At 42.5% G+C, this 72,089-nt stretch overlaps 2 protein-coding genes across 3 annotated transcripts in view; both read right to left on the bottom strand.

Moving 5' to 3' along the window:
- The window catches only part of si:dkey-21c19.3 (sentrin-specific protease 1), an 82,206-nt gene extending 54,020 nt beyond the window's left edge, over positions 1 to 28,186 (bottom strand). Inside the window, exons 1-2 of the mRNA XM_039746723.1 lie at positions 27,263 to 28,186; positions 12,908 to 12,966 (exon numbers count right to left, since the gene is read on the bottom strand). Coding sequence (XP_039602657.1) covers positions 12,908 to 12,966; positions 27,263 to 27,468 — 265 coding nt within the window. The 5' untranslated portion in view covers positions 27,469 to 28,186. The remainder of the gene's footprint in view (positions 1 to 12,907; positions 12,967 to 27,262) is intronic.
- A 25,662-nt stretch (positions 28,187 to 53,848) lies between these two features.
- mfsd5 (major facilitator superfamily domain containing 5) lies at positions 53,849 to 66,931 on the bottom strand. Of its 2 annotated transcripts, none has more exons than XM_039746721.1 (2): positions 66,681 to 66,931; positions 53,849 to 56,441 (listed from the first exon to the last, which is right to left on the bottom strand). In XM_039746721.1, the coding sequence occupies exon 2, from the start codon at positions 56,360 to 56,362 to the stop codon at positions 54,989 to 54,991; it is 1,374 nt and encodes a 457-aa protein (XP_039602655.1). In that variant the 5' UTR covers positions 56,363 to 56,441; positions 66,681 to 66,931; the 3' UTR covers positions 53,849 to 54,988. The 2 variants fall into 2 exon arrangements, with proteins under 2 accessions (XP_039602655.1, XP_039602656.1); XM_039746722.1 differs by having other exon boundaries at positions 66,612 to 66,691.
- Positions 66,932 to 72,089: the final 5,158 nt, after the last annotated feature.

Below are 72,089 nucleotides of genomic sequence, written 5' to 3'. Positions count from 1 at the left end.
TAGCAAGTGATAAAAGTTAGCTGCATGGATAGATAAAAAATGAACAGCCAAACAAACAGCTGGCTGATATAATCAGTACACGCTGACATTCAGGAGGCCACTAAAGGAAGGCATGTGCGAGTCCAAGTCCCAAGATGATTCATGTGTTTAAGTAGAGCGTGTCACATTTGCCCAAAAGTGATAATGTTCATGGGATTCAGCTTCTGAATTGCAGACTTATCTCCGCAAATCATTTATTGGTCAAGAGCCCGGTCTTCCATTTAAAATCATGCACCCACTTGAACCGATTCACATTCATGCAATACCTAACTTTGCAAGTATTCATTTTAAAATATTGTAACAAAAAATACTTGTGTTTTTGGACTTTGCGAGAAAACTAATGGATAATTGACAGGCAGATTATGTATGATACAGGCAACGCAAGATTTATTTATTTATTTATTTAAGAAATGTTTTAATATCGCTTGCCGTTCTGGCTGCCAATAAAGCATACTATGAGTAACTTAGAGAAAACATGAGATCATATTTTTTTTTCTTGGCAATCACTACAAGCACCACAAGTAACAGATAAAATATTTTTGAGTGGATTATTCCTCCAAACTTTAAATGCTCTGTGAAATCACCTCTATTTTGGATTTATGTACTGTAGGAATTCACATCTGTAAACCTCCAGCAATGGCTCGGCTGAATTTGATTCAACTTATTTGTACAGTAGAAGACACTGAGGCACAGCAATGTCCAAAAGCACACACGGTTTACTTGACAGTTCTTTTGCACACACAACTCAGTGTACCAACCAGCCACAATGCTCAGTCCTGTCCTCTTCTTCTCTTATCTGGCCGCCTCTACTCCTCTCTCGCAAGCTCTGTCCTCTGCCCCCCGACCACGGCTCTCCGTATGGAGTGAGGCGGCCCCTTTTATACTGCACCTGGAAGTGCTCCAGGTGTTCTTGGATCAACTTAGGCAGCATCTCCGGGTGAGGCAGAAGTGCTGCATGCCATGGCTCCAGAGCTGTCCAGGCACCCCCTGGTCGGTGGCCACGGGCCCAAAAAGGGTTGAGCTTCTAAGCTCCAGTCCTATGGCCCCGATGTAAACCAGGAGGGCTGCCCTCTCGTGTCCCAGGGGAGGTACTGAAGGTGATATGTCCTCTCCTCAAAAGGGCGTCCCGACCGGGCAAGGTCCCCAACCGTTTATCAAAGTACATGCGTTTGTTTTTTGTGTGTGTAACTCAATGTAACATTTGTATACCAGCCTTTAATTTGGGTATACTTTAATTGCAATTAGTTTAAAACTTTGTATGCATTACTTTTCTATTTGTAAAAAGAGATTTATTTATTGTTATTATTTATCTGTGCCAACTCTCAAAACACTGCAAAAAAAAGTTAGCTAAAAAATACGATATAAACACTGTATTTCAGGAGAAAATGGCGTAATATTAGTGAAACTATCTGTTCATGCAGCAAGATAATTTAAATTGCCAAGACATCTGAAAAAAGGTTAGTTCCAGTTTAGAAATAAGAAAGCTCAGATAAGTGTTCCAAGGTTTGAAATAAGTAGAAAATGCTGATTTTTTAGAACACATTACTTGAGATTAGACTTTCTACAGTGGAAACACACAGAAAATTAGAAAAGGTTTAATTCCGTTATTCTGCATTCTTAATTTTAGCACACTGAAAAATGAAGGCCAAAGAATAAGGGAATAAAATTACTAATATAAGTGGAAAATTCTTTATTGTCCTGTTACTTGAAACAAGTTAGCTCATCTTGAAATAGGTAGTGCAAGATTTAATCTCAGAGCATACTTCTTAAACCAGGAAAATTATTTTAGAAAAAAAACAAAATCACAGGACTGCAAAGCCACATCCACACTATTGTGTTTTAATTTAAAACCAGTATTTTTAAACTAAAATGATCTTCGTCCACACTAGCGTTTTCACATCATTTACAAAAGTACCCCTGCTCATATTAAAATGACCGAAAATGTACCGTATATACTCGCGTTTAAGATCTCTGGCGTATAAATTGGGGCTCGATTTTATTATTTCCGGTATTTTATAATGTCGGTCATATAAGTCGAATGCAGAAAACTCACGCTATTGGTGCAAGAGATTAGGATATGCTAACGCCCACCTGAGAGAGTAACCACGGACCACAGGGTAATACCAAAACTAATCCTAAGCGACGTTTGCACCGATGTGTGTTTTTTGTACCTCACACCCTCATACATCTTTATCGTCCACGATGGAGCATTCGATCAGAAGGAAATATGACGCTTTTCAATTAAAAGTTGATGAAGTGCCGAAAGAAATTGAATTCTGTTGCAGCAGCACATTTACCAATGTGTCTGAGAAACGGATGCGAGATTAGAGGAGACGAGAAGATGTAAAAAAAAAATTAAGTGTCGCCCTTCCCGGGGTTTGTTTCCTGCATGGCACCGTGTTGGCTGGGATTGGCTCCAGCAGACCTCCCGTGACCCTGTAGTTTGGATATAGCGGATTGGATAATGGATGGGTGGCAGATTGGATAATGGATGGATGGCTGGATTTTTGAATGGGTGTATAAGTCGAAGTCTGATTTTATGATCGATTTTTCGGGTTTCAAGAGTATATACGGTATACAATGTAGGCATTCACCTATGTTGGGCATGTGTGCATCGGTGAAAATAAAAAAAGCAAGTGTCCTCCACAGCTACTTGCAACTTGTGTTTACACAAGAACAACAATTGTGAGAATCAAAAACAAAAGATAGTTTTATATGGATTAATTGTTATGGACAGATAACACACAAGGATCAAGCGAACAAGGCAGCCAAGAATGCAAAAATCAGGGTAGACGCCACATAACAAGCACAAAATAATCAAAGCGCAATTAAGAGTGTATATCGTTAAACCTTTGCTAAACCAGAGTTTTCAGAAATATGAGGCTCTGCTGAGCACTTTCAAAAGTCCATGTTTTTTATGGTTACAAACACGAGGGTAATGAAGACGAAAGGTGAAGATGCAAGACTAACGTCTACATTTTTATTTAAAAATGTAGTACTGTGAACATCGCCTAAGATGATATATTAAGGGTCACCAACCATTGTGATCAACTAATTAAAATGTTCAAGGGGAAAACACTTCACTGATGCAATGAAGTGTCACAAGAATGTGGTGATTTTTCCAAAAAAAAAAAAATGTTGTAAGACAGCTAAACTGCTGGCTTGGCTCTCATGCTTCTTCTCAAACCCCCCCTAGTCATTCCATGAACACATATTTTAACATCAAGACAACACATCTGAAAAGTGCTCCAATAATTTTCAAAAAGCAAACAACAATGGCGGTCTTGAACTTTATGTAGGAAACATGCAAATGCACTGAACAGAAATAAATGGAGAAATCTTTGAACAACAACAACATTTATTTACACTCACCTAAAGGATTATTAGGAACACCATACTAATACGGTGTTTGACCCCCTTTCGCCTTCAGAACTGCCTTCATTCTACGTGGCATTGATTCAACAAGGTGCTGAAAGGATTCTTTAGAAATGTTGGCCCATATTGACAGAAGAGCACCTTGCAGTTGATGGAGATTTGTGGGATGCACATCCAGGGCACGAAGCTCCCGTTCCACCACATCCCAAAGATGCTCTATTGGGTTGAGATCTGGTGACTGTGGGGGCCATTTTAGTACAGTGAACTCATTGTCATGTTCAAGAAACCAATTTGAAATGATTCGAGCTTTGTGACATGGTGCATTATCCTGCTGGAAGTAGCCATCAGAGGATGGGTACATGGTGGTCATGAAGGGATGGACATGGTCAGAAACAATGCTCAGGTAGCCCGTGGCATTTAAACGATGCCCAATTGGCACTAAGGGGCCTAAAGTGTGCCACGAAAACATCCCCCACACCATTACGCCACCACCACCAGCCTGCACAGTGGTAACAAGGCATGATGGATCCATGTTCTCATTCTGTTTACACCAAATTCTGACTCTACCATTTCAATGTCTCAACAGAAATCGAGACTCATCAGACCAGGCAACATTTTTCCAGTCTTCAACTGTCCAATTGTGGTGAGCTCGTGCAAATTGTAGCCTCTTTTTCCTATTTGTAGTGGAGATGAGTGGTACCCGGTGGGGTCTTCTGCTGTTGTAGCCCATCCGCCTCAAGGTTGTGCGTGTTGTGGCTTCACAAATGCTTTGCTGCATACCTCGGTTGTAACGAGTGGTTATTTCAGTCAAAGTTGCTCTTCTATCAGCTTGAATCAGTCGGCCCATTCTCCTCTGACCTCTAGCATCAACAAGGCATTTTCGCCCACAGGACTGCCGCATACTGGATGTTTTTCCCTTTTCACACCATTCTTTGTAAACCCTAGAAATGGTTGTGCGTGAAAATCCCAGTAACTGAGCAGATTGTGAAATACTCAGACCGGCCCGTCTGGCACCAACAACCATGCCACACTCCAAATTGCTTAAATCACCTTTCTTTCCCATTCTGACATTCAGTTTGGAGTTCAGGAGATTGTCTTGACCAGGACCACACCCCTAAATGCATTGAAGCAACTGCCACGTGATTGGTTGATTAGATAATTGCATTAATGAGAAATTGAACAGGTGTTCCTAATAATCCTTTAGGTGAGTGTATATAGCACATTTTCATACAAACAGTAGCTCAAAGTGCTTTACATAATAAAGAATAGAAAAATAAAAGACACAATAATAAGAAAACAAAATAAGTCAACATTAATGTGAATAAGTCACATAAGCAATGGCCTGGTGACCTTGTACATCTTGTTTTCTGCCTCACATGCTGTGAGGGTGGAACTAAGCTCTGGCACTAGTGACCCCTAAATTGGATTAGGCCACTTTAAAAATGTAAATTTGCATATACTAGGGAGCTCTGCCCCATGCTCACTTAGCTCACCAACCACTGTGCGGGCGCTACACGCTAGGCACGTCCCGGATATGCCGCACACGTAAGGTGAAGCGGATATACAATTTAAACAGATAGTTATTTTCATGGGAATTGTAACATATGCAAAATAAAACTATTTTACATTACAGTGAGTAATTAACCATAGTAAAAATAGTAAAAACGTAATAAATTGAAAATTATGTTTCATGTTGCGTTAGAGGTATTCATTGCATCATACAATTTTGTACTGTTAGGCTTTGAAATTAACACACAAATACTTTTTACTTCAGTAACTTTTCGTCAGTATCACATTGAATTTTGATTCCGCGTTTGGAGTTTCATCGTGACGACGCAACGTATAACCATCTGTGAGTGAATATCATGTCTCTCTCTAATAAATAAAGCAACTTTTTTGAATGTTTGCCGCTGTGATTTGTTAATTGTCATAGCAAAAGCTATACTACCGGGAAACTCAAAAATGTTTTAATACGAATGGCATATCAAGATCTACTTTGGTGTCTAATGTTATCCCCTGATGTACTTCATTACCTTCCTTGGCACCTGTTAAAATTTTACATGTCAGCATTGTTTAACAGCATAGTCTATTGATACGCATTTAACCAATTTGCCGTGTAAGCGATCAACAATTGTCGCGTTAATTCGTTTGACTTCATTGTTTCTCAGTGCTAGTATTGCCCATGTACTCATTTTCTGTTGATAACCCTTCGGGATGAAATTCTTCAATAAGATTTGGACATAATAAGTCTTTTCTTTTTTTGGGAACTTAAAGTGAGGAAAACGTAAAAATTTATAAGAGCTGAGAGCGCAGGAACAATATTTAATCCCTAGTCACCAAAGTTGAAGTGATGATCTGTTTTTAATCAAAATTGTTCTTATGTTCTATAGCAACATAAGCCACTCCTTAGTAAAAGGCACATGGCAGCCTGCCTGGAGTTTGCCAAAAGGCACCTGAAGGAACTGAATCTCAAGAGAAGGTGGGTCATGCAGCAAGACAACGACCCCAAGCACACAAGTCGTTGTACCAAAAAATGGTTAAAGAAGAATAAAGTGAATGTTTTGGACTGGCCAAGTCAAAGTCGTGACCTTAATCCAATCGAAATGTTGTGGAAGGACCTGAAGCGAGCAGTTCATGTGAGGAAACTCATCAACGTCCCAGAGTTGAAGCTGTTCTGTACGGAGGAATGGGCTAAAATTCCTCCAAGCCGGTGTGCAGGAATGAGCAAAAGTTACCGGAAACGTTTACATGCAGTTATTTTGGGGGTCACACGAGATACTGAAAGCAAAGGTTCACATACTTTTTCCACTCACAAATATGTAATATTCGATCATTTTCCTTAATAAATAAATGACTGAGTATAATATCTTTGTCTCATTTGTTTAATTGGTTTCTCTTTATCTACTTTTAGGACTTGAGTGAAAATCTGATGATGTTTTAGGTCATATTTATGCAGAAATATAGAAAATTCTAAATGGTTCACAAACTTTCAAGCACCACTGTAAGGGAATAAATAAAAATGTACATAAATGTTTAAATTACACCATAGCTTCATGTTCAGAGTGAGAGACACACAGAAATAAAACTTTGCCAGGGTATGATATTTCATGAAGGCTCACCAGACACAACAACTGTGCAATTTAAAGTCATAAGGGCAGGTTTTATTTTACGCATGACCTCAAATTTAGAGCACTATTTTTTATAAAAGAACCCTGCTGCAACTTTATTTTGTCTTTTTCACATTAACATTGCTCCCACCATGCCCATTAAACCAAATGCGTATGTTGCACTTACCTTTGTTATATCTCTTAATTTGTGTCATCATACCTATAATTTTAAAGTGCTTTTTGTCAGATAAGATTAAGGTAGTCATGCAATTTGCCTCTGCAATTTCAGATTTGAACTCTAAGCTGGGTTAACATCAGTAACAAAATATTCTGTGTGCCAATTTGAATCTGCAAGTTCACATTTCCCATGAAATAGAAAAATGTGTCTGTGTGTTATGACAGTAGTTGTCAAGTTGGGAGGCAGGCCGGCCATGGTCCACTAGGGGGACCGAGAAAACTTGCAGGCGGAGCTTCAAGATGACTGAAAATAATTATAAAATAGCAACAAAATACTGTACTTAAGTCACTAAAAATCAAGCTACAGCATGGGTGTCAAATGTAAGGACTTTTAAAAGTGAACCGCTTCATCAAAATTCAAAATGTGTCACAAACTGCCCACAATGGCACCACCTTTAAAAACAGACCTTATCTGAATAGTTTAGCTGGATTACATTTACACCTGGCATTAAAATGCAACACCAGTGACCACATCATGTCCAAATTGAGATCGGAAGGACTCCTCATATACACATGGCATTTTGGTGTTTAGTTGCTACTCACATTTAACTGTGTACAGCAACGTAGTTAGAATAGGAATGGGCTGATTGTAATGACCCAACAGGGGGAAAAAAAAAAGCTAAAAATAATGATTACATGCCGAATTCCCATAAAGAAGTTTAGTATTATAGCACGATGACAAATATACGACAGTCTTATCAAGGAAATGGTAGTCTGAATTCACACACCCAACTGCTACATCGGGACTGACTACCTTTCTACAGATTTCCAGATAACTGCCACCGCCCTATACAATGCTTTGTCTTTTCTGCTAACTTGATCGTTGCCCGAGGAGAGAAATCACCTTTACATTGTCACCCGTGCTAAAAGTGTCCGACTGAAATGCTCCAATGTTGAATCCAGAGGATTATGAATTAGCTTTTATGAATTTTTGGTTGGTTTGACTTTGTGTCGAATGAGCGGTTGCTCATGGGTTCCCGAATGAGGCACATTACCTGCATTGTGAGGGAGTGTCAGTTACGGCACGTTTCCCCGAAGGTGATCTGGCTCATGATATCCTCATTGTTAGGGACCCGAGTGGCTGGACCAAGTCAAGGGGTCGCCCACGTAACACCTGGCTGCGGCAGATAGAGGGTCATTTCAGGAGGGTGGGACTGGACCATGTGTCTGCCTGGGGGGTTGCCAACTGGGATCACGAGCTGTTTCGACGTGTAGTGGGTGCGGCAACAGACTTGAGTTTTATAATTATATTTAAAAAAAAAAAAAAAATTGGGAGTGGTATCCTCTAGACCAGTGGTGGCGAACCTATGGCACGCGTGCCAAAGGGGGCACTCAGAGCCCTCTCAGTGGGCACGCGCGCCGTCACCCGAGCACAGAGTTCGTTACTATAAAGCCAGAGGAATGCGGGGCCGGGCTGCTCCCCTCACTGCTCCCCCTCTTCACGCGGCCGGAGGACTTTTCTCACATCACCCGCCCCTCTGCCCAGCAGCCCAATGGGAGCGCTTCCTCCCTCTCCTGTCTGGGGTAAGGCGGGCGGCACACATGCTGCTTGAGGGTGCGGCACGGACTGCAGTCTTTTGAGTCTGTGATTCCCGTGGTGGGGTTGGAGGGGATGTGGTATAGCGGGTCCACAGCTCAAAATTGAAAAGGCCAGTTTCAACAGATAATTGCCGCACTCGCGGCTTAAAGGGGGTTATGGTAGAGTGGCCGGAGCGGTTTCCGGGAGCTTTGTGATGCGGGCAGTCCTCGCTTAAGCGCACAGGTGAGGAGTCGTCCGCATCTGTAATTATTGCCGGGAGTTGCTAATCGCCACACCTGATCCACGACCCGTAAAATATAATGGAAGCTTTGGGGGCGGAGCTTAATAGGGAAGACCTGCGTGAAACACTTGAGAGGATCGAAGGGATGACAAAGGACAGCACGGTTAGTTATGAAAATGAAATCCTTAAAGTGTAGAATTCTCTGCCAAATAATCTTAAGTCAATGAAGGCACTCGAGATTGCTTTCCTTACTTTGTTTGGAACATCTTATGCTTGTGCGCAGCTGTTTTCAGCTTTGAATTAAATCAAATCTGACACCAGAAACAGACTAACAGATGACCTGAGTTCTGCATGTGTTGCTCTCAAGCTTACAAAGTATGAGCCAAGGTTAGACAAATTATCAGCATGCATACAACAGCAAAAAACACATTAATTGTTCAAAAGCATACCGAATGCAAACTTTAACCTTTCAACAAAAAGTTGTTTGTATCTTTGAAAGCTCTGTTATTATGTTTTTCTTTTAAGACAAAAGATGTTAATGTATGAGTGGCTTTTCTAAACTAAAAGCTCAGTAGATAGACAGACAGAGAATCAGTATTGGCAGTCCAGTCCAATTTACCATCCAGCTGCACTCCCAGATATTTATAGGTCTGTACCCTCTGCACACACTCACCTCTGATGATCACGGGGTCCATGAGGGGCCTGGGCCTCCTAAAATCCACCACCAGCTCCTTGGTTATGCTGGTGTTCAGTTTTAGGGGGTATTCAGGTTAAATTGCCATGTTGGCACTTTGCGATAAATAAGTAGGTTTTGGATTGCAGTTTGGGCACTTGGTTTCCAAGTGGTTCACCATCACTGCTCTAGACTTTCTCGTATACTCAGATATGGGGATGGATATTTGAGGAGTAAACCGCAAGACAATAATTATATTTTTATATTATGTATATTAAAGAACGAACATTAACAAATCAAATCAAATTAATAATACATTGAACAATTATTATTATAAAAGTAAACTTGAATAAACTGGACTCTGCAGCTGCAAGAATAAAAGGTAAAGTATAATTTCTGGTTAGTGGAAAAATCCCAAAAATTTACAGAAATCTACATTTTGTACCTAATACTTGTATGCAAAATTTCGTTGACCTATGAGAAAGCGTACTCAAGTTATCGTGTTTACACACACACACACAAGCACAATTCCAAAAATGGTATTTTCTTACTCAAACTATAAACGTCTAAAACGTCGACATTCATCAAAATCTCAAAATGGAATTTTTGGAGGATTCCAAAACTTTCCTTACACTTCATATACAAGACAGTCAGGGAGGTCTAAAAACATCGAGATTCATCAAAATCTCAACTTTGAATTTTTGGAAGATTACAGTACTTTTCTTATACTTTGTATACAAGAAAGTAAAAAAAAAAGTCTGCAGTAACTAATTTGTATTTTAAAAATCACTTTTGATTTTTTATTTTCAGAAATAATTCTTTTAGGTTTAATTTAAAAAGTAATGTTTACGTCAATTAAGTAGTGAGCAACTTTTGCTACTTTCAAAATTTTCTATATTGAAAAACACTGCATTTTGGTAATAGCTGTTATTACTTATCCCTACTCATTTTATGCTGTAGGTCACATATTCTAGTGATACACTGGGGGACCTTGGAAGAATTAAAGGTTAAAAGCCACTGGTCTATAACATACAACAGAATGGCTGTTGGTACACCTCAAACTAGGAATGAGCTCAGGTACTCTATACTAGATTTGATCAGCTGTAAGGGTCAATTCTCACTTCCTTTTTCACCTTTGCTTATTCAGAGAACCAGTTTAAGTCAAAATACCATTTTGTACTTAGTTATTTGTTATTTGTTAACTTACTTTATATAATTGTTTAATATTTGATTACTAATGCTAAAAAGTAAATAGTAAAGTTGAAATGTCTGTGTGTTTTTAATTACCCAGAATAGCACTATGCAAAACAGAAATAATCATTACTAAGCAAATGATTTAAATAAAAGTATAAACTAATCCACAAGAAATGGATTATAAAGAGCAAAATAATAGAGATAGATGATCATGTGACAAAAATTTCAGTGATATTTTCCAGGGTGGACCCTGACCACCCCTCCCTCAACAGGCGTGCACCTGTTGCTTGATCAGATTTTTGTGAGATGCACTGTACTGCAGAATGGACAAATTGTAATCTTATCTTTGTGTTGTATGAATTATGTAATTAATCATTTTTTTAACTGGTAACTGCATGGACCTGTGAACTTGTTCAAGGCACCTTTTTACAGCTCTCGAGTTGGCACTCCGTCAATAGCGCTAGAAAAATAATCAAAATGAATTGAAATGGAGCTTGAATAGAAAGCACCTGAGTAAGCAATAAAAGCAAAGCTACCGCTTTGTAGATTCAGCTGTCTTTTGTCTAAGCAAATCTTCAAGATCTGATCTTAATGTTGTTCAAAAGAACACACATCTCTCTATTTATTAAAAAAAAAAAAATCTTGGAAGGAGATGAGCCTTGATTTTCTTGGAGAAACACTTATATGTCCCGCGAGAATGTTGGCGCAGTACACATGCAGAGCAGGTTTGAGATAATGGAATACAAAAATTCGAAAGTCTCAAAAAAAAAACAAAAAAAAAAATAGGAAAGATCGCACTAGCGCAAACAACCGAAATGTACTCGGTGAAATAATGGAACAGTGAAAAGAGATCGAATATATTGTTCGATTTAAACTTGTAAGTTAGAAACTTGTAGATTGTCTAATTCGTGTTGCCATCAGGGGAAAAAAAAAAAAAAAAGTATTGTTTCTTCCCAATGAAGAGGCGCATCCGTGAAAATTAAAAGATTCCAAAAACGGTGTGGTACACATGCAGAGCAGGTTAAAGATAACACAAGTAAGAAAATTCGAAAGTCTCAAAAAAAAAAAAAAAAAAAAAATAAAGATCACATTAGCCCAAACAAACGGCAATTATTACTCAGTAGAATAACGAAACAGTGAAAAGAGATTGAATATATTGTTCAGATTCACACTAAGTTAGAGACTTATAGATTGTCTAAGTCGTGTTGCCAGCGAGAATTCAAAGATTCCAAAAAAGTTGGTGTGGTATGAAGTCCCGTGAGAGGGAGACTTTTAACATGAGATTCTTTCAAGTCACGGCCCTACTTACAACTACAGTAATCCCTCCTCGATCGCGGGGGTTGCGTTCCAGAACCCCCGCGATAGATGAAAATCCGCGAAGTAGAAACCATATGTTTGTATGGTTATTTTTATATATTTTAAGCCTGTTAACATTATTAGAGCCCTCTAGACATGAAATAACACCCTTGTAGTCAAAAGTTTAAACTGTGCTCCATGACAAGACAGAGATGACAGTTCTTTCTCACAATTAAAAGAATGCAAACATATCTTCCTCTTCAAAGAATGCGTGTCAGGAACAGACAATGTCAGAGAGAGAGAGAGCGCGCACGACAGAAAAGCAAACAATCAAAAAATCAATACGTGCTTTTGGGCTTTTAAGTATGCCGAAGCACCACGATAAAGCAGCATTTTTTAGAGGAGCGTCCATATCTTCTAAGCAAACAGCCTCTGTGCAAACAGCCCCTCTGCTCACATCTCCTCCGTCAGGTGCAGAGAACGTCAGAGAGGGTGAGAGAGAGAGAGAGAGAAGCAAACAATCAAGCACCGCGCGGGATGCATATCTTACAGCATTGAGGAGTTTTAGTTAATATGTAATGCATGCTCTGATTGGGTAGCTTCTAAGCCATCCGCCAATAGCGTCCCTTGTATGAAATCAACTGGGCAAACAAACTGAGGAAGCGTGTAGCATAAATTAAAAGACCCATTGTCCACAGAAACCCACGATCCAGGGAAAATCCATGATATATATTTAGATATGCTTACATTTAAAATCCGCGATGGAGTGAAGCCGCGAAAGTCGAAGCGCGATATATCTAACCTATATATCTAATATCTAACCTCAGTCGTGTGAATGCTTTTCTCAGACACACTTCCTGCGCTCTCAGCTCTTACAAATTTTATCAGGATAATAATAATACATTCTAGATGACAACATCAACGACAAAGCAAAGAAGAAAGAGCATGGACAAACATTTGAAAAAGTTACTTTATTTATTAGAGAGAAAGAAAAGATATTCACTCACAGGCAGTTATGTGTTGCATTGTCATGATGAAAGTCCAAACACGGAATTAAAATTCCATGCGATCTTGAAGAAAAGTTAATTTCAAATAAAAAAAATTCAAATAATGCATATGTAACAATTCCCATGAAAATAATCTCTTTAAATTGTATATCTGCGAGCGAAGCGAGTAGGGGATGAAGCCCCTAGTTTAAAAAAAGAAAAGAAAAAAAAAAAACTTACCCATTCGGAATCTTTTTGCCTGCTGGCCCTCATGTCCTGTGCTGGCTTCGTCCTGGAAGCTGCAACGAAACAGCAGCATGAAACAGAAACCTTGATTCAAAGCAGTACTTTTTCAGTTACCCTTTCCATTAGTCTTACCAAGTGGGTTAACTAAGGAAAATCTGTGAATAAGAACAGGCCGTAGAAACCAAACACAGATTGTCAACTCCTTTTCACAAAGCACACCCTTAATAATTTCCAAGTTATACTTGGAGTGGACCTTGGGTCCTAGTTTCACCTGCATGATGAAATCAAATATTTTGTGCATTTTTTTGTTCTCTAGTTGAAGAAAGGTGCAAGTTGTATTTAAAGTCTGTGTTACAAAATTTTGTACAACAATGGGCTTCAATTATGGGGCTAATCAGTCTACGTAACCAAGTGCTTTTTTATACAACATTTGCAGTTTTTCTTTGTCTATTTTTAACCAAGGGTAAATATTATTAGCAGGCAGTTACAATCGGAATATAAGTGTAATGTCACTGTGCTCTGTGCAAATATTTTAAATCCGTTTTCCTTTTCTTTCTACATGCACAGCTGAGCCAGATTTAGTACAAAGGGGATCAGCATTTAGAACTGCTAGGCCAAACATTGGACAAGACAGACAAATGGGCAACGTGCACTATTTCTGTGTGTTAGAGTCAGCATGAAATTGTATCCTCTCTTTGCCTTGTTTGGAATGGCATGATTTACCTAAGCAAGTGCCTGCACATGGAGAAAGAGTATAAAGCCTTGCCACATTGCCCGGCACACCTCTGAAGCCAAAGAACAGCTGGGAGATAACATCATCCAATCCAGAAAATCCTTCCAGCGTAGCGACGAGAATGGCAGACTCTACACATGGGCTTGTCATGGCTTCCTCATCTGTTATGCCGCATAAACCGTCATTAAAGAAAGCGAAGTTATTTTCTCTTATGTGACTTCTTACCGCCGTACCACTATGGGAGGGATATCGCCTCATTATAATAGATCTCTTAAAAATGCCACAATTAAAAAAAAAACTTATTCCAACCAAGGAGCTAACGTCCCCTAGAGGAAAACAGCAGTGTGATATAATATTTAAAACTGGGACTTCAAACCCGGTGGCTGTGGGTTTAAACCCTGCTACTGACACTGTGTAACCATGAGTAACTCACTTCACTTGCCCATGCTCCAATTAGAAAAGCAAAAGAAATGTATCTCAAATGTTGAGTCATCTTAGAGAAAGACGTTGTTCAAATATTAATAGTAATATTATTAGGTCACTAGAGCTACTTACTCTTGAACATACTATATGCAATTATCCATGAGTAAAACATGCATTAGATTAGTCCCTGCTTTTCCTAGTGACTTGGCTTTTGTTGATGGTCACTGCACACAATTTTACAGAAAAGTGTTTTATTTATTTTTATTAAAATAGGTAAATCAGTAGGAATAAATGTGAAATGTAATTTCATTTGTATGTATTTTCATGTTTTTCATAAGTTGTATGTTGTCTCTTTAAAGTTTGAAGATGCGAATGTGTATGCTAAGCAGTGCTTGAAGTACAGTAGATATACAGTACAGTGCTCTCCATAATGTTTGGAACAAAGATTTTTTTTTTTCTTGATTTCCCCCCCTGCTCCACAGTTCAAAATTACAAAATCAAACAATTCAGATGTGATTAACGTGCACATTGCAGACTTTCTTTGAGGGGGATTTGCAGACATTTTAGTCACACTGTGGTAAAGAGAGGGCCGCGGCTCATTGCCTTTTAAAATAAAACTAGCCGAAGCCAGCCGTAGCACACGGCGGTGTAAGAATAGGAAAGGGAAAACGGTGAGAAAGGAATTTAGTATAACAAATGCTTAGGAAACAACCGTCGCAGTATAATGAAAATAGCAAGGAGCGAAACCAATGCCAATGGTCGAGAGAATACCTTCCTGTAGCAGGCTACGGAAAACATAGACATATATAGATAGACGCTGCATTCACTGTGTTGCCCAGTCGACACGATACGTCACCTCGTCTGCCATACTGCGAGTGGCAAAAGTGCCATTTAAACTAATACAAGTAGATGTGGAAACCGGGTTTTCTGATGAAAAAACAATAACATTTTAAACAGTATTGTTTACATATTATTGTTTTTGGATTTTTTTTTCTCCCTAAATAATAAAAACCATCATTTAAAAACTGCATTTTGTGTTTACTTGTGTTATATTTGACTAATGGTTAAATGTGTTTGATGATCAGAAACATTTTGTGTGACAAACATGCAAAAGAATAAGAAATCAGGAAGGGGGCAAATAGTTTTTCGCACCACTGTAGATATGACAATACTTTTTCTACATGGTAACCAAACCCCAACCAACCCATTTCAAAGCACTGTAATGCATGGGACAATTGGCGTCACAGGTGTTTGTGATCACTCAGGTGTGTTTCATTAGTTCATAAGATACCTCGGCTTGCTACTACCCTTTGCCTTTGTTTAAGTTGAGAACAAGAGCTGTGCTAATGAAAGTCGAGGAAGTCATTATGAGGCTGAAAAACAAGAATAAAACCATTGATCCACACGTTATGGAAGGTACGGGAAGCTGGGGCTTGATGGTGTTAAAACTTAAATACAAACCTACAAACTGGAGCCTCGCGAGTCCTGATGCGAGTCACTTTAAGAATTGAACACAGGACTCTTGACCAGTGAATGAGGGGTAGAAGTGCTAGAATCCTAACTAGGAAAAGAAAATCCGAACACATTTCTCCAGTTTTGATGTCACTACACTGGTTACCTGTGTCATTCAGGATTGACTTTAAAATACTGCTTATGGTTTATAAAGCCTTAAATAATCTGGTCCATCTTGTATATCAGAATGTCTGACACGTTATATTCCAAATCGTAACCTTAGATCTTCAAATGAGTGTCCCCTTAGAATTCCAAAAGCTAAACTTAAAAGAAGTGGTGAGGCGGGCGGCCTTCTGCTGTTATGCACCTAAAATCTGGAATAGCCTGCCAATAGGAATTCATCAGGCTGATACGGTGGAGCACTTTAAAACACTGCATGGCTTCCTCCTAACTTCACTTTAATTTAATCCTGATAACTCTGTATGTTCAATTCATAGTGGCTCCAAAATCCATACTGACCCCAACTCTCTCTTCTGTTTCTTTTTCCGGTTTCTTTGTGGTGGCGGCCTGCGCCACCTCCACCTACTCAAAGCTTCATGATGCTCCAACATTGATGGACTGAAAGCCAGAAGTCTACGTGACCATCATCATCAGGTCCTTCCATGAGAACCCTAAATACAAAGAGGACTGTTTCATTTATGTTAGGTAGAATGCCCAGAGGGGACTGGGTGGTCTCTTGGTCTGGAATCCCTACAGATTTAATTTTTTTTCTCCAGCCGTCTAGAGTTTTGATCAGAGATGTGACTAATTTAAATTACAGACGCTCCTTTACATCACTGGCAAATACACCTTTATAATCCCTCATTGTGACTGCTCTTTTTATTTTTAGCCGGACAAGAAGTTTTCTTTTATTCTGGTTAATTCTTGTATGCATTTTAGTTAACTTATTTATTGAGCTTCTGTAAAAAGCCAGATTTCCCCCTTGGGACAAATAAAAGTTAAAAGTTCAAAAAACTGCAAGCTCAAAGGGCTGTGGCAAATGAATGCTGCCTAGAATTACTGCACAAAGTGGCAACTTTAATTCAGAAAGTTCCAGAATTTATCACGAGACGTCTAGACGTGAAGTATCAAGTGACTGCGTGAGAACTCTAACTACAAAGAGGACTGTTTCATTTATGTTAGGTAGATTGCCCAGAGGGGACTGGGCGGTCCCGTGGCCTGGGACCCCTGCAGATTTTATTTTTTTTTCTACAGCCGTCTGGAGTTTTTTTTTCCGTTTTTTCTGTCCACCCTGGCCATCGGACCTTACTTATTCTATGTTAATTAATGTTGACTTATTTTTATTTTTTATTGTGTCTTCTATTTTTCTATTCTTCATTTTGTAAAGCACTTTGAGCTACATTTTTTTGTATGAAAATGTGCTATATAAATAAATGTTGTTGTTGTAGTCATTCCAATGTGGCTTTACGGTTTAGGATGTGTGCAGAATCTCCCCAGAGTAACTAAAAATATCTTAGCAAAATGCACAAGCTTTCCATATTCTGAAAATACAGTACAACTGGAAAACTGACATGTGGATTTTACAACATGAATAATGCAAGATTTTTTTTTTTTTAACCTTTTTCCATAAATGCTTTTCAAATTGTGTGACATTGTCCGGCATTGATCAATATTAGATTATATTATGTAATAATGTTTTGTCTCTAAACAGTACATCAAGTAACACAAAGAAAAACTCTTTTTTGGATGATGTACTCCATTAATACACAACATAGACTTACAGGATTTGCTAGCCAATGAATAGACAAAGCATCTCAGCAGCCAAACTCTGCTCACATTTTGCTACGGTTTTATTTCCGAATTCTTTTAACTCCTTTCAGTTTTTTTTTTTTTTTTTGTTCCGTTTGCAAAAATGCACTTCAATAATAAAACGATTTTTCATTAGCTTGTAGCTTCATGATTCCATTATATTGAAAAGAATTAATCAAAAGTGAATCTGATGTAATTTAGATCTTAGGCGATGGCACAAAAATGTTCAAAAAACTATTAGGGGAAAGAAAAAAAAAAACATTTGTCTCAAGTGTTTTCTGAAATTTGGCTCTAGCCAAGAATTCCTTCATTTGGGTACATTACTAATGTAAAAGAGACAGGGAGAGGTTAGGAGCAGGGCACTGATACAGCGCTTTGCCACACCCACCACACGACAAACCAACTCAAGATCACAGATTAGGACCCGAGTGCAGCCATTCAACGGGCGACACCTCCGTATCACACAAGTTCAGATGGAATGGAACCAGTATGAGGTTTTTATGGCGGCTGGAGTGCCAGTTCTGCCACCAGTCCCCAAGTCATTCCCTGCAGGTTGGTGGGCCTACATGCAGGGCTAGATGCAGATTAACGTTAATAAGAACATAAGCTTAATGCGCTTTGTTAAATATTTTCTGACAATCTTAAATGAACTGTGACGATGCAAAGAAACTCCTTATATTAAAACCACAAGAAACCTCCGTTTTGCAAATACCTACCGCCTTCGCCCCCCCTATGACCAAACTTCGCACAGTGGGTGGCCGAACCTTTGCAGCCGCTGCTCCACGGCTCTGAAATGCCCTACCAGAGAACCTGAGAGCACAGCAGATTATGGGCTGTTTATAAAAAAAACACACCTGAAGACTTTTTTATTTAGGGAAGCATATTAACAAAAACGCCACTATTTATTGTTGTTTTCTCTCCGTTTTTATCTTGTTTTGTCTGTTAAATATTTTATGTAGCACTTTGAGATTTACTACTAATGTAAAGTGCCTTATAAATAAAATGAATAATTACTATTTATTATAAACAAAAACAATGAGTGCTGACCCACTGACTCGTGACTCTAAATTAAACCTTTCAGCGCACAGCGACAGAATAGAATCCAACTGACTGGTGGGTCCAAAATGAAGCTTTTAGTCTTTGCACATGAGTTGATGGGTGTAACGGAACAAGATGCAGAGGACAGAAAGATATGAAAGATGATGATCTGCTGTGGCGACCCCTAAAGGGAGCAGCCAAAAGAATAAGAAGAAGTCTTTGCACATGAGTGTGGCCAGAGACAGACTGACATTGGGCTGAAGGGTGTCTTAAAATCGAGCCAGTCAGCAAGTACACACTTGTGACTGATGACCGACCAGCATCCTACTGACTGCTAAGTACATTGAGACTTTTCAGTGTGTACACTCAAATGTGCATCCCACTGACTGGGGGCTACAAACTGAAACTTTCAGTAACAGCAGTCAGTGGGATGCCACTCTACTTCTGAACTGAGTCTTTCAATGTGTACAACACAAGTGGTACAGGATGAAGGAATATTTTAGACATTAAATTAACATGCAAATAAATGGGCGTACAGTGAAATGTGCCAATAAATAAATAACACATAATATGTGAGCATAAATTATTAAGTGATGACATGTTTTTGTTACTTATTTCTTTATGTATTTAATAATTTCTTCCTTTACCGTATATACTCACGTATTAAGTTCTCCGCGGATAAGTCAGGGCTTGATTTTACCGTATAATTTCCGGTATTTTATAATGTCGGTTGTATAAGTTGAATGCGGAAAACTCACGCTATTGGTCTAAGAGATTATGATATGCTAACGCCCGCCTGAGCGGGCGTTAGCATATCATAACCACGAAGCACACGTACGAGGTGTGGCAGAAAAGTAATGAGACTGGCAACACTGCAAGCGATCTGGCAACGCTGCGCTGTTGTCCTTGATAGAGCACGTGTATCAGTACCCTCCCATAGCTCAGTGCGAGTTTCAACTCCTTCCGTTAACTACGTGATTTTTGTGACTGCTATTAGCGAAGTTGTGTTTCTGGTTGTGCGTCACGCAAAATGGAACAGCGGAATTTGGAGCAACGTTGTGCCATTAAACGGCAAGTGTGACGTTTTGAAAAGTTAAAACAGGCCTATGGGGAACATTCTTTATCCCGAGCTCAAGTTTTTTGCTGGCACAAATCATTTTTGGAAGGCAGAAAACACGTTGAAGATGAACACCGTTCAGGGAGGACTTCAACTTCGAAAACCAATGGAAACATCGAACGTGTGAACACTCTTGTGAGATCAGACCGTCGTTTAACATTAAGAATGTTGAGTGAACAATTAAATTTGAACAGATTTACCGTTCATCAAATTTTGACTGAACATTTGCACATGCGAAAGGTCTGTGCCAAAATGGTGCCGAAAAACTGCCCACTCCATAACAGAATTTTTGACCTCAAAAGGCATTCCTGTGCTTCCCCAGCCCCCTTATTCACCTGACCTCAGTCCGTGTGACTTTTTCCTTTTTCCTAAACTGAAAAATGTCCTCAAAGGACGTCATTTCGGGACTTTAGAAAACATCCAAAAGAGTGTAACGGACATGCTGAAGACCATACCGGTTGAAGACTTCCAGCGCTGCTACCAACAGTGGGAACAACGTCTCCATCGGTGTGTAGCTGCCCATGGGAACTACTTTGAAGGGGAGAACATTGATGTATGAAAAAAATAAAAACTTTGGTAAATAAAAAATCAGTCTCATTACTTTTCTGCCACACCTCGTATTGTTCCTACGTGACCACACGGTAATACCCGAATTATTCCGAAGCAAGGTTAGCAGTGTTGTGTTTGCGATGCAATTTTGCCAGTGTCGTACCAACTTTTTAATGCCCAATTACTACTCCTTCCGCCTTTACTGTTTCCAATGAAAATATAAAAGTATGGAAACTTTTTGAACGTCCCTCGTAGAAAGATCCCTCCAAATGATTGTGCAAACTTTAGGCTAACAGCAGTAGATTAATTGAATCTGCTGGGTTTGACAAAGACAAGGCGGTTCTTCAAATGAAGCGACAGCTGTTGCCTTTTTTGTATAAAAAAAAAAACAAAATACCGTATATACTTACAGTTAAGTTCTCCCGCAGATAATTCGGGGCTTGATTTTACCGTATAATTTCTGGTATTTTATAATGTTGGTAGTATAAGTTGAATGCGGCAAAAACCCAAGTTATTGGTCTAAAAGATTGTGATATGCTAACGCCCGCCACGAAGCACACGGCCTTTATTTTCTATATATTGTGCCTACGTGACCACATGGTAATACCCATACTATTCCAAAGCGACGTTTGCACTGATTTGTGTTTTTGTATCTCACACCCTCGTACACCTTTATCGTAAGAGCAACCCTTATCTACGATGAAGCTTTCGATCAGAAGAAAATATGAAGCTGGTTTTAAAGTAAAAGACGAAGTGGCGAAAGAAACTGGTAACTGCGCTGTTGCAACAAAATTCGATGTGTGTGAGAAACTGATGCAAGATTAGAGGAGGCAAGAAGAAAAAAAATGAACTGTCGTATTTTTGAATGGGCGTATAGGTTGGGGTCTGATTTTATGATCAATTTTTGACTTGTACACAAGTACATATGGAATTTATTTCTGCAGGCAATAAGAAACACAGTTTAAAAATTTGACCCATTAAAGTTGAGAGGGTGGGAGTACTGCGTTTTGATTGGTGAACTGGCATTAAATAACATGATCAGAGTTGTGACTAATTTAAATTACAGAAGCTCCTTTACATCACTGGCAAATACACCTTTATAATCCCTCATTGTGACTGCTCTTTTTATTTTTAGCCAGACAAGAAGTTTTCTTTTATTCTGGTTAATTCTTGTATGCATTTTAGTTAACTTATTTATTGAGCTTCTGTAAAAAGCCAGATTTCCCCCTTGGGACAAATAAAAGTTTAAAGTTCAAAAAACTTCAAGCTCAAAGGGCTGTGGCAAATGAATGCTGCCTAGAATTACTGCACAAAGTGGCAACTTTAATTCAGAAAGTTCCAGAATTTACCACGAGACGTCTAGACGTGAAGTATCAAGTGACTGCGTGAGAACCCTAACTACAAAGAGGACTATTTCATTTATGTTAGGTAGAATGCCCAGAGGGGACTGGGCGGTCCCGTGGCCTGGGACCCCTGCAGATTTTATTTTTTTTTTCTACAGCCGTCTGGAGTTTTTTTTTTTTTCCCCGTTTTTTCTATCCACCCTGGCCATCGGACCTTACTCCTTTTCTATGTTAACTAATGTTGTCTTATTTTAATTTCTTATTTTGTCTTTTATTTTTCTTTTCTTAAGTATGTAAAGCTATTCTTTGTATGAAAATGTGCTACATAAATAAATGTTGTTATCCACTGTTGGCACGACCCTTGATGGCGAAATATTTACATCCACTCTATGGACAATTCACCAAACAAAACTCAGTAACTCGGTGCAGCCCACCCTTCTCAACCATCCACAGGTGTAAATGAGGCTTTTCATTTCATTCAGCATGTCACTGAAACAAACAAATGAAGAAATGAGTACACAAAGAACCAAATGTTTCATGAAATGTTTTTATCGCTTAATTTATGATCACATATTGTGGTTTTATTTATTTGTTTCATTTCACAACACATTTATTTGTGCATTTATTTTATTTTGTCCAAAATATTCCACCATACCTGTGTTTCCAGGGACCATAAAATGAGACTTTTAATGTCGGCACAAGTGTGCCTGGAGACAGAATGGCATCCCATGGAGTGGTCTAAATTAAACCTTTCAGTGAGAGCACACGTGTATAATGGAATATTTCAGACAAAATACATGCACAAAAAAAAAAATAATTATGGACTGGCATAATGAAAGTAAATAAAAACACAGTATCTACGCATAAATAATTAAATGTTTGATGATGTTTGCTTTTTTAGTCATTTGCTGTGAATGAGGCACACTACCTTGCATTGTGAGGGAGCGTTAGTGATGGCACTACGGCCATGTGGCGTGTTTCCCCCGTGGGTGATCCGGCTCGTAAGATCCTCACTGTTGGGGACCAGAGTGGCAGGACCAGGCCAAGGGGTCGCCCACGTAACACCTGCCTGTGGCAGATTGAGAGTAATTTCCACCGCGTGTCTGCCTGGGGGATTGCCAACCAGGATCCTGAGTTGTTTCGTCATGTAGCGAGTGCGGCAATGCACCGTTGCTCCCCAACTTGACTTGATTTCACTATGCACTTAAATATTTATTTCCGTGTCGCCACATACAACATGAGGGGCGGCACGGTGGCGCAGTGGTAGCGCTGCTGCCTCGCAGTTAAGAGACCCAGTTTCGCTTCCCGGGTCCTCCCTGCGTGGAGTTTGCATGTTCTCCCCGTGTCTGCGTGGGTTTCCTCCGGGTGCTCCGGTTTCCTCCCACAATCCAAAGACATGCAGGTTAGGTGGTTTGGCGATTCTAAATTGGCCCTAGTGTGTGCTTGGTGTGTGGGTGTGTTTGTACCCTGCCCAGGATTGGTTTCTGCCTTGTGCCCTGTGTTGGCTGGGATTGGCTCCAGCAGACCCCCTGTGACCCTGTATTCGGATTCAGCGGGTTAGAAAATGGATGGATGGACATACAACATGAAATATTCCTTTAAATGAAAACTGAGAGGGTGGGCTCTAGCAATTACTGTGTTTTGAAGGGGTTCATTACCGATGAAGCACAAGCTTAAAGTTGACAGGAACTTAAAATACTATAACTCCCTTATTCCAATGTCAATACGCCTTTAGCATAGCATACTGCACCTAAGACAGTTTTGTTTTATTGCGTTTGTCACGGTATGTGATGCATCACTGAAATACATATTTACAGAAATAAATGCTTCATGCTTAATTCATGCTCACATTTTGTGTTTTTATTTCACAATACAGTATATTTAGTTGCATATATATTTATTTTTAAATATTCCTCCATACGAGTATCCCCAGGGACTCTAAAATGAGCCTTCAGAGACAGACTGGTGTACCACTGACAAATGGCCTTAACTGGGGCCTCTCATTATGAGCATGAGTGTGCCTGGTGACAGACCACCATCCCACTGGCTGGTAGTTCAAAATTCAGTGTCAGCATGTGAATGTGGCCGAAGATAAACTAAACAACTCACTGTCTACACGTGTGTGCCCGATGACAGACTTGTGCCCTGGCAACTCTAAACCGAGCTTTTTAGTGCCTGCATGTGAATGTGCCTGGTGTACCACTGACAGGTGGCCCTCTCAGTGTGTGTGCAAAGTGTGCCAACATCCCACTGACTGGTAACCCTAAATTAAACCTTTCAGTGTCGTATATGATGGATGCATTCAGGATGGAGGTGGGATTACATCAGGGATCAGCTCTGAGCCCATACAATGGCTTGCAAAAGTATTCGGCCCCCTTGAACTTTTCCACATTTTGTCACGTTACAGCCACAAACATGAATCAATTTCATTGGAATTCCACGTGAAAGTGGTGTACACGTGAGAAGTGGAACGAAAATCACACGACTCCAAACATTTTTTACAAATAAATAACTGCAAAGTGGGGTGTGCGTAATTATTCAGCCCCCTTTGGTCTGAGTGCAGTCAGTTGCCCATAGACATTGCCTGATGAGTGCTAATGACTAAATAGAGTGCACCTGTGTGTCATCTAATGTCAGTACAAATACAGCTGCTCTGTGACGGCCTCAGAGGTTGTCTAAGAGAATATTGGGAGCAACACCACCATGAAGTCCAAAGAACACACCAGACAGGTCAGGGATAAAGTTATTGAGAAATTTAAAGCAGGCTTAGGCTACAAAAAGATTTCCAAAGCCTTGAACATCCCACAGAGCACTGTTCAAGCGATCATTCAGAAATGGAAGGAGTATGGCACAACTGTAAACCTACCAAGACAAGGCCGTCCACCTAAACTCACAGGCCGAACAAGGAGAGCGCTGATCAGAAATGCAGCCAAGAGGCCCATGGTGACTCTGGACGAGCTGCAGAGATCTACAGCTCAGGTGGGGAATCTGTCCATAGGACAACTATTAGTCGTGCACTGCACAAAGTTGGCCTTTATGGAAGAGTGGCAAGAAGAAAGCCATTGTTAACAGAAAACCATAAGAAGTCCCGTTTGCAGTTTGCCACAAGCCATGTGGGGGACACAGCAAACATGTGGAAGAAGGTGCTCTGGTCAGACTTTTTGGCCAAAATGCAAAACGCTATGCGTGGCAGAAAACTAACACTGCACATCACTCTGAACACACCATCCCCACTGTCAAATATGGTGGTGGCAGCATCATGCTCTGGGGGTGCTTCTCTTCAGCAGGGACAGGGAAGCTGGTCAGAGTTGACGGGAAGATGGATGGAGCCAAATACAGGGCAATCTTGGAAGAAACCCTCTTGGAGTCTGCAAAAGACTTGAGACTGGGGCGGAGGTTCACCTTCCAGCAGGACAACAACCCTAAACATAAAGCCAGGGCAACAATGGAATGGTTTAAAACAAAACATATCCATGTGTTAGAATGGCCCAGTCAAAGTCCAGATCTAAATCCAATCGAGAATCTGTGGCAAGATCTGAAAACTGCTGTTCACAAACGCTGTCCATCTAATCTGACTGAGCTGGAGCTGTTTTGCAAAGAAGAATGGGCAAGGATTTCAGTCTCTAGATGTGCAAAGCTGGTAGAGACATACCCTAAAAGACTGGCAGCTGTAATTGCAGCAAAAGGTGGTTCTACAAAGTATTGACTCAGGGGGCTGAATAAGTACGCACACCCCACTTTTCAGTTATTTATTTGTAAAAAATGTTTGGAATCATGTATGATTTTCGTTCCACTTCTCACGTGTACACCACTTTGTATTGGTCTTTCACGTGGAATTCCAATAAAATTGACTCATGTTTGTGGCTGTAATGTGACAAAATGTGGAAAAGTTCAAGGGGGCCAAATACTTTTGCAAGCCCCTGTATTTGCAATGGTGATGGACAGGTTGACAGATGAGATTAGACAGTGGACTGTGATGTTTGCTGATGACATTGTGATCTGTAGCGTTAGTAGGGAGCAGGTTGAGGAGACCCTGGAGAAGTGGAGATCTGCTCTAGAGAGGAGAGGAATGAAGGTCAGTAGGAGCACCAAGACACAATACATGTGTCTGAATGAGAGGGAGCTCAGTGGAGCAGTGAGGATGAGGGAGTAGAGTTGGTGAAGGTGGAGGAGTTTATATACTTGGGATCAACAGTACAGAGTAATGGAGATTGTGGAAGAGAAGTGCAGAAGAGAGTGCAGGCAGGGTGGAGTGGGTGGAGAAGAGTGTCAGGAGTGACTTGTGACAGACGAGTATTAATAAGAGTGAAAGGGAAGGTCTACAGGACGGTAGTGAGACCAGCTATGTTATATGGGCTGGAGACGGTGGCACTGACCAGAAAGCAGGAAGACAGAGCTAGAGGTGGCAGAGTTAAAGATGCCAAGATTTGGATTGGGTGTGACGAAGATGGATTAGAAATGAGGACCTTAGAGGGTCGGCTCAAGTTGGACGGTTGGGAGACAAAGTCAGAGAGGTGAGACTATGTTGGTTTGGACATGTACAGAGGAGAGATGAGGAGTATATTGGGAGAAGGATGTTAAGGATAGAGCTGCCAGGGAAGAGGAAAAGAGGAAGGCCTAAGAGAAGGTTTATGGATGTGGTGAGAGAGGACATGCAGGTGATGAGTGTGACAGAGCAAGATGACGAGGACAGGAAGATATGGAAAGAGATGATCCGCTGTGGCAACCACTAACGGGAGCAGCCGAAAGAGGAAAAAAGAAGTGTCGTATACTACTGTGCTCAATGACAGAATGGTGGCTGTAAACTAAGCCTTTCAATGTCTGCATGCGAGTATGACCTGTGACAGCCCAGCATCCCAAAGACTGGCGACTCTAAATTGAACCTTTCAGTGGCTACAGTACACAAGCGTGTCAGGTGGCAGACTGGTGGCCTGCTGACTCTAAACTGAGCCTTTGTGCGTCTACATGTGAATGTGCTCAGGGAAAAACTGGAGTACCACTGACAGGTGGTAAATGAAGCCTCTCATGTGGGAATGTGTGTGCCAGGTGATAGACCAACACCCCACTGACTTGTGACTCTAAATTGAATCTTTCAGTTTCTGCACGTGTGCCCAATGACAAACTGGTGTACCAGCGACTGAAACACAGTGACTGGTGTCTTTAAATCCAATGCTTCACCATTTTGCATGAGTGTGCCCAGAGACGGACTGTAGTACTACTGACTGGTAGCCCTAAATCAAGGGTGTCCAACTCCAGTCCTGGTGGGTCGCTGTGGCTGCAGGTTTTCATCCTAAGCTTTTCCTAATCGACAAGCAGTTTTCACTGCTGATTAACTCCTTTTCCCTTCATTTTCATAGCCCTGTTTTTAAGGATTCCGTCCCCTGAATTCATTCATTTCTTCATTAAATGTCAGCCAAACAGAAATGAGATGTGAAACAAGCCAACAGATGATCAGCTAAACTGGAACGTCAAACTCAAGCCATTTTCACTCCAACCAGTTTCTTAATGAGAAGCCAATTCTTGCTGCTCATTAAAGCCGTTACTGATTACTGAGATCTCTGAAGTACTGGCATCCCCGCAATGGCAGACAATTCCTATAAAAGTGTTTCGCTTTCCTTGCCAATCCGTCTGCGCGCACACACACACACACACAAACTGACAGGTCCGTACCGGCAAGATTTTTTGTTTTTTAAATGCAGTACCACGCGTGCGTTTGCACGTGTGCTGTACGCTTGGATCCCACATCCACGCTGGACTGGATACCCTTGGAGCAGTTGCAGGTTTGATCACATTGTCACGCTTCCCATCACACTTTTCTGGTCGGTCCGCACCTTTTCACCGTATTTCCCCACACAAATCAGTAGCTCCAGACGGCGCCCACTTACCTCTCCAGCGCTCGCTTGCCTACTCTGCCGCCCAACGTGCTCCTCGTTTCAAAGGTGCCGCTCCGCTGTGCGTTGGAACTCCGCTTGTCCACAGATGGCTCGCCGCCCCGCTCTGCAATGGAAGCCCAGAGGCCTCGGTCTGATCGAGGTGCGCTTTCGGGACTCGGGCCGCCGAGACCGATAAGATCGCAGACTTTCTGGAACATCGTCCGAGTGCAGCCACCGGGCGTCAGTGGAGGAAAGCGGGAAGCGGAGTCCGCTCGGCGTCCGGGGCGTGCAGCCCGGAGTCGGGCGCTCACACTCACTGGAGCGTCTTCTCGATGCGTATTCAAGATTAGAACAAAAACAAACCCACCAATAAAATAAAAAAGAAAACCGAAATTCCCGCCTGGAAACTTTCGAGAAAACGTCAGCTTCTGCAGCGGCAAAATGCAGTGGGGAGAATAAAAACAAAAGCAGACAAAAATCAAAACAACACTAACGGCGCGACCTTATCGTCTCTCCCGCTCCTTCCTCGTTTAAAACTACAACAGGGCCACAGACACGCGCACTCGACCGGAGGGCCGCCCCTCTCCACTCGAGCAACCGGGCCCTCCATTGGGCGGCCAGGCCGGTATGAAGCACTCAGGAGTCAGTGTGCATCACAGGGATTGGCCGAGGCAAGTCGGGCCTGCGAGCGCGCGGCACTCGTAAGGACGAGAACGAGGGGGGGGGGCGGGGAGAGAAAGGGTCGAAGGTGTAGTAAGTTTCACGTGAGCTACAGAAGACAGGAGATGGGAAGAAAGTAAACAAAAAAAGAATGCAAAGAAAAATAAAAAAAAACGCAGAAAGAAGTGCACGCGTCTCGTTCGTCTTTCTAGATGCGGAACTGTTCAAACCCCTCGCGCGCGCGCGCGCAAGACCCGTGTCACGTGACCCGACCTACTTTGGGGAAACTTGTTTTATTGTCATCCGTCTCATTCATCGCCCGGAGCTTCACTTGCTGTCGCACACTTCGAGGCGCTTACTCGTGTCTGTAATGTCGCCGTACTTTCCTCAGCACCGTTACGATACATTTGTGCGGAATATTATGACGCGGCAAGCGTATTACTGCAGGGGATCCTGTATTTAGGAACCCGCTATAATTAAAATTATAGTTAATTGTAAAGAATCCTGGCTGCTTCCAAAGAATCACCTTTTTATCCATCTTCCTAACCCATTTATCCAGGTCAGGGTGGAAAGAAAACTGGCATGAATATCATGAATGATAGGGCACAAGGCCAACAAAGGCTGAATATGCGCACGCACACACACACACATACACAATGGATCAATTTAGCAAAAGCCAGCAACACAATATCAGCGCATGTTCCTAAACCCCTCCTCCTCCTCATTCCCCATTCAGTCTTTTACTGTGTTCCATTTGAGATGGAAAGTCAGAATTTCCGAGTTCCAAGTTGGACTTTTCAACTGGAAGGCCTCCATGAGTTGTAAACTCGTAAGAATGACACTAACCCCAACCTCAAAATCCAAGATGGCTGTACCGTGTATCGACAGTCAAGACAGAGGTAAAGAATGTAGGGGTAATTATTGACTCTGACCTAAATTTAAAATCACACGTTAGTCAGGTTACCAGGACAGCATTTTTTCACTTAAGGAATAGAGCAAAAGTTAGATCCCTTATAAGTGCAAGATACTGAAAAATGAGTTAACACTTTGGTTTTGAGGCAGCTAGATTACTGTAAGGCACTCCTCTCAGGACCACCCAAAAAAGACATCAATCATTAACAACGTGTGCAGAATACAGCTGCCAGAATCTTAACTAGGAAGAGAAAATCCGAGCACATCACTCCAGTCTTAGCGTCACTACACTGGTTACCCGTGCCATTTAGAATTGACTTTAAAATCCTGCTGATGGTTTACAAAGCCTTCAATAATCTGCTCTATCCTATATTTCAGAATGCCTTTCACCTCACACTGCAAATCGTAACCTTAGATCTTCAAATGAGGGCCTGCTTAGAATTCCAAAGACGTGGTGAGGCGGCCTTCTGCTGTTAGGCACCTGAAATCTGAAGAGCTGACCGATAGAAATTCACCAGGCTGATACGGTGGAGCACTTCAACAAACTGCTAAAAACTCATTATTATAACATGGCTTTCTCAGAGCTTTATGTTATTCTGTATATGCATTGAATTATTTCTATCATGGTTCCGCAATCCGTATTAACCCCTTCTTTCTCTGCTGTTCTTTTTCCGGTTCTCTGTGATGGAGATCTGTGCTCCCACCACCTGATCAGGGCACCACGTCGTCTCTACATTGATGGATTGCAGGCCCAATGTCCACATGACCAATAGCATGTAATTCTTTCACTTGAAGCCTGAGAACCACAAGGACTGATTGAGATCATTGAAGTTAGGTACAAAGCCCGGGGGGTGGTCTGGTGGCCTCGGAACCCCTGCAGATTTTTTTTTTTTTTTTTTTTTGTCCCCAGCCCTCTTGCATTTATTTATTTTATTTTTTTGCTTTTTCTGTCCTCCCAGCCATCAGACCTTACTTTATTCTTTGCTGTTTAGTATTGCCTAATATAGTATTGCCAGGAAGATATGGAACAAGATAATCCGCTGTGGCAACCCATAATAGCAGCTGCCAAAAGATGAAGATTTAGTATTGCCTAATCTTATTTTTATATTTCTATTTTTTATAAACTTTTCTTTCTTAACCTTGTAAAGCACTTTGAGCTACACCATTTGTATGAAAATCCATCCATCCATTATCCAACCCGCTATATCCTAACTACAGGGTGTCACGGGGTCTTCTGGAGGCAATCCCAGCCAACACAGGGCGCAAGGCAGGAAACAAACCCTGGGCAGGGCGCCAGCCCACCGCAGTTGTATGAAAATGTGCTATAGAAATAAATGTTTTTGTTGACAGGAAGTGACAGCTGTAGTATTATGTTGCATTCATCATACAGCAGAGGTGGGAAGTCGGATGTTGCAATTGGCATTATTTGTGACCCTCGCGCATTTGTGTTACCCCAGTGGGAAAGTAAACATGAGTACCGCCATGAAAGTTGGTGTTTCAGCAACAGACCCTAACTAAATAGTTACATAGTCCGTATCAAAGTAGAAACCGATGAGTGAGAACGGTGCAAAAAGTATGTTGTCACGCCTAAGAAAAAATTTTATTCTCTTGGTCGCGATAAATAGAACTTTTTTCTGCTTGGCAGCTGTAATTTTTAAAAAGTCACACAGCAATCATTGAGCGCAATGCATATCAAGCTTACATCGGTTAGTCTGTTACTGTTCATTCTAGTAATGTAAATGCTTACCTTCTCAATAATCAGTTGTTTTGAATTGAGTTGATTCGTTTAAAGTAAATTCTTCTAATAAACATACCTATACGGTGTTACTGTTCACTGTCTAGGTCGCCATTTTGGATTTACAGTAATCCCTCGCTATATCGCGGTTTGACTTTCGCGGTTTCGCTCTATCGCGGATTTTATATGAAAGCATAACTAAATATATAACGCGGATTTTTCGCTGCTTCGCGGGTTCTGCGGACAATGTGTGTTTTTACTTCCTGTACACGCTTCCTCAGTTGGTTTGCCCAGTTGATTTCATACAAGGGACGCTATTTGGCGGATGACTAAGAAGCTAACCAATCAGAGCACGCAGTTAAGTTCTCCTGACTAAGAAGCTAACCAATCAGAGCACGCAGTTAAGTTCTCCTGACTAAGAAGCTAACCAATCAGAGCACGCAGTTAAGTTCTCCTGACTGAGAAGCTAACCAATCAGAGCACGCAGTTAAGTTCCTGCGTGCTGAATGCAGTGTTAACCAGGAAGTCTCGTCTCGCTCATTCAATATCAACGTGTTTCTCTGTGTAAAAAGTTGTGCTCTTTTGTGTTTTGTGCATAGTCAAGCCCTTCATTATGGCTCCAAAACGATCTGCTACTGCTTCAGGGGCCGTGCCGAAGCGCACATGGAAGATGTTAACGATTGCTGAAAAGGTAAACATTTTGGATTTGTTGAAGGCTACGATTCTTTTTATTTAAAAAGTAGGAAAGGAATATAAGATCTACGGCCGCAGTGTCCTTTTAACCAGGGTGCAAAACGAGTTGTAAGTGGATGTAATAATAAGGCAGTAGTCCGGATGGAATCTGCTTTAGGGATTTGGATTGAAGACTGTTGGAAGAAGAACAACGGCAGTGCTACACAGTCGCCTGAAGAGGCACCTTTAGAAGAGCTGTGACGCTCTCCTTTGTTGTGCAGTAAAATAAAACTCATTGTTATCGGACAAGTCATCGTGTCATTGTTGGTGAGTAACCATAATTAATTTTCTACTTACAGTACTTAGTACATGTACGTACGTTTAGTGTCACTGTACACACATTTACTGTATACTATTTTTGTTGTATTGTACGTATTTATTGCTGGTGGCATGTCTATCGTAATGGCTGTAACATATGTGATATCGGAGACACTCGATATCTTTTAAATATTTAGGTTTCACTGTATATAAACAGTGTGTTTATATACATAATTTCAATGAATCTTACCTAATATCTAAGAGAATACAAAGGGATTATGCTGTATAACTTCTGCGGGGAATATTTATAAACAGTGTGGGAGAGTTTATAAGGGCTTCAAATATGTAAAAATAACCATAGAAACATATGGTTTCTACTTCGCGGATTTTCAACTATCGTGGGGGGGTCTGGAACGCAACCCCCACAATCGAGGAGGGATTACTGTACATCATAATCTGATGTCTGTTGTGAGAGACCAGGTCTGAGTTTGCGACTAGGAATTCCGAGTTTGGGGAACGTTTTCTTTCCATTTTCTGAGTCAGAGGTCATAAATTACAACTTCTAACTTTTAGTAAAATACAGGATTATACTGTTTGTTAGCACTCCTGTATATTTGTGTCTGTTAACAGCATGGCGGCGACGTGTGTACATCGCGACAGCCTGCGTCTTCCCACTTTTTACCAATTAATAGTATTATGGTTAATATGTATTTTTCCCCAATACAGTCGTGTGAATATATCGTCTAGTCGACTACAACTTCTGAACATTGACTTCCTTTGTAAAAACGCAGCAGTGGACAACGTTCAGCTACAGTCAGAGACTGCCAGAACACCACGGTCTAGCAAATCGGCTCCACCGGCGGGAATAGCCCAGTGGTGGCGTCGAAATCGTAAACAAAGGAGAGGAAAGCGTAGAGATATTCAGGCGAGGCTTCAGCAAACCCCCCAACATATTTGTGAACAATGCTTGGTGTGCAGACACTTGTAACGTAAAGTCATTGCTCTGCTGATTTAGAATATCTGATGATTAAGTATATGTATATATATTGTGAGACTTCTCAACTCTTTTGAGACCCTCCCCAATGGGACGACATGCAGAAGAGCGACTGCCACATCTGTTGAGGGTTTCTTGTCCTTCACCAAGGCAACCACAGATTTGCAGCGCCACAGAAACAACTACAAGCTGACCGCTGCCCTACGCAACGTGCCGGTCGCCCGAGGGGTGATGCAGGGAACATTATAACTTGGCCACTGACCTGGCCCCCCGACCCTGCCTGTTTACTCTGTCTGTGTTGTCCCATGCCCGGTCGGGACGCCCCTGCTGCATATGTTCCGGGGGAGCCATCATGGACAGCTCATTACCTCCCCCGGGACGCTAGGTGGTAGCCTCCCTGGCCAATGTTCATTTCCCACTCTCCCACGTGGCTCCATGGGACATGGAGTCCTCTACAGCCTGGTTGGGAGAGGGGTGGCCGCTAGGGGTCGCTGCCACGACTCAAGAGCCTGACAGGACGAATCTTCAGCCCCACCCGGGGGTGCAATTAGGACCAGGTGGTCAAGCACCTGGAACACTTCCGGGTGGGGTATAAAACGAGCCAGCCTCCACCACTGGGTAGCCAGAATCGGGAGGAAGAGGACGAGGTTGCCTGGGAGGAGTGGTGGTGCCAGGAAGGGTTGTTTAGACGGTGTTTTGAGCTTTTGGGACTGTGTTGGGCCTGTGGGACACGGGGAAGACGTGCCTCACGGCTGAAGAGAAAAATAAAAAGCCTGTTTATTTTACACGTGCCTCTGCTTAAGTCTGTGCCGTGTCGGGCGCTATATAGCACCATTTACAGTGTGTATTAGAGTGGTAGATCCCGCAACAATAAATAATATATATATATATACTGCTCAAAAAAATGAATTGAAGTCTTTTTAATCCGAGTATAGCATCAAGTCAATGACTCTTCTGGGCTATTGATCTGGTCAGTGAAGCAGCAGAGGGGCTTGTTACTCAGTTTCAGCTGCTTTGGTGATTAGAGGGGCCACAATGAGACGACCCCTAAAACAGGAATGAATGGTTTAACAGGTGGAGGGAGGCCACTGACATTTTTCCCTTCTCATTTGTTTTGTCACTCGTTTTGCATTTGGCTATGGTCAGTGTCACTACTGGTAGCATAAGGGCATACCTGGACCCTGCAGAGCTGGCACAGGTAGTCCAACTTCTCCAGGATGGCAGGCACATCAATACGTGCCTTCCATTTCCAGAAGATTTGCTGTTTCTCCCAGCACAGTCTCAAGGCCATGGAGGAGATTTCAGGAGACAGACAGTTACTCTAGGAGAGCTGGACAGGGCCCCTCGTAGAAGGTCCTTAACCCATCAGCAGGACCCCCCAGGTATCTGCTCCTTTGGCCAAGGAGGAACAGGATGAGCACTGCCAGAGCCTACAAAAGGACCTCCAGCAGGTAGGCAGGTCACTGGTGTGAATGTCTCTAACCAAATAATCAGAAACAGACTTCATGAGGGTGGCCTGAGGGCCTGGTGTCCCCTAGTGGGCACCGTGGAGCTCGATTGGCATTTGCCATAGAATACCAGAATTGGCAGGTCCACCACTGACGGGCACCCTGTGCTTTTCACAGATGAGAGCAGGTTCACCCTGAGCACACGTGACAGACGTGAAAGGGTCTGGAGAAGCCGTGGAGAACGTTATGCTGCCTGTCACATCGTTCAGCATGACTGGTTTGGTGGTCTGGGGTGGGGGCATATCTATGGAGGGATGCACAGACCTCTACAGGCTACATCGGGATGAAATTCCTGGACCCATTGTCAGACTCTATGCTGGGTTCCTCCTGGTGCACGACAATGCCCGGCCTCATGTGGCGAGAGGATGAAGGAATTGATACCATTGACTGCCCCCACGCTCACTCACCTGACCTCAATCCAATACAACACCTCTGGGTGGGACATTATGTTTCGGTCCATCTGATGCCTCAGACTGTCCAGGAGCTCAGTGATGCCCTGGTCCAGATCTGGGAGGAGATCTCCCAGGGCACCATCCGTCGTCTCATTAGGACATTGTCAGGCATGCATACAAACACGTGGGTTGGGGGTCCATACAAACTACTGAGTACGATTTGGAGTTCCTGCAATGACATTTTGGCCAAATGGACTCGCCTGCCTGCACCATCATTTTTTCCCTTTGATTTTCGGGGTGTCTTTGAGTTCAGCCCTCTTTAGGTTGATCATTTTCATTTCCATCCTTTCATTCCTAACACATCACCATATCAGTCCATTGCTATAGAGATAGCCAGCATTGAGATCTGATGTGTTTTTAAAGTGGTCCTTTAATTTTTTGAGCAGTTTAGTTGAAGTCAGAAGTTCACATACACTTAGGGTGAATTCTATAAAACTCACTTCATAATCCCTCCACAGATTTTATACTAACAAACTATGAGCTTGGCATATTGTTGAAGAATATACTTTGTGCAGAACAAAAGTCATTTTTTCCAAGAGAGAGGTGGAGAGGTGGAGATCTGCTCTGGAGAGGAGAGGAATGAAGGTCAGTAGGACCACCAAGGCAGAATACATGTGTGTGAATGAGAGGGAGGTCAGTGGAATGGTGAGGATGAGGGGAGTAGAGTTGGTGAAGGTGGATGAGTTTAAATACTTGGGATCAACAGTACAGAGTAATGGGGATTGTGGAAGAGAAGTGAAGAAGAGAGTGCAGGCAGGGTGGAGTGGGTGGAGAAGAGTGTCAGGAGTGATTGGTGACAGACGGGTATCAGCAAGAGTGAAAGGGAAGGTCTACAGGACGGTAGTGAGACCAGCTGTGTGATATGGGCTGGAGACGGTGGCACAGGAGACAGAGCTGGAGGTGGCAGAGTTAAAGATGCTAAGATTTGGGGGTGACGAGGATGGACAGGATTAGAAGTGAGGACATTAGAGGGTCAGCTCAGGTGGGACTGTTGGGAAACAAAGTCAGAGAGGCGAGATTGTGTTGGTTTGGACATGTGCAGAGGAGAGATGCTGGGTATACTGGGAGAAGGATGCTAAGGATAGAGCTGTCGGGAAAGAGAAAAAGAGGAAGGTCTAAGAGAAGGTTTATGGATGTGGTGAGAGAGGACATGCAGGTGATGAGTGTAACAGAGCAAGATGGAAAGTACAGAAAGATATGGAATAAAATGATCAACTGTGGTGACCCCTGATGGGAGTAGCATAAAGAAGAAGAAGAAGATTCACTGACCTCCGAGTATTCACTTTTTCTTGGCCATATCACAATTCTAGTGGGCCACAAGTTTACCAACACTTTGTTAACTGTGCCGTTAAACAGCTTGGAAAACTCCAGAAAATGATGTCAAGCCTTTAGGCAATTTGACAATTAGCTTCTGATATCCAGTTAGCTTAACTGGAGAGTCAATGTGTGGATGTGTGTTAAGGCCAACCATCGAACTCACGGCCTGTCGGCTTGACATAATGGGAAAATCATAAAATATCAGCCAAGACCTCAGAAACATAATGGTGGGCCTCCACAAATCTGGTTCATCCTTGAGAACAACTGGCAAACACCTGAAGGTGTCACATTCATCTGTACAAATAATAATACACACATATAAACATGGGCGGCACGGTGGTGCAGTGGTAGCGCTGCTGCCTCGCAGTTAGGAGACCAGGGTTTGCTTCCCGGGTCCTCCCTGCGTGGAGTTTGCATGTTCTCCCCGTGTCTGCGTGGTTTTCCTCCAGGTGCTCCGGTTTCCTCCCACAATCCAAAGACATGCTGGTTAGGTGGATTGGCGATTCTAAATTGGCCCTAGTGTGTGCTTGGTGTGTGGGTGTGTTTGTGTGTGTCCTGCGGTGGGTTGGCACCCTGCCCAGGATTGGTTCCTGCCTTGTGCCCTGTGTTGGCTGGGATTGGCTCCAGCAGACCCCCGTGACCCTGTATTCGGATTCAGCGGGTTAGAAAATGGATGGATGGATGGACATATAAACATCCAGGGACCACCCAGTCATCATACCACTCAGAAAGGGAACTCATTCTGTCTTCTTCAGAAGAACGTACTTTGGTATGAAAGGTGCAAATCAATCCCAGAACAACAGCAAAGGACCTTGAGAAGATGCTGGAGGACACAGGTAGACAAGTCTCGATATTCACAGTAAAACAAGTCTGATATCAACATCACCTGAAAAGCTACTCAGCAAGGAAAAAGAGGCCACTCCAAAGCCGCCATTAAAAAGCCAGTTTGTGTTGTGCAATGGCACATGGTGACAAAGATCTTACCTTCTGGACAAATGTCCTCTGGCCTGATGAATCCAAGATCAGACTGTTTGGACATAATGACCATCATTATGTTTGGAAGACAAAGGGTGAGGCTTGTAAGCCAAAGCATGGGGGTGGAAGCATCATGTTGTGGGGGCTGCAGGAGAGACTGGTGCACTTCACAAAATAGACAGCATCACGAGGAAGGAAAATGATGGATATAAAACTTTGGCAACATCTCAAGAGCTTAGCAAAGAAGCTGAAGCGCAGTTACAAATGGGTGTACCAAATCGACAAGGACCCCCAAGCAGACCTCTCAAGTTGTGGCCAGGCAAACAAGGTTAAGGTATTGGAGTGGCCATCACAAAGCCCTGACTTCAATCTGACTGTGTGAGCGAGGAGGCCAACGCTGTCTGAAGAAATGGGTCAAAACTCCAGCAACATATTGTAAGAAGCTTGTGGAAGACCACTCCAAACATTTGGCTCGAGTGAAACAATGTAAAGGAAATGCTAGCAAATATTAACAAAGTGTATGGGAACCCACTGGAATTGTGATCCGGTCGACAAAATGTGAAATAGTCTGAGGTCTGTGAACACTGCTGGAAATGACTTTTACCCCACACAAAATGGACGTCTTACACGAATTGCCAAACTTATAGTCTGTTAGTATAAAATCTGTAGAAGGTTATAAAGTGAGTTTAAAAGAATTCACCCCATGTGCGCGTAAACGTCAGACTTCAACTGTATCGTTATTGCTGTCGTGTTTGTACCACCGGATGCCAATGCTTAGCTTGCAATGAAAGAACATCCAGATGGGGCTTTCAGTACTGCGAGCTTAATCAATCCTTGCAGCTTCAGAACTGTATTCCCCAAGTTTCATCAAAATGTCTCCTGCCCCACCTGAGATGACAGTTTCGTAGACCACATACAGTGGTGTGAAAAACTATTTGCCCCTTCCTGATTTCTTATTCTTTTGCATGTTTGAAGAAGGAGGTGGGCTAGGATCTGAAGGAGCCAGTGACTGCATTTTTAACCTCTGCTTATAATAGATTTATTTACTGTGTTTTTATCCCTCACTGTTCACTTGTTTTTATGGACTTTTTGAAGCACTGCACTGCGGACACTGTTTTTGGTTTGATTCTTTTCAATAAAAGCATGGAACACTTTTAACATCATCCTCTTGCTCCATGTGTGATATGTCCCCATCAGCCAGCTCATTCGGTCACAACTATCAACGGTGTTGTGTTCAAGGGGTCACCAATTGAGAAGAGGGATCCTGGAGTGGACCTGCACCGTCGTACACGCCATATACAGTGGTGTGAAAAACTATTTGCCCCCTTCCTGATTTCTTATTCTTTTGCATGTTTGTCACACAAAATGTTTCTGATCATCAAACACATTTAACCATTAGTCAAATATAACACAAGTAAACACAAAATGCAGTTTTTAAATGATGGTTTTTATTATTTAGGGAGGAAAAAAAATCCAAACCTACATGGCCCTGTGTGAAAAAGTAATTGCCCCCTTGTTCAAAAATCACCTAACTGTGGTGTATCACACCTGAGTTCAGTTTCCTGATTACTGCCACACCTGTTTCAATCAAGAAATCACTTCAATAGGAGCTGCCTGACACAGAGAAGTTGACCAAAAGCACCTCAAAAGCTAGACATCATGCCAAGATCCAAAGAAATTCAGGAACAAATGAGAACAGAAGTCATTGAGATCTATCAGTCTGGTAAAGGTTATAAAGCCATTTCTAAAGCTTTGGGACTCCAGTGAACCACAGTGAGAGCCATTATCCACAAATGGCAAAAACATGGAACAGTGGTGAACCTTCCCAGGAGTGGCGGCCGACCAAAATTACCCCAAGAGCGCAGAGACGACTCATCCGAGAGGTCACAAAAGACCCCAGGACAACGTCTAATGAACTGCAGGCCTCACTTGCCTCAATTAAGGTCAGTGTTCACGACTCCACCATAAGAAAGAGACTGGGCATAAACGGCCTGCATGGCAGATTTCCAAGACGCAAACCACTGTTAAGCAAACAGAACATTAGGGCTCGTCTCAATTTTGCTAAGAAACATCTCAATGATTGCCAAGACTTTTGGTAAAATACCTTGTGGTCTGATGAGACAAAAGTTGAACTTTTTGGAAGGTAAATGTCCCGTTACATCTGGCGTAAAAGGAACACAGCATTTCAGAAAAAGAACATCATACCAACAGTAAAATATGGTGGTGGTAGTGTGATGGTCTGGGGTTGTTTTGCTGCTTCAGGACCTGGAAGGCTTGCTGTGATAGATGGAACCATGAATTCTACTGTCTACCAAAAAATCCTGAAGGAGAATGTCCGCCATCTGTTCGTCAACTCAAGCTGAAGCGATCTTGGGTGCTGCAACAGGACAATGACCCAAAACACACCAGCAAATCCACCTCTGAATGGCTGAAGACAAACAAAATGAAGACTTTGGAGTGGCCTAGTCAAAGTCCTGACCTGAATCCAATTGAGATGCTATGGTATGACCTTAAAAAGGCGGTTCATGCTAGAAAACCCTCAAATAAAGCTGAATTACAACAATTCTGCAAAGATGAGTGGGCCAAAATTCCTCCAGAGCGCCGTAAAGACTCATTGCAAGTTATCAAAACGCTTGATTGCAGTTATTGCTGCTAAGGGTGGCCCAACCAGTTATTAGGTTCAGGGGGCAATTACTTTTTCACACAGGGCCATGTAGGTTTGGATTTTTTTTTCTCCCTAAATAATAAAAACCATCATTTAAAAACTGCATTTTGTGTTTAATGGGGTTATATTTGACTAATGGTTAAATGTGTTTGATGATCAGAAACATTTTGTGTGACAAACATGCAAAAGAATAAGAAATCAGGAAGGGGGCAAATAGTTTTTCACACCACTGTATATACAAATATTGCTTTCCGCTCCCCCACTTTGGACAATCAGGTCCCCTCTCCCTGCTCCTCTGTCCTACATACACACCACTTATCAGATGCATGAGGCCTTCAGTGAGGACAGTGAAAGTCTGACCTGAAGTGGCAGACTCTGCTTTACATCAGAAGTTTCGGTACACAGACTGGAGCTTGTTTGCCACCAATGCCACTCGGGACTCGGAAGTGGATGTTGAAAGGTACACCACTTTTGTCCTAGATTATATCAATACTAGCATTAATGAACTCGCAACATACAAACAGGTTAAGACCTTCCCTAACCAGAAGCCTTGAATGAATAGAGGGGTTAGACTCCAGCTGAAAGCCTGCAATGCCATTTTCAGATCTTGCGACGCCGAGACCTTCAGCACATCCCAGGGGCCAACCTGAAAAAGGGCATCAGGAGAGCCAAACAGAAATTCAAGCAACAAACTGAGGATCATTTCAAAAACTCCGACCCCAGGTGTGTGTGGCAAGACATCCAGACCACCACAGAACACGGGATAGGTAAATACAACCTCAACAAGTAATGACTCCCTTCCTGACAAGCTAAACAACTTTTATGCTGATTTATGCTCATTGCAACCACAACTGCCCCTTGCCCAGACAACCAGCCCCTCAGACTTAACATCTGCTGCTGGTCCTAATGGCAAACCCAAGGCATGTGCTTAAGGCCAACACTGGGTGTGGAGATACGGATGTGCCTGCTGGCCAATCAGATGAGTAATAAATCATAAGCTACTACCACCTCTTCTTTGGGCGTGTTGGTATGTTCTGGGATCAGTATTGGACACTGTGCGGTTGTGATGAGAATTCGGATTAAACAGTTATTATTAATTAAACTGTTGTTCTGAACTGTCCCTCTGCGCGTGACACTGGGCAACTGTCTGAGGTCTTCAGACCTCCCGTGGATAAGTCAGGACTTGATTTTATCGTATAATGTCCGGTATTTTATAATGTCGGTCGTATAAGTCGAATGTGGAAAACTCACCCTATTGGTCCAAGAGATAATGATATGTTAACGCCCGCCCACCTGATAGAGTAACCATTTGCAATGTTTTGTGCAGATGCTTTTATCCAACTCAACTTATAAAAGAGGTCCAAGTAATGGGTGGGTTGGTTTATCTGGAACGGCAATAGAATGGTTTTCTTGTTATTTGTCAAATAGAAAATTTAAAGTTGGTTGTGGCAATAGAGTATTTTTCACTTCCCTCTTAAATTACACACCATCTCCGCTTCTTTCCTTAAAGTTTTCAAATCCTAAATAAATCAAAATAGGGTTACTCCGAACTGTTTTTACAACATTTAACTGGTGTAACAAAGGCACTATATAGGCACCTGACCCGACACAGAAAGACACAGAGGCACGTATAAAAAGTATAAATACTTTTATTTTTCTTCAGCTGTGGGACACGTCTTCCCCGTGCCACACAGCTCAAACACAGTCCCAAAGCACACACTGAAAACCCAACCAACAATCCTTCTTCTCTTCCACCACTCCTCCTCAAGCGTAGTCCTCCTCCTCCCGACCCTGGCTCTCGAGTGGTGGTGGCTGGCCCTTTTTATAACCCACCCGGAAGTGTTCCAGTTGCTTGACCACCTGGTCCTAATTGCACCTCCGGGTGGGGTTGAAGATTCGTCCAGCCAGGCTGCTGAGTCCATGCAGCTCCCCCTAGCGGCCATCTGAGCCCCCAACCAGGCTGTGGAGGACTCCATCTCCCATGGAGCCCTGCAGGTGGTTGGGGAATCACCGTCAGCCATGGAGGCTGCCACCAAGCTTTCCGGGGAAGGTACTGGACTGTCCATGGTGGCTCCCCCGGAACATAAGCAGCAGGGGCGTCCCTGCCGGGCATGGGACCTGGCTGTCTGTCACACTGGTAACTCTGCTGTTTGCCTATTCGTAAATACTTTGCACTTGCTCAACTTGTACTATCTATGTAAACGTTAAAGACGCATACAGCGCACCCTGCTGCCTGCGCTTGGGAACGCAGATCATAACCTGGTTCTGCTTCAGCCTCACTACAAACCAAGAGTGAAGGCGCTACCAACAACCACACGCTCATTCAGGAAGTGGTCCCCTGAGGCAGAGCAGACTCTGAGAGACTTCAATCATGAAGAATCCACTGCATCCACTGAACAGTGTCATCTCCAGGCAGAGGAGCAGCTTCAGCGACAGACTGAGGAGATCGTTCCTCCCCCACAATATGTGACTCTTATCGTCGCATTGTTCTTTATCAGTATGCTGCTGCTGGAGTATGTGAATTTCACCTTGGGATTAATAAAGTATCTATCTATCTATCTATCTATCTATCTATCTATCTATCTATCTATCTATCTATCTATCTATCTATCTATCTATCATATAGTGCCTTTCATATCTATCTATCTATCTATCTATCTATCTATCTATCTATCTATCTATCTATCTATCTATCTATCTAGTACTAGTAGATCTGTTTTAATTTGGACAAGAGGATTGTAATTTGATATTTAGAATGAGTGGCCATTACTCTGTGATTTTTAGACTGTTTACTTTAAAGTTAAATAATACTTTGTGTATGTCATATATGTATGAGGCAAAAAAAATAAAGTACATTCTATTTATTTCATGCAAAGTTGTGTCTATCTGAATTTTTCTGGGGAAAGGAGTCCATAGCTTTCTTTAGATTCTTAAAGGGGTCTGTGACTCAATAAAGGTTAAGAATCACTGAGCTAAGCAATCTGCAGACATGATTAAACACGTAAATAACATGTTAGGTTGTATCATAAAAAGCTTCATTTAAGTCGAGGGACATTATGATCACACTACATAACGCACCACTGAGAGTAGTCTGTGCAGTTCTGGTCACTGTGGTACAAGAGAGACATAGCAACAGAACACAAGTGTGCTCTTTCCAGTGAATTCTCTAGCAAATGACATTAGATTGGACCCCTTCCCTTTTATCATCGCAGATCAGTTTAAATACCTAGGGGTCAACATCACAAGTAAATGTAAAGCTCTTTAACAACAAAAAATTTGCTGTTTGCATAGATAAAATTAAACAAGACATACCCTCCATCTCACTTTAGCGGGGAGAATTAACATTATGAAGATGAATATCCTCCCTAAGCTTCAGTTCCTATTGCAAAACATCCCCATATCCATTAACAAATCATTTTTTAAGAAATTAGATTCCATCATTTATCTGATATTCAAAAAATCCACACATCTAAAAGGCGACCCTACAATGACTATAGCTACGTTTACCCAAAATTACCAAAGTTCTGCAGTTCCAGCTTGTAAATTGAATTCAGCAAAAGCCCCACACGTTGAAATGATTCTTCTTCTTCCGGCTGCTCTTGTTCCATATCTTTCTGTCCTCGTCACACTCATCACCTGCATGTTCTCTCTCACCACATCCATAAACCTTCTCTTAGGCCTTCCTCTTCTCCTCTTCCCTGGCAGCTCTATCCTTAGCATCCTGCTCCCATTATACCCAGCATCTCTCCTCTGCACATGTTCCTTCATCACAATCTCACCTCTCTGACTTTGTCTCCCAACCGTCCAACTTGAGCTGACCCTCTAATGTCCTCATTTCTAATCCTGTCCATCCTCGTCACACCCAATGCCAATCTAAACATCTTTAACTCTGCCACCTCCAGCTCTGTCTCCTGCTTTCTGGGCAGTGCCACCGTCTCCAGCCCATATCACATAGCTGGTCTCACTACCGTCCTGTAGACCTTCCCTTTCACTCTTATTAATATTCGTCTGTCACAAGTCACTCCTGTCACTCTTCTCCACCCACTCCACCCTGCCTGCACTCTCTTCTTCACTTCTCTTCCACAATCCCCATTACTCTGTACTGTTGATCCCAAGTATTTAAACTCCTCCACCTTTGCCAACTCTACTCCCTGTGTCATCCTCACCATTCCACTGAAATCCCTCTCATTTACACACATGTATTCTGTCTTGGTGGTCCTACTGACCTTCATTCCTCTCCTCTCTAGAGCAGATCTCTACCTCTCCAGGGTACGCTCAACCTGCCCCCTACTCTCGCTACAGATCACAATGTCATCATCCACTGTCTAATATATGTCATTTGTTTGGGTTCATGTTTATTTAATTTATTGTGTACATTTTTCTTTGTGTGTGTTGGTAAAGGGGAATATCTTAGATTATGTCCAATGTGTTTTGTGGTTGGTTCCCCAAGGGGCGGGGCCACCTGCCGATCACCACCAAGAACAGCCCTCTACCCTATTTATGGGAGGGCCTTCCATAGTACCTGGCAGTTTACTTTGAATGCACTGTGGGAGTGAAGAGTTTCGTGTGAGTATCTGTGCCTTTGTTATTGCCTTCATTGATTTTCTGGATTCTTGAACCTCTGCCCTGTTTTGGACCACACATTTGGATTTCATATTAGGACTGTGTTTATTGATTTATTTATTTTTTTTGGAACCTCTACTCTGTTTGTTGACCATGCCTTGGAATTCTGTATTAGGGACTTGTTGGCTGTGATTGCTTTGTCTTTTCAGGCAACTCGTTTGAGTTCTTCGGAGATTTTCTGTTTTACGGAGACCTCGATTAGCATAAACCTTTTGTTTTTTTATAAAGAATTTTCAAGGCCCTTTCTTCTCAGAGTTTGACAGCATTCCCCTCCCTAGAGAGTTATTCTTTGAATGTGCTTTGAAGCTCTTTGTTCTTTTTGGACTCCTCAGTCAGGACAAAGATTCAGACAGAGGAACAGTTACTTTTATAAGGAGCGGAGCCTGATAAAAGAGTGAGAGTGAGAGTGTGAGAGAGAGAGAGAGAGAGACAGAGACAGAGAGAGAGATGCTGTCACAAGGGGCGGAGCCTGATAAAAGAGTGACAGAGAGTGACAGAGAGAGAGAGAGAGGCTGTCACAAGGGGCGGAGCCTGATAAAAGAGTGAGAGTGAGAGAGAGAGAGAGAGACAGACTGTCACAAGGGGCGGAACCTAAAACAGAGAGAGAGTTACAAATGTTTTAGAAGCGGCAGACTTCAACATCTGCAATAAGATGCTGCAGATGTTCTATCAGACGGTTGTGGCGAGCGTCCTCTTCTACGCGGTGGTGTGCTGGGGAGGCAGCATAAAGAAAAGGGACGCCTCACGCCTGGACAAACTGGTGAGGAAGGCAGGCTCTATTTTAGGCACGGAGCTGGACAGTTTGACATCTGTGGCAGAGCGACGGGCGCTGAGCAGACTCCTGTCAATCATGAAGAATCCACTGCATCCACTGAACAGGATCATCTCCAGACAGAGGAGCAGCTTCAGCGACAGACAGACTGCTGTCACCGTCCTGCTCCACTGACAGACTGAGGAGATTGTTCCTCTACCACACTATGCGACTCTTCATTTCCACCCGTAGGGGTAAACGTTAAAATTTTACACCAGATTATTGTCTGTTATATCTGCCTTGCACTCTCTCCTTGTATTTTTTAACTTGCAATGCGTTTTTTATCATTCTTTAATTAATATTGTTTTTATCAGTATGCTGCTGCTGGAGTATGTGAATTTCCCCTTGGGGATAAATAAATGATCTATCTATCCATATCTATCTTATAGTGCCTTTCATTTCTATCTATCTATCTATGTGAATTTCCCCTTGGGATTAATAAAGTCTCTATCAATCTATCTATCTATCTATCTAAAAATTCTAAATAAGAAGCAGCAACAAATTGAGGCAATCGCGCCTAGTTAACCCGCCATATCACACATCCGAAGAAAGTGAGAAACCGGGGGAGATCCGCGCACCAGCACTATGAAGGAGATGTCACCATGCTGGGCGCATATCCTGCTCAACGGTCACACTCTGGCAAGTGAAGAACCCCAGTTGGTCACCGGGTAGGGAATAAAAGGTTCAAACACACCCCATCACGCTCATTAATCGCAGAGCGATCCACTGTTCCCCTTAACATCTTGAATTTAAAACGGTCACTTGTCACTCATCAAAGCTGAGAGGACGGGTTCTAGCGGGTGTTGTGTTTTAATTGGTGAATCGTCGGTAAACTGGACATAAATCGTCGACTATAAAACGCCACATTTACAGCAGACACGTTAGGCGCGACCTCCTAATGATGTACAAAGGAGTTGCTTGACACAGGAGTTCTGGGCAAAATTTTCTTGCAGTCGTAGTTGATTTACACAATCACAACTTTGAGCATGCGCAGGAGTGCCCAAGAAAAACAAAGCATATACGCCCACTCCGCATACGATTCACCAATCAAATAAAAAAGGTACTCGTTGGAGCTTTGACGAGTGGAAGCGACAGTTTGAAGTTCAAGCGTTATTTCGCGTTGTATTTGGAGGAATATTACGCACAAAATGAAATAAATACGTAGTAAAAAATCACTTAGTGACACATTTATTTACACTCCCATTTCATTCTTTTCATCCGAAATATTCCTCCATAAATGCGCTGATAATGCAATGCAATACGCTGAGCCCGTCGCGTCCAGCACTTAAGTTGGGGGGCGACGCACCTCGTGTTATGGACGATCATTTGTATCAAAATGAAATGCAATTAACTAGTGCATTGAAATGCAATACATATGCAAAACAGCTCTTTAATTTTGGGGAGGTTTTGTTTGATTAAAACTTTAGGTCATTAAAACGCATCAAGCAAATGACCGACTGCTTTTTACTACGCCACGAAATTATCTTGCCGGTTTAAATTGCAAGGCAAAAGCTTAGAGTCCATTGATCGCGTGTCATAACTAAAAAGTAACGCAGATGTATTGCATTTCGCTTAGCGAGAGTTCCGTGTGTATTGACATTTCAGTTCAAGACCCCGCTTTAATCGGGCCTTAACTAAATGTAAGCAAACTAGCTGTGTAAGGCCGTGTTGTAAAAACTATTGAAATCGTTAGAAAAGAAAACTGAAATGCAGAGTCGGCGGTTTCGTTTTGTGGACGTGCTCGCCCCCCTGTGTCTATCAGCGGCTAAGCGAGTTTGTCTCCGACTCGTTAACCTGTTCTAACGAAACATCCTACCCATCGAAATGATCTACTCACTGATACTACGCATGCGCAGACCAAAATTACGCAACTTAGCCTTACTACATTAATGCATTTATTACAGTTTACTGTCAACATTTTATAAGTTGTATATTTTGCATGTGTGACTTTTAATCTTGTACAGGCCATTGTATCCATGCACGAGTAATGACCGTCTTGTGAAATCTTTGCATCCGGCTGTAGATACTTCGACAAAGTAGGACAAATCGTCAGAACACCGGCTGTTTGAGCTTCACTGCTGTAGCCTCAGACAGGCTCACACTTCCATGTGTAGACGTTTATATATACTACTAGGGGGCTCGCTTCACTCGCCAAATCACCAAACCGACCCCCACCCCGACGGGCTGTGCAATGTGCCAGCCATTTTGTGTCTCTGCCGCTCGTGTTTGTGGATTTCACTTTCACCAAGCAACAAATCGTTTAACTCTCAGGGATACGCCTCTTCATTGGGAAGAAACACTACAGGGTGGTCCAGATCAAATTATGCAGATCCAGATCGTCTGGGTGACTTTGATTTATGCGGGGATGATTCCAGTTCGGCGCGGAGATGATTCTTCATGTCGTCTGTTCTCACACTTTCTCGATGGTCCGGGAATTTTCGGGTGATTTTCAATGTAATAAACTTAATAAGTTATAGCGTAATGAAAATGGCATAATTAGATCTGGACCACCCTATACTTTTCACTGATGGCAAAACGAATTAGACGATCTACAAGTAAATCTGAACAATATATTCGATCTCTTTTTCGGTGTTCCGTTATTTCACCCAGTAATATTTTCGATTTGTTTGTGCTAATGCGATCTTTACTATCAGTTTTTTGAGACTTTCGAATTTTACTACTTTCATTATCTCAAACTTGCTCTGCACGTGCATCGCGCCAGTGTTTTTGAATTCTTAAGAACGAATTCTACTTCATCGTCTACTCTTTGTCTTTATTTCCGGCGTGCTTAAATCTCTTGGCACAAAGTCTCCTCTTGCAGGATGTGAAAATGTCTCTCTGAGAAAACCACGTCTCTTCCCAGGATTTTTTAATTATTATAATAGAGTGATGACCAATCCGCATCAACAGGTGAGGGGAAATGGGATGTTAACAGCTGGGGTCAGTGGCGGTCCCATCACGTGCATGTTCAAGGGCTTCATAAGGTGAACAGGAAGTTGGAGGGGCGGGGAATCCAACATCTCATTTGCATAGGGGGGAGCTAGTGATGTAAAAGTAAATGTGTGAGTGGGTGTGGCAGAATCGGGGCTCTCTAATGAAAACGCCATTAACAGACACTTGGACTCGAACCAGCATATGCAGGCTTAAAAAGAACATCTAAATAATAAAAAAGACTTTATGACCAACAACTTCTGAACTCCACCTTAAGTAACCCCCCAAAATATAACCTCCCCCTCCATCTGATATATATTACCTTTCCTGTATGTCTAACCATCTTCCTCTGATGATGACTCCTGGCAGTCTGTTGAAAGCATAGAAATAAAAAAACTTTTAAGATACGGGACTCATTTTCTCCCTTTCTACAGTAGATCTCTAGCTACAAATAAACTGCTAATAAAATTAAAGCCACACTTTGAAAACAAATCAGATCTCAATGGGAAAAAAAAAATATCCTACTGGCTATCTCTGCTGTTATGGACTGATATGGTGATGTGTCAGGAACGAAAGGATGGAAATGAAAATGATGAACCTACAGAATGAGGGCCGAAATCAAAGACACCCCGAAAATCAAAGGGAAACATTTGATGTGGCAGGCAGGCGAGCCCATTTGGCCAAAATGTCATTGCAGCAACTCCGAATCGTACTGAGTAGTTTGTACGACTCTGAGCCTGACAACGTCCTAATGAGATGACGGATGGTGTCTGTCTCATCCCAGATCTGGACCAGGGCATCACTGAGCTCCTGCACAGGCTGAGGTGTCGAATGGACTGAAACATAATGTCCCACCCAGAGGTGTCCCATTCGGATTGAGGTCAGGCGACTGAGCGGGGGTGAGGTCTAGTCAATGGGATCAATTCCTTCATCCTCTCGCCACATGAGGCCGGGCATTGTCGGGCACCATGAGGAACCCAGGAGCCACTGCACCAGCATAGGGTCTGACAATGGGTCCAAGGATTTCATCCCGATACCTAATGGTGGTCAAGGTGCATTTGTGTAGGCTGTAGAGGTCTGGATATGCTCCCCAAACCGGTCATGCTGAACAATGTCACAGGCAGCATAACGTTCTCCACGGCTTCTCCAGATCCTTTCACGTTTGTCACATGTGCTCAGGGTGAACCTGCTCTCATCTGTGAAAAGCACAGGGTGCCAGTGATGGACCTGCCAGTTCTGGTATTCTATGGCAAATGCCAATCAAGCTCCACCGTGCCCACTAGAGGACCACCCTCATGAAGTCTGTTACTGATTGTTTGCTCAGAGACATTCACACCAGTGGCCTGCCTGCTGGAGGTCATTTTGTGGGCTCTGCCAGTGCTCATCCTGTTCCTCCACACCCAAAGGAGCAGATACCGGTGGGTCCTGCTGATGGGTTAAGGACCTTCTACGAGGGGCCCTGTCCAGCTCTCCTGGAGTAACTGTCTGTCTCCTGAAATCTCCTCCATGCCCTTGAGACTGTGCTGGGAGACACAGCAGACCTTCTGGCAATGCCACATATTGATGTGCCTGCCATCCTGGAGAAGTTAGACTACCTGTGCCAGCTCTGGAGGGTCCAGGTATGGCCTCATGTTACCAGTAGTGACACTGACCGTAGCCAAATGCAAAACGAGTGACAAAACAGATGAGGAGGGAAAAATGTCAGTGGCCTCCCTCCACCTGTGAAACCATTCATTCCTGTTTTGGGGGTCGTCTCATTGTGGCTCCCCCTTCTAGTCACCAAAGCAGCTGACACTGAAGAACAAGCCCCTCTGCTACTTCACTGACCAGATCAACAGCCCACAAGTGTCATTGACTTGATGCTATACTCGGGTTAAAAAGGGGTCATTTCATGTTGTGGAGCAGTATAGATAGATAGATAGATATGAAAGGCACTATATAATAAATAGATAGATGTGAAAGGCACTATATAGATATAAATGAAAGGCACTATATAATAGACAGATATAGATAAAAAGGCACTATATAATAGATATGAAAGGCACTATATTATAAAAAGACAGATGTGAAAGGCACTATATAACTGATAGATAGATAGTCACATGCACTGCCTGTGTAGCTGGCCACTTGCCCCCCCCCCCTATAATCTGTGCCCTCGCTGAATACCTAATTCGCCTTAATAGCGAGCGGTGTCAGCCCTGGTCACACGTGAGTCAAAGGATCACCTTTAGGGCTCATGCGAGGTTCGTCATACTCCTCCAGGACAACAGGGGGTGCTGGTGTTGATCAAGTCTTCTCCCTTTCCCTCCCCCAGTGGCGCGAAAATGGCCAGTGAGAGCAACTGACTCAACTCAGACCAACAGCCAAGAATGCCAGCCACACTTGAGAGGTCCAGAGAGGCTCTCTTTCCATTTTTGTTTTTTTTTTTTTGTTAACCATTAGGCTTTGGAAAAAAAAATGGAGACGGTGGGGTTGTTATTTTTCACGTGACCACAAGTGGTGTGGTCGGCAGGATGGCTAGCGAACCAACGAGCCAGAGTTAATCAACACAGAGGCATGTCGTGAAGCCACAGAAGTGCAACATCCAGAGCCCGTTCAGCTCCCCATCCGGATGCATGCTGGGGATGACGTCAAGACAAACCAATTAACCTTGGAGTGGACCGCTGCCTGCCAACGGTGGCCACAGCATGAATGGTCACACCTTCTTGCGTCCTCTCCGACAAGAGCTGAACGGGGAGACCCCTTTCACTTTGCATACCTTCAAGCCTGTGCATCACTCCCGTCAGAACCTCCGTCTACTCTCAGACAGACAGTTTGGAGGAGTGCTTCAAGCAGACACTCAAACAAAAGCTCAGGAAACTGGTGAGAGCGGGCAGGAATGAGTGCGACTGTTGCTTGTCTACTACCTCCTGTGACGTTGGACCTTGGGATCACTGGGGTGAGCCACAGCCTGTGCTCCAGCCCTATGGTCCTGGTTCAGAAACTGGACACAAGTTGACGTTTCTGCAATGACCTCAGTCGGCTCAACAAGGTCTCCCATGTTGATGCCTATCCTGTGCTGTGGGCCGACTACCTGGTGTAACATCTGGAGATCTCCCAGCTTCTGTACCCCCATCCCCCTTAACATGACCAGAGGATAGTAGCAAGTCCTCCTGGTGGACATGGCCAAGGAAAAGACCACGTTTAGCAGCCCTAGTGGTCTCTGGCAGTATTGTGTCCTACCCTTTTGGTCTGCATGGTGCACCAGCCAAGGTCCGGCAGCTGAGGGACAAAGTGCTGCTTATCTACACTCACCGGCCACTTTATTAGGTATACCTCGCTAGTACGGTGTTGGACCCCCCCCTTTCGTCTTCAGACCTGCTGTAATTTATCATGTCATCAATTCAATAAGGTGCTGCAAACATTCCTCGGGGATTGTGGTCCATATATTGACATGATAGCCTCACGCAGTAGCTGGTGATTTGGTGGCTGCTCATCCACAATGTGAATCTCCCATCCCACCACCTCCCAAAGATGCTCTACTGGATTGAGATCTGCTGACTGTGGAGGCCATTGGAGTCCAGTGAGCTCCTTGTCAGGTTCAAGAAACCAGTTTAAGATGATCTGAGCTTTGTGACATGGCATGTTATCCTGCTGGAAGGAGCCGGCAGAAGATCCTAAAGGGATGGACATGGTGAGCAACAATACTCAGGTAGGCTGTGGCAGTTAAACGATGGTCAGTTGGTACGAAGGGGTCCAACGTGGACCAAGAAAATATCAATTAACACCATCACACCACCATGACCAGCCTGAACTGTTGACACAAGGCAGGATGGATCCCTGCTTTCATGTTGTTGACCTGACCATCTGAATGTTGCAGCAGAAATCGAGACTCCACAGACCAGGCCACGTTTTTCCAACCTTCTTATCGTCTAATTTTGGGGAGCCCGTGTGAATTGTATCCTCAGTTGCCTGTTCTTCGCTGACAGGAGTGTCACCCGGGGTGGTCTCCTGCTGCTGTAGCCCACCTGCTTTAAGGTGTGATGTGTTTTGTGGTCAGAGATGTGCTTCTGCACACCTCGGTTGTAACAAGTGGGGGAGCCAGACCCCCAGTTGAGTATCTGCTGTGCTCACAAGCAGGGGGGTGAAGGCCGATTTGTATTTCTGCGTCAAGACCACGTAGCTTACAGCACTTCCTCTCAAACGTGTCTACACGTCACCACAACGCAGACCCCACGCCGACCACTGCAACTCTTATTGGTCAGTTTAGTAACCGCGTATGTCCTGACACTTGTTTCCATTCATCTTCTGGTTTGGCGAATATATGAAAAAGTGGAAACATGGGAGGGAAAAATACACGAGTCTGCAGAAGAAAATACGCAGCAGCAGGAGGTGTGCCAATCCTGGGGGTGTTTAATGGGCTCACTGGAAGTAGAAACAACTCAACTAGCGTTAAGGCATTGATTGGCCAGAGGCGCAGTGCCACACACAAGTAGAAACTGCCTTCAACTACAGCAGGCTGTTTTAACATTGAATTTTGTTAATTTGATATCAAGTTGATATCGTGAGTTTTAAATTTGATATCAGCACTTAGAAATTTGACATCGGGCTGATAAAATTTGATCTTGTGCTTTTGAAATTTGATATCAAGTTTTCAAAGATTAATATTAAAAAAGAGGTAAAATGTTAATCTATACGCTGATTTTAAACTGTCAAGCACATTTATGAAATCTGATAAGAGTTTTAAAAAATGGATATCAACATTATAATGTTTGATAACAAGCTTTTAAACATGATAGAGCTTTTGAAACTTAAGATCACGATTAAAAAAAAGGACATCAAAAAACAGAGGTTAAACACACTTTATAGATGCTGATTTTAAACTTGTGTCATGTTTTGTGAACATGATCATGTGAAATTTGATATTGGGTTTTTAAAATCTGTATTGTGCTTTTGAAATCTGATCTCGAGTTTTTAAAAATGAATATCAACATTGTAATGTCTGATATCAAGATTTAAAATTTGATAGGTTTTGAAATTTGATTTCACACTTTAAAAATATGTTAGTATCAAGTTTCAAAAGCTCAATATCAAATTTAAAAAATCTGAATTCAAATTTCAAAAGCACAATATTAAATTTTAAAAACCTGATATCAAAAACTCTGAAATCAAATTTCAAAAGCTCGATATCAAATTTAAAAAACCCAATTTTAAAAAATCTGAAATCAAATTTCAAAACTTTGATATCAAATTTTAAAAACCCAATATCAAAAAGTCTGAAATCAAATTCCAAAAGCTTGATATCAAATTTTAAAAACCTGATATCAAAAAGTGTGAAATCAAATTTCAAAAGCTCTATATCAAATTTCAAAACCTCAATATCAAAATTTAAAAACCCAATATCAAAAAGTGTGAAATCAAATTTCAAAAGCTCGATATCAGACATATTGATATACATTTTTAAAAACTTGATATCAGATTTTAAACATGCAATATCACATTTTAAAAGCCCGATATCAAATTTAATAAACATGAATTTAAAATTACAAAACATGGAGTTTAAAATCAGCATATAGATTAGTATTTAACTTCTGCTTTTTGACATCACTTTTTAAAAGCCTGATATCAAATTTCCAAGCGTTGATATTTTTTTTAAGTTGAAATGAAATGCTTAATTCTCAAAATCATATTTAAATACAAAGATATCAGATTTTTAACTGCGGATATGAAGGAAAATGAATGAAATGTTCAAGCAGCCGGCCATACTCGATGGCGTAGTCTTGACGCAGAATTCTAAATCGGTTGTCAGATGTCCCACTTTTTCATTATGAATTGAATACAGTGAGCCCATTGCACTCAGCAAATGGACCATCACAAATCTTCACACACATATAAATTGGGGGAGCCGGACCCCCGTTGTGTGTCCGCCGTGATTCGTTCAGCGCTTACAAAGTGGCGAGCCCACCACGCTTTGCAAATGTGAGATCACAAATGAGCGCCGACACCTCTATGGGGGACGAAGAACAATATAGAAAGCCTCACTGGGTCACAGTGTCTTTTTTTTAATTACTTTATAGTTGTCTTTGGAGGGAGGGGAGCGTAATATATAAAAAAAAAAAAAAAAAACACCCAAACACTGCCTTGCACCCTTCATGCATCACACCTCTTACAGGAAAGTTAACAGGCTGACTTCATGACGGACCACCACCCCGCATTTCTAAAAACACTGTAGGCTTATTTTGCCTGAACCAAGCCCCTCCCCTAAAAAAACCCCATTTGTAGCCCCTTACAGGAGAGTATTGGCACCACAGGGCTTTATTTTTTTTCATTTTTTAAAGACGTCCCAACACTGGGGTGGAGTATTTTACGAGAAATACCCCCCCACCCCCAGCCACACACCTTTTTTGGTACCAAGGGGTGTCCACCTGTGCAGTTTTGCCCCTTCAGCAGTAGAAGGCAGCCAAATGCATTAACTACAGTACAGAGTGGAGTTCAAGCCAATCCACAACATACTGGATAAGGCCGGTTGCAGACAATTCTGATATCCCTAAACCCCCCTCCCATCCCAATTTAAACAAAAGAAATCCTTGCAAGTGGGGTACCTAAAACAAACCACCTTTTTTTTTTTTTTTTGGAAATATACAAGGTACGTATTCACAGTCTCATGGCCGCAGGTGCAAAAAAACAAAAAAAGGTGCAAACGAGCAGGGCTGGAATACATTTAAAATGAAAAAAAAAAAAAAAAGACCCCGTGAATGCCCCCTTTTCATTTCATAGCCCCTTGACGTTTTTTTTTTTTTTTTACATTATTCACACAAAATCCCAGATCCCAAATGAGGTACACCCCACCACTCTCAACAGGCAGATACATTTGGCCTAAAAGAAAGCAAGCCAAGGACGTGTTTACATTCATAGACCAGACCCCCCACCCAGGACCAGCCCCACGTGTATGGAGTCGGTCCGCAGTACACAAACCCGTTCCGTTTGGTCAGATGGGGAAGGATCAGCGCAGTCCGGCACCCCTTACCAATCGTGTCTTAACTTGGCTGTCCTGGACGCCAGAGTGAGGGCCAACGTTATTATTCACTCCGAGTTGGCAGATTTTGGCCCAAACGGCATCCCTGTGGGGCGCTATAACCTCTCAAGGTTCAAGTCGTTGGATAATCCACACAACAACATCAACGACTCAGAGTCCCGAGGGCACCGGGCCGTTCTGCTGCAGTCCCTCCTGGCCATCGAGCCTCAGCTCAGTGTCGTGGCGGATCACCGAGAATAAGCTAACCACAGCCAACAGGGCAGCGAGCATCAGCCCGGCGCAGGCCACAAACATGTGCCGCGTACCACTGAGGCCGTCTCCGCTGCCATACAGGGCCAGCATACCCATACAAGCCAGGAGGTGCAGGGGAAGGCGGAACCAAGCCAGGACGGCGGCCCGCTGCTTCTTGGGGATGATGCGGTCTCGCAAGAAACCCATGGAAGGAAAGTACAGGCCGCACGCCAGTTCGATGACCAGGAAGGCCAAGAAGGATTCCGAGGGCGCTTCCTGTCCGGGCGAAGTGGAGAAGGACAGCATGAAGAGTGCGAAGAAAGCCAGGAGGACGGCCAGGGAGAGCAGGTGAATGGGCTGCAGGAGGTATTTCTTGGAGGTGGCCACCCGGTATAAGGAGGCCCCGATCATGCAAGAGGCCATAAAGCAGGAGAAGATAATGCCAAGCGGGGGCCCGTGGGGGTCCAGGACAGGCGTCCAGAGGAACACAAAGATGTAGATGACGCTTTCAAACAGCGCCTGGATTCCCCCCAGTAGCAGGACCCTGCTGTCCGCCAGGAGGCACTGAAGTCCTTCCACGCAAGACCTCGTGAACTTTGTCTGTGCCACTCCCCCCGGGTGCCAGTTCTCCTCCCAGTCCCTTAAGGCCAGGCCGCCGCAAAGCATCAAGAATGGCACCGCAACGAGGAAGGGGGCGACGGGTCCCAGGCTGAGCCACTCAGCAAAAAAAGTCGCCACAAAGCCGGCGGCCACGGCCAAACCGTGGTTCCATGAGGCAGCTTGCGAGAAAGTCTCGGGGATCCACTCTTTAGGGAAGTCGTGGGTCTCCACGTGCTGGTGGACGTACCAGGCCTCGAAGGCTGTTGCTAACAGGGAGGTTGACAAGCCCCCCAGGACGCGGCCCAGGATCAGTATGAAATAATCCTGCGACAGCTTGGTGAGGCAGCAGACTATGTAGGTGGCGCAAAACAGGATGCAAGCCTGGCGCCGGCCAATGCGGTCCACCAGCCACCCGGCCACCAGACCAAACAGTACGCTGGAGGCAAAACCGCACACATAGATGATGGCGATCTGCGACTCCAGAAAGTTGTAATGGTGGTAGAGTTTGTACAAGTACGGCCCCTGCAGCCAGTCGGCCCACAGAGCAAGGAAGTAGACCCGGTAGAAGTGTAGCTGGAACTGGCGGAAGGCCGGGTTGGTGGCGGGCCCCGGTCTGGCTCGGCAGGCGGAGAACTCCAAGCCCAGGCAGATGGCGAGGAGGAGCAGGAAAGAGACATAGGCAATCAGTAGCATTGCAAACGCGGGCAGCTTCACTGCATCCCTGGACTTGAGGCAGCCAGACGAGATGAACGAGGGGACTCCGCCCCGAGACCTGTAGAGACAGAGACGAGAATAGGAGACAGTTAAAAGAAACCTGCACTTATGGCACAGCTCCTCGTGCTCAGCAGTGAGAGAGACGGGCCGCCATCTTATAACACGTCTTTACAGCAGGGGCTAGGAAAACTAAAGCATTGCAGAGTAAAATCCCACTACTAACACCAACATGTGCAGCTCTATACAAGTCACTGAACTAATCCAAACACACACACACAGATAAATACATAGATATACAGACACATCTCTCTCTCTATTATAATAAAAAATCTTGGGAGACGAGACTTTTTATCCTGTGACGAGACGTGATTTTCTCAGAGAGACACTTCCACGTCCCGCAAGATGAGACTTTGTGCCAATAGATTTAACCAAACCCAGGGCCAGAAATAAAAGACAAAGAATAGATGACAAAGTAGAACGTCATAAAGAACTCAAAAACGTTGGCGCAATACACATGCAGAGCTGGTTAGAGATAATGGAAGTCCGAAAATTCGAAAGTCTCAAAAAAATGACAGTAAAGATCGCATTCGCACAAACAAACAGAAATTACTCCTCGGTGAAATAATGGAACAGTGAAAAGAGATTGAATATATTTTTCAGATTTAAACATCAAGTTGGAGACTTGTAGATCGTCTAATTCAGGGGTGCCTACACTTTTTCGGCTTGCAAGCTACTTTTAAAATGACCAGGTTGAAATGATCTACCTACATTAAAAATGCTATATACGAGTATACTTTATATATAAAATATATATTGTCGTACCTTGCATAAATGACTCGCATAAATAAGTAGAGCCGAATAATGCATTCAAGGAGGTAGCTCTTGGAAGGACTTCTTATGCTTAATGATCGAGTGCCTCACCTGGAACGATGCTTCGGTGTGTCTGCCTTTGCTTTTGAATTCAGCCGAGTGAAAACTGACGGCTGTCCGATTATCTGCGATTTTAGTTCCCTCTCCTTTCTCTTTCTCAGATCGCTTTTCAGAAGGAAGTCAGTTTCGTAGTTTTTATGAACAGTTCGATAGTGCCTTTCCACATTTTCCTTCTTTGGAATAGCAATGATAGATTGACAGATCATACAAACGCACTTCAGTTGTGATATTGTGAGAAAAAAAAACCCTCTTCCAATTGCACATCCAGCCCATACCCGCCCCAAACCCAACTGACTAAACAAGGGATTTTAAAAAAAACATTGAAGGATAACTAGATCACAGCTGGAGTTTTGCAGTAGCTCACACGTTTGATCGTGAGTGTGGGATGACCAGTGTGTTAGAAGAAAAGAGATCTCAGATTGGCCGCCCTTTATGTTAATCAAGTGGCAAATGTCATAGGGAGGATATATGATGGACTAATGTTAAAAAAAAAAAAAATTTGAACGCAACACGAACTACCTGCACTACCCTTTGCGACCTACCGGTCGATCACGATCGATGCATTGTGCACCCCTGGTCTAATTTGTGTTGCCATCAGAGAAAAGTAGTGTTTCTACACAATGAGGAGGCGTATCGGCGAGAATTAAAAGATTTGTTGTTTGTAAGCAGAGACACGAAGTTGCTGGTGCATAGCACAGGCAGGGGGGTTGGCAAGCAAAGTGAGCATGGGGCAAAGCCACTAGTATGTATGTATAATATATATCTGCGGTGGGCTGGCACCTTGCCCGGGGTTTGTTTCCTGCCTTGCGCCCTGTGTTGGCTGGGATTAGCTCCAGCAGAACCCCATTACCCTGTAGTTAGGATACAGCAGGTTGGATTGATTTATTTATTTTATATATATATATATATATATATATATACACACACAAGTGCTGGGTGGTATGACCAAAACTCTATATCACTGTATTTTTCAAAATTATACCGGTTTCACGATATTCAATGGTATTTTTCCCCATGCATGAGTGGACGTTAACCACGTTTCCACAATTGTACATTGTATAAAAAACATTTTAATGTGCACACAAGTATTAGTACGGGTTTGCATGGCCCCATAAATTGATAGTTTTCAAGGGGTTGGCACCAATGAAGAGAAGTAATCACATTGCATGACAGATGCAGTCAAAATATAGAAAGTTTTTATTGAACAAACTTTGCAAACAACTTAAACTGTCATTTTGACAACATATTTTCAACCATCCAAAGAGGCATTTGGACTTAGTAAAATATACAGAGGTGCTTGTCAAAAGTTGTATTGCAATGAACACGTCTTAGAAATGGAATAAATAGTAAATATTTTTTGTAAACCAACTACACTTCCTGATGATGTTAACAATCTCTGTCCACTGACATGTTAAGGTGACTTTTTAAACAATTTTACCATCATTACACTGCATAATATTTAAACTAACAAATAATAACAATAAAATAAATAATAGTGCAACGTCCAGCAATAATACTATTACTTTAAGCCTAGGTGCATTACACAGTATTCACCAAATAAAAATAAAACAATTGCAACTTGGTGATGACATCTTTACCAATTGAACCATCATTAACACTAGAATTACCAGAGCCTACGAAAAAACTCGTAGATCCATCCCACCTTAAATCGCTTCTTAAATCCGTTCGCACCTCTGCGCCAGCGTCTTTTGTCTTCTAAATGTGCCGATGAAGACCCTAAAGACTCGTGACTTTACTCTGTAGATCTGGCTCTTGCATACAAAGAACAGTGTATGTGCCAAAAACATTAACATATATATGTTACTTACATAAAAGCCAGATCGAATGTTATTTACCTACTTACCGCGTAAAGTCACAAGTGCAGAGCTTCCCATGTACATATACAAAGTACAGCGATGGCAAAAGTGCATTTTTGATCCAATGTAGAACCGTTGTCATGATTTGAGCTTACCTCTGTTATAGCGCGTCTATGTCAAAACAGCAGTGCGCGTTTTTTTGTTTGTTTGGTGTATGGGGAGTTGGGATTGTGAACACGGCTGAGAAAATAACAGAATAAAAAAAACAAAGCTAACCTTTACAAGTATCATAAATTACACCGGTTGTTACAGACTGGAATCAAATGTAAGTTTTTATTCTAAAATAGTAAGAATACGAGCAGCTCCGTTCTCAAAACAGACTCGTCCGGGGTTGAACCCGTGAAGCTTTGATTACCAGTCAATGGCTGATACCGTTGCGCCACCGAAGCTGTGACAACAAAGGCATGTCAATGTCGCAGGTAAACGCGAGTTGCTTTTCTGCAGTTATATTTTTGAATAAAAGTGCATTTGTTCCGTTATATTTGTACTTTTTCTGAAAGTGTTTCTTTGATGTTTGGAATTCAGGCTTCACACATTATATAGTTTATACCTACATTTTGTCAATTATTACCAAAACATGAAAAACGTTTCTGTTTCAAAAATGTGTTTACACGGATTGCTGTATAAATGGAACATACATGAAATGCGTGTGTTCCAAATAACAATCTATTATTTCCATTCTAAAACTCCACTTCACTCCCAGATAATCAATCAAGGCATGAGCTGGGCGAAGTTCGTGCATGTTCTAAGTCGTTGGGGGGATGGAATAGCCGGCTGCTTGCAGATTGCCTTTATCAGCACATTTAGAAGACAAAAGACGCAGGTGGAGAGGTGCGAAGGGATTTAAGAAGCGATTTAAGGTGGGACGGATCTACGAGTTTTTTCGTAGGCTCTGGTAATTCTAGTGTTAAGGCAGATTGTATTAATATGGACCTTGCTTCAAGCTAAGCTATATACATAGATAATAAAACTGCAACTTGCATTTATAATGCTATCTGTGGTATAGCCATACGGAATCGTATTAGGGCCACATTGAAGACAAGAAAAATACGGACACAGTGAAGAAAAAAAACCTAAAACTGTATGTCGAGATTAAAGTCGACATTTCCACTTTATTCTCGTAGTTTATTTTGTCATTAAAGTAGAATGTCATAAACTAAACTTCACCCTAAAATCAATGTTTAATTTACTAGATTTTCTCAAAACCCATCATAAGTTATGTAGCACATTAAATGCTTTGTGTTGTGTTCCCCGACCCAGTTGTTAATCGCTACGCTCTTCTTAAACTGAATTCCTCCGCACTAAGAGGAGGCACAGGCAGCGACTGCCCCACAGAATCCATTCACTTCATGATATTTTTGCTCTCTGAAAATGTAGAATGCAAAGATAATTTTTCATGATGAAATGCATTAAAGCAGGTATTAAACATACACGGTGGTGTGGCGGTAGTGCTGGTCCCTCGCAGTAAGGGGTCCCCAGGTGTACGTTCAGTGTAGAGATCTTTATGGCAGGTATGACGAGGCTCCAAAAAACTGGACGTATAAATGGGCATCGAATAGGTTTAACTTAAATATTGTGTAAATGTTGGGTTCGTGATCTGGTGGTCAGAGACATGAACACAGAATTCAATGGATTTTCTTCTGAGCGGGTTTTCTTTATTGCATGCGTGCTGTCTCTTTCCGACGTATTAAACCCTCAGCTCCTATCCTTCCTTTTTCTTTCTCCACATAACCAATCGCCACTCGATAAACACCTTTGTGAAATTAAAACTAGCTATAAACTTAGACCACGGAGTGTTCAGAACTTTAAAAAAAAAACTTTGTTATACATTTTTAATTATGCCGTACATTCAAGGTTGTGCCCATCCCAGCAAGCATTGTGTGCAAGGCAGGAGGAAATCCTGAACGTGGCACCAGTACATCGCAGGGTGAATACGAGCAACACATACAGTGGTGCTTGAAAGTTTGTGAACCCTTTAGAATTTTCGATATTTCTGCATAAATTTGACCTAAAACATCATCAGATTTTCATTTCAGTCCTAAAAGTAGATAAAGAGAAACCAGTTAAACAAATGAGACAAAAATATTATACTTGGTCATTTATTTATTTAGGAAAATGATTGAATATTACATATTTGTGAGTGGCAAAAGTATGTGACCCTCTAGGATGATCAGTTAGTTTGAAGGTGAAATTCGAGTCGGGTGTTTTCAATCAGGTGTGAGTGGGCACCCTGTGTTATTTAAAGAACAGGATCTATCAAAGTCTGCTCTTCACAACACGTTTGTGGAAGTGTATCATGGCACAAACAAAGGAGATTTCTGAGGACCTCACAAAAAGAGTTGTTGGTGCTCATCAGGCTGGAAAAGGTTACAAAACCATCTCTAAAGAGTTTGGACTCCACCAATCCACAGTCAGACAGATTGTGTACAAATGGAGGAAATTCAAGACCATTGTTACCCTCCCCAGGAGTGGCCGACCAACAAAGATCACTCCAAGAGCAAGGCACACGTGTAATAGTCGGTGAGGTCACAAAGGACCCCAGGGTAACTTCTAAGCAACTGAAGGCCTCTCTCACATTGGCTAATGTTCATGTTCATGAGTCCACCATCAGGAGAACACTGAACAACAATGGTGTGCATGGCAGGGTTGCAAGGAGAAAGCCACTGCTCTCCAAAAACATTGCTGCTCGTCTGCAGTTTGCTAAAGATCACGTGGACAAACCAGAAGGCTATTGGAAGAATGTTTTGTGGACGGATGAGACCAAAATAGAACTTTTGGTTTAAATGAAAAGCGTTATGTTTGGAGAAAGGAAAACACTGCATTCCAGCATAAGAACCTTATCCCATCTGTGAAACATGGTGGTGGTAGTATCATGGTTTGGGCCTGTTGTGCTGCATCTGGGCCAGGCCGGCTTGCCTTCACTGATGGAACAATGAATTCTGAATCATATCAGAGAATTCTAAAGGAAAATGTCAGGACATCTGTCCATGAACTGAATCTCAAGAGAAGGTGGGTCATGCAGCAAGACAACGACCCTACGCACACAAGTCGTTCTACCAAAGAATGGTTAAAGAAGAATAAAGTGAATGTTTTGGAATGGCCAAGTCAAAGTCCTGACCTTAATCCAATCGAAATGTTGTGGAAGGACCTGAAGTGAGCAGTTCATGTGAGGAAACCCACCAACATCCCAGAGTTGAAGCTGTTCTGGACAGAGGAATGGGCTAAAACTCCTCCAAGCTGGTGTGCAGGAATGATCAGAAGTTACAGGAAACGTTTAGTTGCAGTTATTGGGGGGTCACAGCAGATACTGAAAGCAAAGGTTCACATACTTTTGCCACTCACAAATATTGTAATATTCGATCATTTTCCTCAATAAATAAATGACCAAGTATAATATTTGTGTCTCATTTGTTTAACTGGTTTCTCTTTATCTACTTTTAGGACTTGAGTGAAAATCTGATGATGTTTTAGGTCAAATTCATGCAGAAATATAGAAATTTCTAAAGGGTTCACAAACTTTCAAGCACCACTGTACACTAGCAGGGTTAATATAGCATAACAAAACCCGCCATCCTACATGACTTTGAAAGGAAACTGAAGCACGCTGAGTAAACCCACCAGAAAAACAAGCAAATTCAAAGCAGGGAACACCCGGGACCCCATTGCTGCAAGGCAGCAGTGCAACCTCAACGCCACCGTGCCCCCACATGATTAATACATGCTTTAAAGCATTTCATCCTGAAAATGATATCAAGTATTTATCTTAGCATTCTAAATGTTCAGGGAGCAGGAATATCATGAAATTAATGTATTCTGTGTACTGTCTGCGCCTCCTCTTAGTGCAAGAGAGAGGCAGTTTAAGAAGCACGTAGTGATTAACATGGCTCCGGGAAAACAACACAAAGCATGTGCTACATTACTTATGATGGGGTTTGAGAAAATCTAGTAAATTAAATATTCATTTTAAGATGAAGTTTAGTTTATGATGTTCTATTGTACTTTAATAACAAATTACGAGAATAAAGTCAACATGTCGTCACACTATTACACAGTATTGAAAAAAATACAACTTGGCTTGCAGTATTATCCAGTAGTATAGAAACAACATTCACACATTTGAACATAATGGTCCACATCCGACCTTTTAAATCCAAAGTATCTCCAGATAACAGACGTGACTCCTTTTTCCTGCAAAAGTTCTTCTGCGTCATCATGTTCAACTTTATTGTCTGCTACAGCGTCAGTTTCGGAATGTTCTCTGTCCATTTTCAACACGCAATACCTCCACACCCACATGTACTCCATTGTATGCTTGTTTAGCGGAGCAGCAGTGAAAAAAAGCCCCCGCGCAACAACTCTGTGGCATGTGTTTAGCGATGTTGAGTGAAAAAGGTCCCCCTTAAACCCGCTGTGCCAAGTTCCGAACGTTGTTTAGGCAATTTAAACCGGTGTTGCGGTATAAGAAAAATCCATATCATAACAAAAATAAAAAAACAACGGTTTTTGGTATGAACCGGTATACCGCCTAGCACTAATACACACACATACATATGAAAACGTTTGTGAACCCCCTCTCAGCCTGCATAATAATTGACTCTCCTTTCAACAATAAAGATAACAGTGGTATGTCTTTCATTTCCTAGGAATATCGGACTACTGGGGTGTTTTCCGAACGCAGATTTTTAGTGACGCAGTATTTAGTTGTATGAAATGAAATCAAATGTGAAAAACTGGCTGTGCACAAATGTGGGTCCCCTTGTCATTGTGCTGATTTAAATGCCTGTCACTGCTCAATGCTGATTACTTGTAACACCAAATTGGTTGGATTAGCTTGTGAAGCCTTGAACTTCATAGACCGGTGTGTCCAATCACGACTGGTAAAAGGTATTTAAGTTGGTCAATCGCAAGTTGTGCTTCAATTTGACTCTCCTCTGAAGAGTGACAGACAGCATGGGATCCTCAAAGCAACTCTCCAAAGATCTGAAAACAAAGATTGTTGAGTGTCCTGGTTTAGGGGAAGACTACAAAAAGCCATCTCAGAGGTTTAAACTGTCAGCTTCAACTGTAAGGAATGGAATCAGGAAATGGAAGGCCACAGGCACAGTTGCTGTTAAATCGAGCAGGTCTGGCAGGCCAAGAAAAATACAGGAGTGGCATATGAGCAGGATTGTGAGAATGGTGACAGACAACCTACAGATCACCTCCAAAGACCTGCAAGAACATCTCGCTGCAGATGGTGTATCTGTACATCGTTCTACAATTCAGCGCAATTTGCACAAAGAACATCTGTATGGCAGGGTGATGAGAGAGAAGCCCTTTCTGCACTCATGCCACAAACCGAGTCGCTTGTTGTATGCCAATGCTCATTTAGACAAGCCAGGTTCATTTTGGAATAAAGTGCTTTAAACTGATAAGACAAAGATGGAGTTATTTGTTCATAACAAAAAGTGCTTTGCATGGCGGAAGAAGAACACCGCAGTCCAAGACAAACACCTGCTACCTACTGTCACATTTGGTGGAGGTTCCATCCTGCTGTGGGGCTGTGTGGCTAGTTCAGGGACTGGAGGTCTTGTTAAAGTCGAGGGTCTGATGAATTCAACTGAATATCAACAAATTCTTCAGGATAATGTTCAAGAATCAGTCACAAAGTTGAAGTTACGCAGGGGTTGGATATTCCAACAAGACAATGAGTCAAAAACACAGTTCAAAATCTACAAAGGCATTCATGCAGAGGGAGAAGTACAATGATCTGGAATGGCCTGACTTGAATATCATCGAACATCTATGAGATGATTTGAAGCAGGCTGTCCATCAAATTGAACAACTGGAGAGATTTAGTAATGAAGAATGGTCAGAAATACCTCCATCCAGAGTCCAGACACTCATCACAGGCTACAGGAGGACAGCGTCGAGAGGCTCAAAGGAGCAAAAGGAGGCTCAACTAAGTATTTTACATTAACTTTAATAACATTAAATGGTTTCTACTAAGGCGGCGCAGTGGGTAGCACTGCTGCCTCGCAGTTAGGAGACCCAGTTTCACTTTCCAGGTCCTCCCTGTGTGGAGTTTTCATGTTCTCCCTGTGTCTGCATGGGTTTTCTCCCATAGTCCAAAGACGTACAGGTTAGGTGCATTGGTGAGCCTAAATTGTCCCGTGTGTGTGTGTGCCCTACAATGGACTGGCGCCCTGCCCGGGGTTTGTTTCCTGCCTTGCGCCCTGTGTTGGCTGGGATTGGCTCCAGCAGACCCCCGTGACCCTGTCGTTAGGATATAGCGGGGTGGATGTACATAAGCCTAGGTAAAATGTTGCTATATACTGTATATATTTATTTTTATATATATATTGTTCTATTGTCAGCCTTAATGTATACATATTTTAATTAGAAACCTTTCTATTAAGAGTGAAGGTTTGTTTTACACTTTGGTTAAATTTTGCTTAGCAATACCTAGTTGATTTTGTATTTGGTATACTTAATTATTAGATATGATCATAGTATTAATTAATGATAATAATCCAACTAAATGTGGTATATATTTGTTTTTGTTGATTAATCAGTGGAAAGCACCTGGAGTTGCATGTAAATGTATGATAAGGTGCTATACAAATAAAGTTATCATTATTATTCCATAGGTATACTGTCTTGTCATTTTCTAACCTGATTACGATTTGAAAAGCATGGTGTGTGTTTCCTTTAAAATTTAAATATAATTAATACATTCAAATCAGTGTAGTCGAGTTTATTAAAATTCTTCTGTTATTCGATTAGCATCATGTCGTACTAGAAGACAGAGGACGTCTTTCTGAATAAAGATAGTAAAATATTGTAGCGACCTCCGCGTAAGGCTCGAAAAGATAAGTAAAAAAACAGACAAACGTAGTAAAGTCTCACCAAAAAGATTTTACTTGAATATTCAAGAAATAGAACGCCGACCTCGTAACCCCAAACACACCCCCTTTTAAGCACCCTCTCCTCCCATCCCAAATTAAAGTGGATTTCATTTGACTGAATATGCTTACATTGTTCAGTTGTATTTTTTTAATCGATTGCCTATTAGTACGTTGATTGTATTTTCTCGTGTTTTATTTGTGTATACCGGTGGCCAGAAATACGTGCAGATTAAGATTTTATTTGTACAGTGACACTGAGCATATGAGAAGAAACACAACTCGGGTAAACCTGTCAGTTAAAATGACATGCGACTTCTTTGGCACAACAAAAGAAAACCGAAAAACTAATACACGAGAGTTAGACGTGTCACTGCGGCGTGATTTAATATCAGCACACTTGCCACAGAGAACCGTGTTCATCGTTTGGTGGACTGGACCGCGGCATTCATGAAAGTCTGGTGATTCACACACCGATTACAAGTAGTGAGTAAAACGCTATATACATGTAAAGAATTATTATTATTATTAACTTACACAGAGAATACAAGGTAGTCGTATTCCTACAATATCCTCAAAATCCTTTATGTCTCGTTCCCACCTCACCTTTATGCCGCCCCTTCCTATCTTCGGCGTGTTCACGTCTTCCGGAACATGAGCCGGCTCACCGTCTTTCTCTCGAACACGATATAGGTGAGAAGCGGGGCCCCGCTCCTTTTTCCAGCAGTTACCCCTGAGCGACCTCAATGCCTTATTCACTGACTTGGGTACAACAGATGCTGTTCTAACGCCGCAGAGCCCCCGATCAATCTGACTGACGTATACCGAACTTCTGAAATCTACTTCCGGGGTACATCCCCATTCCCCTCCTTCAAAGAAGCCGTCGTGTCCGCGCGCACGGATCACGTGGCGCGAGATTTAAAAAAAGGAAAGAAACTTTATTGATTTTCATGTATGACAGTGCGGCGAAGTAGTGATGGGAGATACCACTATTTTGAACATCTATATAAGTGATGTATGCATCATAATTTATGATGCTAAGTATTTAATAAGAATAGGATTTTTATAACTGACATGACAGTATTTTAAATGACTTTTAATTCCCACAAGTAAATCACCATACACAAGCCGGACACAATAAAATAATTATTTCTAAACTGGTGTATGTTTTTATGACAACCCGCATCGATTATTGTAACATCCTACTGGCAGGTGCCCCTTCTAATATTCTATCACAACTTCTGCTTCGCCTTCCCTCTCTTACGGGGTTTAAGTATAAAATTGTACTAATAACCTATAAAGTTTTAAATGGAAGGACGACATCAGTGACATTCTTAATCTCTCCGCTCTTGTTAAGGTCCACTGATTCTGGCCATCCTCTTGTGCCCCACATTAACCTGCGCTCAAACAGAGCCTTCAGCTGTATTGTACACGTACATCGGAACGACCTCCCGAAATAAATGAGATCAGCTAACCCAGTTCATTCTAAAAAAAAAACGAACTTTAAACTCATTTGTTTTTGGAATCACCAGTCATTATGAAAAGTAAAAAAAAAAAAACTAATAATGATAACTTAAAGTGCTATAAATTTGTTTTCTGTATATGACTTCGATTATTTTAATAATATTTATAGTCAAGATCGCTGAATTGGCGCATTTCCTGTTCAAATACAGGGGACAAACGTGAGGTGCGGCGGTGACGAGCGACGAGCCCCTCGGACTGCGCTCGCCTCGCAAACTGCTGGGGTGATGCGTGCAAGTGCCGCGTGTCTGTCGCTGTCTCTCTGTATGTCGCCAATATAATGTTTGCAGACACGTTTATTACAAATAAACAAAAGAGAACCGAAATGCGCTCTCTCCGCTCTCTCTCTCGCCGCTATAAATGTGACGTTCTTTCTTAGCCAAATACACCTGTCTATGTATGTGTAAAGAATGCTATTGAGATATGAAACACAACCAGAAGTCACTGTGCATGCTGCCAATTGAATCTTATATAAAAGTCAATGTACAGTATGTGTGTATGTATGTATGTATGTATGTTACAGCATCACTTCCGAACGGCTGGAGTGATTCTCTTGAATCTTGGTACACATGTTTCTCATTGGTCGACTAAAAGTACTGTAGGGTGAAATCAAGGTAGGGTACTGGGTGATCTTGCGGTCTTGTATCCATGTTATAATCCAGTTGACACACGAAACGACCACCAGAGGGCAAACTGGAGGTGACTGCCAGCATCTATATAGATAGACTAGCAAAATACCCGCGCTTAGCAGCGGCGAAGTACTGCATTAAAATTTTTATTAAGAAGAAAATTAAATGTTTTTAAACTGAGGGAAAATATACCAATAATTATTTGTTAAGGATCTCTTTGTATACCACGTTGTGAGTTCGGCCCTCCGGTTGTAATATGACCAAGCTGTGCGCTGAGCTTACTCTTGAGCATGTAACGTACAGTTGGCCATGTGAACAGTAATCTTGTTTCAAATCTCACAGCTTGGATTGCTGCTGTCATAATCGGTTTGAGTTTCATGGTTTGTTTCAATTACGACAGTATTTGTAGGACTTGTGTTGAAGTGACATTCGGCATCTGTCAAGCGTTGTAAGCACACAACCGGTTTCATCGATAACTTCACTTCCAGCTTTTGAGAATTTAAACATTCATAAACATCAAAGTGTCCACTACTGAAATCGTCACCTGTGAATCTAAGATGTTTAAGAGGCATTGGTGGTTGTCGAAAGGTGTAAAATATTTGGCCATTTCAGTACACTTGAAAGCGACAACCGAACAATTCAGCGGCAGCCATCAACTCACATGCAGAACCATAGGTGAAGGGCTTAAGCATTTCACTCTTCTAGTGCTCCTGTGTAGTCTAATTATCTCCTGTACCGTCATCAGTCCACACCTTGAACCTGTCCCAGTCATTCAAAACATAAAACACAATGGTCCTCCAGATATCAAGAGTGAGCCTGATATGGCCGTGCAATATGTAACACAGAGAATGGAAAAGGCAGGTGCCATCTCCGGGCATGGAAACCACACGGTAAGTGACAGTCCTTTGATCGATGGTGATCACCTCGATAGACATGTTAATGGGGTTATGGTTGGAACAATAAAGGAAATGTGCTACCTGAACAATGTAAAGTAAGTCTAAAATACCTACACAATAACTATAATCGTAATAAACGAACAATAAAACAGCGGAGAAGCCGTGGATTAAATAAAAAGGCTGCAGTTATCAGCAGGGAGACGTGAATCCCGTGGCAAAGCAAGGAAGGGAATGTAGAGACCGGAGCGACGGACGGCCTTATATAGGCAGGCAGCCAACAACGTGGGAGGTGTGGGGATGGGGGACCGGCGACCGAGCTGCAGGCTATGGACGTATATATGTATGTAAGTAGGATTCAGTTAGCATTGGGAACCCACGTACCAAATTTCTTGAAGATGGGCCCATAAGTAACAAAGACTGTTGAAAAGTTCAATATGGCGGCCGACAGTGGCGTCATACCTCTGAAATAAGTACGTACATTGGTTTCGGTTAGCGCAGGGGAGCCGCCTACGAAATTTCGTGAAGATGGGGCCATAAATAAGAAAGTTCAACATGGCGGATGTTGTTGACCGTTATCGACCGTTATGACCGTTACACGTAGAATTTCGAAATGAAACCTGCTTAACTTTTGTAAGTAAGCTGTAAGGAATGAGCCTACCAAATTTCAGCCTTCTACCTACACGGGAAGTTGGAGAATTAGTGATGAGTCAGTGAGTGAGTGAGTGAGTGAGGGCTTTGCCTTTTATTAGTATAGATAGATAGATGTGTGTATTTGCTCGCCTTGTGGCAAACTGGCACCCTGTCCAAGGTTTGTTCCTGCTTTGAGCCCTGTGCTTTTTGGAATAGGCTCCTCCACCCCATAAGTCTGGATTGATCAGGTTAGAATATACCATGTCGTTTCTGTGACAGTGTGTATCTGCTCCACACTGCCACAAGGTGAACAAATACATACACACACTGGGGCCATATCTATCTATCTATCTATCTATCTATCTATCTATCTATCTATCTATCTATCTATCTATCTATCTATCTATCTATCTAACTCTCGCCCCTTACCAGTCATACTGCCAACATTCAAAGTTCCTACCCTCAGTTCCACTCTCTTTACCTTCCTCTTCTCCTCTTTCGTCTGGATGCATCTTCCCCTCTTCTTCTTTTCCTTCTTCAGCCAACAGTAGCCTAATTTCCGCCAGCCTCCTGTTGTCTAACAGTACTGGTGACAGTCATTGTTAACCCGGGGCTCGACCGATCTGGTATGGAATTTTGTTTTGTTATCTGCATGTTGATCTGGCAAAATTTTACACCGGATGCCCTTCCTGACGTAACCCTCCCCATTTATCTGGGCTTGGGACTGGCACGACAAAACCCACTGGCTTGTGCATTCCCTGTGGCTGGGTTAGACAGCTGAAGAACTCTAGTGGCTGTACCAGGGGATGGCGCTGTGTCCAAATACCATTCTCTCTCTTCCATCCTGGCTTGAACACCTTTGATGTCAGTTCCGGTGCCTGTCCACTTGGGCCAGCGTCTTCCTGCTGGGAGGAATGAACACCAGAAGTTCCGCCATCTTTGCCAGGTCATTCCTGAACTCACAGCTGGAAAGGCGCCTCTGTAATTATGCTGTGAAAAGCTGAGTGGCGCTACCATTAGTTCTGTGTCACTGTTCCAACAGTAAACCATCCCGAGATCATTCATGTCAGCCAAGGCAGTGGGCTCACTCACAATATGGCCTAAGGAGACAGCCAGGAATAAAGAATGGGACTAAAACATCTGAGAGCAGCTTCTCCCCACCATCCAAGAACAGTTTGTTGACCAACAATTAACAATCCAGCATGACGGAGCACCGAGCCATAAGACAAAAGTGAGAACTAAGTTGGCTCAGGAAACAAAACATCGACATTTGGTGTCCATGGCTAGGAAACTCCCCAATGAGAACTTGTGGTCAATCATCAAGAGGCAGCGGGTGGACAAACAGAAACCCACCAATTCTGATTGTGCAAGAATGGGCTGCCATCAGTCAGGATTGGGCCCAGAAGTTGATTGCCAGCCTGCCAGGGTGAATCACAGATTTTGAAAAAGAAAGAAGGGCCAACACTGCCAGTATGGACTCTGTGCATAAACTTCATGTCATTGTCAATAAAAGCCTTTGAAACTTCTGAATGGCTTGTCATTCTACTTCCGTACACCAGAGAAACATCTGACATGAAGATCTAAAAACACTGAAGCAGCAGACTTTGTGAAAACCAACACTTGGTTCATTCTGAAAACGTTTGGCCACGACTATATTGTGTATAGTTTTTTTTTATTTATTAACATTTTAAATTATTAGGTTTTAGTTTCAGGGTGGCACAGTGGTGCAGTGGTAGCGCTGCTGCCTCGCATTTAGGAGACCCGGGTTCGCATATCGGGTCCTCCCTGCGTGGAGTTTGCATGTTCTCCCCGTGTCTGTGTGGGTTTCCTCCCAAAGACATGCCGGTTAGGTGGATTGGCGATTCTAAATTGGCCCTAGTGTGTGTGTGTGTCCTGTGGTGGGTTGGCACCCTGCCCAGGATCCCTGAGATTGGCTCCAGCAGACCCCCGTGGCCCTGTGTTTGGATTCAGCGGGTTAGAAAATGGATGGATGGGTTTAAGTTTCTTAGAATTGTGCCTTTACTGGGTATTAAGTTTGTACTGTAAAGCACTTTGGTCAGTTGGCAGTTGTGTTAAAGGTGTTACATACATAAAGCTGACTTGATATGTCTGTTATTGTCCTTCCTCTATATACACTGTGATAGATTAAGGGCACTCTCAGAGCACTCGTCAGACACCAGGTAAAAGTCCAATAATTATTATTTATTATAATAATAATGTGCACAAAGCACCCTCCACTCCCCAATACTCAATAAACAATACAATAATCAAATAAACAATCCTCCAATCTCCCAGATGCTTAGCCACCCTGCCTTCCAACTCAGCTCATCTGTCTGGGA

Source organism: Polypterus senegalus, chromosome 3 (assembly GCF_016835505.1).
Source record: "Polypterus senegalus isolate Bchr_013 chromosome 3, ASM1683550v1, whole genome shotgun sequence".
NCBI lineage: Eukaryota > Metazoa > Chordata > Cladistia > Polypteriformes > Polypteridae > Polypterus > Polypterus senegalus.
The sequence above is the reverse complement of the archived record's forward strand: the minus strand, read 5'-3'. Positions and strand labels throughout refer to the sequence as shown.

Excerpts from the sequence above, each read along its gene's own strand:
- mfsd5 (XM_039746721.1), bottom strand. The coding sequence starts at position 56,362 with ATGCTACTGATTGCCTATGTCTCTTTCCTGCTCCTCCTCGCCATCTGC.